This window comes from Amblyomma americanum, chromosome 5, assembly GCF_052857255.1.
Source record: "Amblyomma americanum isolate KBUSLIRL-KWMA chromosome 5, ASM5285725v1, whole genome shotgun sequence".
Classification (NCBI taxonomy): Eukaryota; Metazoa; Arthropoda; class Arachnida; order Ixodida; family Ixodidae; genus Amblyomma; species Amblyomma americanum.
Window position 1 is genome coordinate 118,369,434 of NC_135501.1, and position 72,089 is coordinate 118,441,522.

A 72,089-nucleotide genomic window follows, 5' to 3' on the forward strand; every position below is an offset into this window, starting at 1 on the left:
CTTCTAGGCAACGGAGAGTAAGCCGCTCAGTCTGTACTGTTTCAAGTCCTTGGAGGCTCTTTGCTTACGAGTTAAGATAATGATTGCGTTATTCCAGGCTTCTAGTGCACAGTCCCCTCACTGTGACTGTGCACTGCGCGTCCCCGGAAGGTCGCTATCTCTGTCGACATTTTCTTTTAGATGAATCCCGGACGCGCTTGAACAGCAGACTGTATGGCCCAGTAATCTCCAAGTGTCGAGGGCCAAGGCTCATTACAGGTCTGAAGGTTGACAACCTGGCAAGCATCTCTCGGCAAGAGTGACAGTGGCTCCGACCAGAGAAGAAATGGCCTAAGGGGGTGGAGAACTGTGGGAAAAGACGTGTAATGCCGCAATCTCCGGTGCTGAGAGGAGGGCGAGAGAGACGCCCCAGCCTGGAATGAGGGATTGCCTCAATGAACGGGAAGAACGAGAAAAATGCAGTGTTTGATGGAGAAAGGCCGAGACGACACCCTGGCAGTCGGTCCTCCGGCGACCCAAGCGACCAAGCCTTCGGGGCAGAAGGCAAGCCTGAAACAACGAACAAGGTTTACCCCGCAGCCCCTCCGTCCCTTCTGAGGAAGACTCCGGCGCCAAAGCAGCAGTAAATAAGCTTGGGCACCCCAGCCTCTGCATCATGCACTCGTTAACAGGCAATTCTTGAATATATTGTTTTGTTCTCAAACGGTGTCTCTTGGACTCTCCGTCCCGTGTGGACCCGTGCAGTATGTAGGGTCGTCAAAACACACACACACACACACACACACACACACACACACACACACACACACACACACACACACACACACACACACACACACACACACACACACACACACACACACACACACACACACACACACACACACACACACACACACACACACACGCACACGCACACGCACACGCACACGCACACGCACACGCACGCACACGCACACGCGCGCACACACACACACACACACACACACACACACACACACACACACACACACACACACACACACACACACACACACACACACACACACACACACACACACACACACACACACACACACACACACACACACACACACACACACACACACACACACACACACACACACACACACACACACACACACACGCACGCACACACACACACACACACACACACACACACACACACACACACACACACACACACACACACACACACACACACACACACACACACACACACACACACACACACACACACACACACACACACACACACACACACACACACACACACACACACACACACACACACACACACACACACACACACACACACACAGTGATTCGCGAGAATGGTAGAATAACGGAAAGCAAATAAATAATGGCTGGTTGATTGGATTGATGCGGACGAAGGCATTTTTATTCCACTCCCTAACCAATTTCACTCATTGTTTTATTCTATTTTACTCACTAAACTATTGCAATTCTGATTGCCCAGTCGAAAAAGACAACAGAAAATTTCTGATGGTCTGTCGTCTTGTAAATTTTACACGTAGTTTGGGGGGCGCTGCGAGCAGCCGAGGAGAGCAGACGCATTTCACATACGCTCCGCAGTTTTTGGGCTCCTTGGCCCATCCAAGTCGATGGGACCACCAAAATTTTGGTTGGAATCGACGCCGACAGCGAAGCGGATCACGCGGAAGCCATTTCAAGCCGGTGGGTACAGTATTTTTGGATTTTTTCTGACTTGAAGTTTTCCTACGTGGCCGACCAGAGCTTGGGCTTTTAGGCCTAACACGACATCGGGGCTCTGCGGCCCTCCCGGCCTTGGCCAACGGCAGATGAGCCTGGAGCAACGGCCCGAGTACTCAACCCCAGCTTAGGACACACACCGCTACGAGATCCGACGAATCTCATGGCCGAAAACCACGAAATTATGGACGAAGAATACCAAGACGCGGCCGGGGAGACCCGTGACCACGGGCCAGCGGCAGCCACTCAAGGCCTGAAAAGCAGCACCCCAGCGACCACAATGTCACAAATAAGTCAAAATCTCGACGCGGACGCGGAATGGAAGATAGCCATTTCCAAGTGGCAGAAGAAACGCCAACGCGGCAGCCTTGCAGAATTTTCGGCGGAGACAGGGCTACGGAACGGAAATTGCCTAGGCTCGGCGAAGAGCACAGGTGGCACGCCAGCTGCACCGAAACAAGGAGAGGGGGAAGGAGCGCCGAGGAGGAGACTGCCTCCGCTACCCAAGGACGACATAAAAATAGTCCTGAGGCCAAAGGGACAAGCAGTGAAGAACCTGCAGATGCACCAAGTGGTGCGGGCGGTGGTTGCATCCACCGGGCATGGATGCAAGGCAGAAGACCTTATTATTCGACTGCGCACAGGTTCCAACATCATTATTATCAGCACCGACAAGGAAAGCTCTGCTCAACAAATTAAACGCATTACGCAGCAGAAGTTTGGAGAGCACAGCTACGGCATCAACACATACGTGGCGGCGCCGGAGGGAACGTTGCGCGGGGTAATCCACGGGGTGGACCCGGGAACCCCTGCCAAAGAACTCGAGGCAAACCTACGAATCCGAACGCAGGGTGTGAAGATTTTGGCGGCAAGAATGCTAGGCTGGTCGAGCACTGCCGTCATCACCTTCGATGGCCCCATCCTCCCCAAGCAAGTTCTGTACTATGGCGGAGAAATGTGGTGCTATCCCTACAGACCAACGAGACAGATCTGCTACATGTGCTGTCAGCAGGGACACCGGTCCGACGTCTGCCCGACTCCCGGGATCAAGACCTGCAGGCAGTGTGGCCAAAAGGATCCAGAGGAACACCATCAATGTACACCCAAGTGCCTGCTGTGTGGGGAGCCCCACACAGCCGACTGCAAAGGACACAGCAAAGGACTGCAAGCAACGTTTAAAGACAACGAGCGAACTACAATGGGGACCCCAGGATCAGCAACGACGCGTCCGCGGCCGCAGCCGAAGCAGAGGCGGAGCGCAGCGCCCACGCTGGTTCCGGAACGAAGACCAGGAGAAGCGAGGCGACTACCGGAGCGAGTCGAGGAGCCACAGCCGGGGCCGCAGTGGCAGCCGAGGCCAGGGCCGGAGCCGGGAGCGGGACGAGTCCTACCCACCCCTGGGCGGTCAGCAGGCTTGGGCGAAGCCGAAGCAACTACAGCAGAAGAGCGGCGGAGTTAAGGTGAGCTGGGGAGCCGGCCCTCCCAAGACGCTTTTTGCTCCGCACAACAGTAACAACACAAACACACAAACAGAAAACGAAAAAAGGCTTACTGCCGAAATTAATAATCTTAAGAGGGAACAGGAGCAGACACGTGAAGAAAACAGGCAGCTCAAAAAACAAATAAGTGAACTAATAGCAGAAATACAAGAGACGCGAAAGGCAGATTTTTTGCCTGTCAGGGCACCCTCACCCCCGCTGCAGAGCGTAGGAAGCTTACAGACTAACGAAGGAGGAACCTCCCCAATAGACGATTTGAAAGCAATGATACAGCAAATGCAACGGCAAATGCAGCAGCTAAATCAAAAGATAGCCATGCACGATCAGAGCTTTCGAAATTATGTAAATAATCAAAACACACAGAGAACTGTAAATGACGCCAGAGACCGGCTCTACAATGAGCGCAGGTTTGGATTAGAATCCCAGAGAACGAACGCAAACTCTAATACATCAACATGGCAGGACAAAACCAACTAGAGATATGGCAATGGAACTGTAGGAGCTACAAGCGCAAACAAGGGCTCCTACAGCAGTTCATTAGCACTAGAGGAACCCCACCAGATCTAATACCTTTACAAGAGACAAACTGAATTCCAGCCCTGAGAGGATATACTTGCCAGGAGAACGGACGAACAGCTGCTCTAATTAGCAACAAAATCACCACCATTGCACACAAAGAATTCGAAGATACACAGCTCGAACACATAGTAACCGAGATAATCCCCAAGAGGAAGCGGAAAGCTAAATGTACCTTCATAGTTAATCTATACAGCCCACCTAAAAATAGGGGAGACTTCATTAAACTCTCTACAGAAGCAAAAAAGCTAGCGGGACAAAACACCCTGATAATAGCCGGGGATTTTAACGCAAAAAGCCGGCAATGGGGCAGCAGAATTGAAGACAAAAAGGGACGCAGCATCTGTAAAGCAGCAGAAAACATAGGCTGCGAACTACTCACAGATGAGGGCCAACCTACTAGACAGGGGAATAGCGTCAGTGTGGACACATGTCCCGACCTAACTTTTGTCAGGGGCGCCAAGCAAGTGGAATGAGAAAACTTGCAAGAAAATCTGGGAAGCGATCACTACATCATTAGGATCAGCCCGGAAGCAGAAAGCGTCAAGAGGAAAATTGGTAAGGCAACCCTAACAGACTGGGACGCCTTCCGAATCCACTGCAAAAAGCTAAAAGGGGATATAGCTTTAGTAGAAGAATGGAGCCAACCACTCAAGCAAATCAGGGACCTCTACACCAAAGAGGTAGATCGAACAGAACAAGCCCCGGAAGTGGACAAGCGACTCCTCAGGCTATGGGAGGTATGACGGGGCCTAAACAAGCGCTGGAAGCGCCAAAAACTAAATCGGTAAATAAAGAAGAAAATTGCTGAAATAACACAGCAAGCTGAGGAATATGCAACGCAGCTAGCGAGACAGGGGTGGCAACAGTTTAGTACCTCAATGAATGGCACCCTCAGCAAAGCTAGAATGTGGCAGATCCTCAGAACACTAATGGACCCAAGCAAAAGCAAAACAGAAAGCAGCAAATCTATTCAGAGACTAATTCACCAATATGAAGGGACCGAAGACCAGCTACTCCAAGCAGTACGAGAAAAATGCTACGGGAAAGACTCGGTGGAAGGCTATTAAGGCGACTACCAAGGAGAGCAGAACCCCACAAGAGACCGGCCCATCACGAGGGAAGAAGTTGTCGAAGCCATACGAGCAACCACGAAGAACACGGCGGCAGGGGCGGAGAAGATTCGCAACTCGCTAATGCGAAACCTAAGTGAAGAAGCAGTAGACGAACTCACCCTCTACCTCAACAAATTATGGGAAGAAGGAACAGTCCCAGCGGAGTGGAAGCACGCCGTGGTGGTCATGATTCCCAAGCCCGGCAAGAAACTCCAAATTGAAAACCTCAGACCAATTTCGCTCACATCGTGCCTCGGCAAGCTGTTTGAGAGAATCGGGACCCGACGAATCCAAACGCACCTAGAAGACGGAGAATGGTACCCCAACACCATGTTCGGCTTCCGGGCAAACCTCTCCACCCAAGACATCCTGATACAACTAAAATAAGAGGTACTCGAAACAATGCCGAAAAACGGGGAGAACGTCGTCATGGCCATTGATATCAAAGGGGCATTTGATAACGTATCCCACGCCGCCATTATGGAAGAACTCAACACTACCAACTGCTGGAAGAAAGTACACGACTACGTCAGAAGCTTCCTCACAGATAGAACAGCGACAGTAGGCCTCGGAGACCTGCGGAGTGACACCTTTCAAACGCCATGCAAGGGCACTCCGCAGGGCTCGGTAATTTCGCCGATACTTTTCAACATCGCCATGGTCAACCTTGTGAAGAAGCTCAACGAAGTCCAGGGAATCAGTCATGCCATGTATGCAGATGACATAACCATCTTGGACACCGAAGGATCACTAGAGGACATGCAAGAAGCGCTACAGAAAACCGCCGCTTGCATCGAGGAATATACGCAGAAAAGAGACCTAAGATGCTTCACGGAGAAGTCTGAGCTCCTCAGAGTGGCAAGGCACCCATCAGATGCCCCACTCGAAGTACAACTCGAAGGCCAAAACATTCCGTAACAGAAAATGATCCGGATCCTCGGCATGTGGCTGCAGGGCAGCTGGAGGTGCAGCCACACCCTCTGCCTGCTGAGTAGAGCAGCAGGACGAGTGGGCCGCATGATGAGCAGAGTCGCGCACAAGCGATACGGCATGAAAGAGGAAGATACCCTCAGTCTGGTCAAAAGCCTGGTGGTCAGCCGGGTCATATACTCCCTGCCGTACCATGTAACCATCAAAGCCGAAAGAGAACAAGCCGAAGCAATCCTTCGGAAGGCATACAAAACAGCCCTTCATCTCCCAAGAAACACATCCAATGACAAGCTGATGCAACTGGGAATCAGCAACACGTTGGAAGAACTAAAAGAATGCCAGCTCAAGGCACAAGCGCGAAGGCTCAGTAACGCAACAACAAGAAGGGCGCTCCTGACAAAGCTGGGTTGGGAAATAGAAATGCCGCAAAGTAGTAGGGCAATAATAACGGACCTGCTAAGGAAGAAACTACGCATACAACCTGTCCCCAGCAATATGGACCCCAATCTCCATACCAGCAGGAAAAAGGCTCGGGCAGAATTCTACGAAAAAAGGGCGGGGCAGAGAGACAACACAGTCTACACAGATGCTTCCCTCTATCCAAAAGAACACAGTAAACACGCAGTAGCGGTAGTTGCTAATAATCAAAGCAAACTAATGACGAGTCTCACGGCAACGGTATCAGACATAACCGAAGCAGAGGAAATAGCTGTCGCACTGGCAGCAGAGGAAGGCTATAGGATAGGAAAATCCCTCAACATCCTAACAGACTCACAAGAGGCGTGCCGAAACTATATCAGGGGTAGAATAAGCAGCACGGTACTCAAGATCTTTAGTAGAGCACCGCTCTATGAAGGACAACCTACACACAACATAATCTGGATACCAAGCCACGCAGGGATTCAGGGCAATGAAGGCGCGGAAAGCTTAGCTCGAGGCTTAACCATCCGAGCGGGCACCTCAGCCCCCCCCCCCCCTCCCTCCCCCCTGAGAGAGCCTCAGATTACTTGCGGGGACAGTTATTCAGAGCTCCTAAACCTATATAAAGGGCTAAGATTCCAATATCGCCCACCACACAAAGCGTTGACGAAGGAGGAAGCCGCAGGATGGCGTAGACTGCAGACGGGTTCCTTTCCAAATCTTTACATACTAAGCAGGATGTTCCCCACACAATATTGCGCCGTATGCCGGTGGTGCAGAGCAAGGCCAACACCATATCACATCACATGGGAATGCGAGAGAAACAAGACATTCCACAAGCATACATCACCAAGTGTGGAGCAATGGGAGAGCCGGCTCACCAGCTGCGAGCCATGGGTCCAAAGGGCCCTCATAGCACACGCAAGCGAGGTGGCCCGACTCAGTGGTGGCCTGAACTAGGGGCCCACCCAAGGCTGAAGAGGACCCAAAGTTATCAAAAATGAAGACTTCGTCCTCAACTCGCTAATATCTTAAGAACAATGTTTTCCATTCCATTCCATTCCATTACACGAGTTTGACGTTCTCTAGTGTGACTTTCTGTAGTCTCACGTGCTGTATTCTCACGTTCTGTAGTCTGACGTTCTGTATTGTGATATTTCTACTCTTAATCGCTTCTTCTGAGGTGTGGAGATGTGTCCTGAAAACAAAAAATAAGTCTTCGGCACTATGCCGGGTAACGCATATGCAAGGGTTGTAATTGATTTCACCGTATAAATAAGGCTATGTGGAGCACATTTAGGAGGCTTTCACAAAGCATTCGTTGCGTAGCGAACGATGTTATTGATAATGATCTGGAGCTTCTGCACATAAATAAGAAATTGCTGCCAGAGACTGGTGCTGCGATGTGTTGCGGTTAGGCACACTTTGGTTTGCAGTTGGCTGTGACGTTGGTGTGACAATCTCCCGAATTACACACGGCGCCGACTACGATCCACTCCCCTTCTACTGCAGCGTTGTCTTGGTACCTAATGGCAATTGTCCTGTAAGCCCTTATCTGGCAGGCGCATGACCTTTGACCCGGGACACGCCAAGGCAACCTCTTTAGAAAAAGCACTTGACGGCTGTTTTACAGCGTCCCGGCGTTGCATTTCGATCGCTTACGGAAGCAGACTTGAGAAAGTATATGCCACTGTTGCGAGGAGTGAAGACTCCACGTTGATAAATCAGAGCGGATATTTATGTCTACAAATGTCATGTTCCAGGATCATCATCATCATCATCATCATCATTTATTTTTCCTTAAAGGCCCCAATGGGGCATTACATAAGGGGGGAGGGAACAAATGGTAATGACGGGTCACAAGGATAGAACACAAATATAAATGCCAAGCACAAATAAACACAGTAAACGCATTGAAATTACCAAGGCAATAATTAGGTAAATAAAAGGCATTCTGCAGGAATTGAGGAGAGAAATAAGCAGTCAATAAGTGTTTAAATTACACTGAGTTGGTTTCATTGACAATATCGTCATTCCACTCGGATATAAAGGTTGGCAGAAATGAATTATTGAAAACTTTAGTGGTACAATGAATCGCTGAACACTGTTGCAATTAAACAAACGTCGGGAGGATCTCAAGGGGGGGGGGGGGGGAGGCAGAATAAGGCTCTTACTTAATTGCGGGAAATTATAATAAAGTTTGTAAAATAGGCAAAGTCTTGCTATCTTACGTCGTGATGTCAGCGGGGTTAGACTAATGGAAAATTTGATATTAGTAACGCTCAGCCGAGAATCATATTTGGATGTTATGAAACGAGCAGCTCGGTTTTGGACTGCTTCTAACGCCTAGATTAGGTATTCTCTATGGGGGTTCCAAATAGTCGATGCATATTCAAGTTTGGTATGGATAAATGTTTCATATGCGATTAGTCTAAGCGTGGGCGGAGAAAATGTGAGAGATCGTCTAATGAAGCCTAGTGATTTGGAAACACGTGCAGCAAGTGACTTGATGTGCTTTGACCAGTTCATATTACTTGTTATTTCGATGCCAAGATACCTGTAAGATTCAACTTGCGATAGCACGGTCGAGTTTAGTGAATATGAGTGGAGAAAGTTAGATCGTTTCCTGGACACGTTTACAAACTTACATTTAGTCACATTCAACTTCATGAGGCAGGTAGAGCACCAGTTTTGGATTAAGTTTGTCATCCTGCAGCAGAGACTGATCACTATTAGAACAAATACGACGGTAGAGAACACAATCATCTGCGAACAGACGAATGGATGACGAAATTCCAGCGGGAAGCTCAATAATAAAGATAAAAACAGAAGCGGGCCAAGAACTGATCCCTGAGGGACTCCAGTGGTAACATTTGTAGCGGCGGAAGGATGACCATCAATGACGGTGTATTGCGAACGATTAGTTAAAAAGCAGTGAATACATGACAATAATAGTGGGTCCAGATATAGGCAGGAAAGGTTAGTCATGAGGCGCTGGTGGGGAACGCGGTGAAAAGCCTTAGAAAAATCGAGGTAAATTATGTCTGTTTGAAGGGATGAGTCTAGGCTTGAGTGGAGGTCAGTCGCGAATTCGAAAAGCTGAGTTTCACATGAATAACCAGAACGAAATCCGTGTTGATTAGAGAAGAAAAAGGAATTATCTAGGTGCGTTGCAATGTGAGAGTAAATTATATGTTCGATGAGCTCGCATGCAATGCACGTTAGCGAGATAGGCAGATAATTGGACGGATCGGAGCGGTTTCCTGCCTTAAAGGTGGGTACAACTCTGCTTAACTTCCTCTCGGACGGGATTTGGCCACTGGAAATAGACTGCGTGAAAATTATTTGTAGAATACGGCTGGATATTAGTTTGGTACCTTTAAGAATTTTGGCAGATATGTTGTCGGGCCCAGAGGCACTTGATACCTTTAAGTGTTCTATTAATTTACTTATTCCATCAACAGAGGTATCAATTGACGCCATTTGATTAAAATTTAAGCTGGGCGCTAAAGGAATATTTGTAACCGGTTCCTGAGTGAAAACAGGCGAGAAGTACTCGTTCATTACGTCTGAACGGAGCTCCTTTAGAACATGAGAGCCGTCGGGATCTAATAAAGTGATATTATGTGACCCGCTATGCTTGGGAGTTAACAAAGACCAGAACTTTTTGGGTTATTTCGGAGGATGTCAAGTAGGTCCTTGTCGTAAAATTTATGTTTGGTGCTCCTGAGCAACCTGGCATAATTATGCAGACAGCTTAAGTACTTTTACCATTTAAGAGCTGAGTTCGAGCTCTTAGCTGCCCTGAATAACCATTTTTTCTTGTTACATAATTTTCTTAAGGAATTTGTAAACCATGGTTTGCCGGCAACACCACGAATACAGACAAGGGGTACATATGAGTATAATAGAGAGATAATTGTTTCTTTATACGAACGCCAGTTATCATCAACAGACCTATTAGGAACGGACTCTGCAAAGTGGGGAAGAAATTCAGCGAGTTCATCATTGATTTTGGAAAAATCGGCTTTGCTGTAATCACGAATGTATTTTACTAAACGTTGTCGGGGAGGGATTGAAATCGATAGGTTGAACAGCACTATGTTATGATCGCTAAGACCATCGCAGGATGACAATGAGTGGATGAAATCTGGATTTGAGACAAGAGCGAGATCTAGGGTGTTACTACCACGAGTTGAAAAACTGACTGTTTGAGAGAGGTTAAACGAGAGAATAAGATCCAAAAAATCTCTGGAATGGCGTGAGTCTGCACTTAGTTTCTCGCAATAGATGTCTGGAAACTTAAAATCACCGCAAACTATAAGGTTCCCGGAGAGAAACTGGTTTTTCATGTGAAAAAGAATGCTACCTAAGTCTTCAATGAAGGATTGATCATGATCAGGAGCTCGGTAGCAGGCAATGATAATATTAGTGCGATGACCAAGGGAAAAGTTCACACAAAGAATTTCGCTATTGCTAGTGATTTCAACAGCAGAAGAAACCAAGGTACGCTTAACGAGGACCATCACGCCGCCTCCCCTGCGCCCAGGTCTATCACGCTGGAAAAAGTCGAAAGATTGCTTATCTTGCAATAGCTCTTCATTCTGTATATAGGATAATTACTTTCAAAGTTTTGAAAAAAGTTTCCGAATGCTGCACAAAGTGTCTTGCTCATTTCGGATTAATGTGGGTTAATTTTTTTTTTTGCAGCGGGCAGAGCTGTGTCCAGTTTCTGCAGCCCGCTGAGCGCGAGGACAGAAAGACACCGAGAAACGTAACGACCATCAGGCCGGAGGTCCGAGCTTACGGAGTTGATTTAGAAAGGTCGCGAGTATAAGAGTTCTATTCCTACATTTCGTGGTTGGCAGGCTAGCAAGCCGTAGATCGAGGATTGAATGAGTAGTCACGGTGCGGTTCATTTGATGTTATCAATTTCAGAAACGCCAAGTCACAGTTGATTTTTATGAATCAACAAGTAACCAGCAGGTTCGGGCGAACATAAAAGGAAGTCTCCTGTTTGATTGGCGCTTCGACTATGTGTGATTTGGTGCAGTTCTTGTCAGGGTGCCACTGAGCTCAAATCTTGAGAACACCGTTTGTAGTGGCACCTCAGATTTTGTCACTGGCTCATGCAAGCCCACGGGCAGATTGCACCGGAGTCGAATATGTTCGACCCGGCGAGGCATCGTTACTTCGCGAGCGGAAGAGTCGAGGTGCTGACGCAACGGGCGCGGCTGCCGACCCGTGTGTGGGCGAAGTACGGGTGCGAGATTTTCCCCGGGCTGCAGGGCGCTGCCAGAGGGGTATCGTAGTGCGACCATTGCTCTCGTCTCGCTCTCGGTGCAGGCACGCCACGTTGCAATTTAGCCGGAAACGAAACGATCGGCTTTGCTCGGAAGGGCAGCTTTCCCACGGCTATACTTCTTCCGGGACCAGGCCGACCCGAAAATAAGCATCACGGCTCCGCAAAGTCAAACCTGCACATGTCAATTCTGACCAGAAAAAAAAGAGGTTTTTAATAAAATTTTCATTAGGGTGCAAGATGAGAACATGAAAAAAGGGCGATAGCGGGGTTTCCGAAAAAATAAACAACATAGCAGACAATGCGATGCCTCTTCGCAAATTAGTCATGCGCCTTTATCTCATCATAACTTTTATGTTGACTTCAAATTATTGAATAAACGCCGGGAGCAGCCGGTGCTCGAGTGAAGTAATACTGAATAACACGCGTACTCGCTGCGTGCTGTTAATTCCTTTTAAATACGACTTAAAGTTCAAGGTGAAATAAGTTGTAAACTGAATTTTAACTGTTACAATCCCACGTAAAAATATTTGTTATACTTTCTGACATGAAAGAAAGCAGTAAGTTTTTATTCTTATATATATGCTCTAACAACTCCCTCAAGTTCTTAAGCTTTCAATGCCGATGGAAGACATTAAACAAAGATGATGTTTCCTGACTAGTTTGGTCGTGATGGCCTCGAGGACGTGCCACTGAGTTAGCTCGTCTTAGCAATTTTTGGGATGTTATTCGTCAGCTTGAATACAAAGGAGTACCGGAATAGCGTTCAGCCTCACAGTGCAAGCGTCATCGCTATATACAAGCCCACCTGGTGCGCGGGCTGAAGAAGGTGCTCTTGTGGCAGCGGTCGTCTGTTTTGTCGCCCATCCCGTACACGCAGCTCGACAGACAGCTGCTTATACTCATTAACAGATTGTCTCCACGTTTGCACAGGTGCATGCTGTCGGCAGCCGTCCTCGCACATGATTGGAACGAGGAGCTAAAGAAGTCCTTGCTTCTCCTCTGCACGGTGCGGTAGGCATAGGAGTGAATGCTGCAGTCGCGCAGCCGGCGCTGAAAACATAACGGCGATACGGCCATGATAGTCAAGATTGCTGGAGGTGCCATTTGAGGATCTATGACACTTAAGTGTAGTTAAGTGAAGAATGGCGGTGCAAAAAAAGACCAGGACGAAATATATTACACACACGGATGCCAACTGTCAATTTCTGTGAAAATGTGGCCTGGTATTATATAATGTTTTGTGGTTTTATCTCTAGCCATGTTATTGGATTCATTTTAGGCTGCATTCTCACGCTTTCATATGTTTAGTACATTTAAACTTGTTAAAAGTTTTTCCGGCTTTGTAGCCGAAAGAAGCATTGATATTTGTTGTTTTACCACGGGGTTAATTTTGTACTGTTAGATTCGCCTTCAAATTTTGATTTTAAGCAAACCTTGCATATTCAATTAATTATGTGCATGGCTGCGAAGATTCATACTCGCTCCTTGCCATATAAACTCTCGCTTTCGACTTTCACCAACGCATAGTGCAGCTGCCGTTTTTTTCTACCTTCCGCAGACGCCTGGATAATCTTGGGATCTGGGGCCACCGAGTCTGCCGTCAACATCGGTTCCAGCATTTCCTTTTTTTTGCGACTCAGGAAGGTGCAGTGACCACGCCATGTAACTCAGTTCCAAAGGCCACCTGCTCAGCTTCATGCATTCTACTCACGATAGCAACTTCCTCATTTTACTGGCGGCGAAGTACTGCAGACGATTCGAAAATGACGCCCGATTTGGAGGGAATCGAATGGAGTTCTGTGCAACCGCATATTCGGCGCGGAGGTGTAGCTGTGTTGTGACGAAATCAGAGTGCATCAGTTCAAGGTTGTAACAGTTCCAGATAGGTAAATGAAAAATGAACAAGGGCAATGAAGATCTCTCCACTGCATGTGGTACCTATTATTGTTCCTAATCATGAGTCGCACTCTACTGCTCTTCACGGTGCGCCGTGAAAGGTTCTCATTAATGAATATCAACCCACCACTTGAGGGGGTCCTGTACGTGGCGGCTCGGCATCGGCAAAGGTGATTCCTCTCTAGCCATGGTTCTGTCATTCAAGAGAAGCCTGCTCTTGGCACTCTAATACGTCAGATTTCATGGTTTATGGTCTTGTAGGGTTTAACGTCCCAAAGCGACTCAGGTTGCGTGGGAGGCCGTAGTGGAGGGCTCCGGTTCATTTTGATCGCGTAGAGTTCTTTCACGGCGCACTGCCATCGCTCAAAAAGCTGGTTTCTGGCATTTCGCTTAGACTGAAAAGCGGCCGCTGCAGTCAGGATCGAACCCGGGTCTTAGTCGAGCCCTATAATCACTGCTTGTTGCATTTACCCATTTAGATGGCTGTTGAATTATAGAATAGCTAAAGACGTAATAAGGGCAGCGGTTCTGGAAGAGAAAGATGTGCATTAAGAGCCGGGCGTGCCCAGAGTTGACTAACAATTGATAACTCCTTGTTATTCAAAGCTACCATGAGCACAAATCAGTATGAAACCAGCCCGCGCAGTGAATGGAGTTCTGTATATTGCGCAGCTGCATGACGTTAGCCAGCAATCAACTAAAAGCGTTCAGTGCTCTCCGCCTGCCTGTTGTCCAGTCATCAGAGAATGTGCACTTGAGGTGCTCAGATGAACAGGGCTCTTTAGGTTATTGTCATGAGATCGTAAAGCAATTTTGGTCCCTCTCTGCCAATTGGAGATTCTAAATCAGAACATGTACACACATAAAGTTATAGTTGAATTGCTGAAAATGAAGCATTTACCTTTAGGTTCTCAATGGGGTATCGCGTGTGGACTTTGGGCTCGCACACTCGGCCACGATACGTCGTCGGCACTACGTGCGGTGTGCGCTTCATTGCAGTGTAGGCTTCCCCATTGCGGACCACTGTCTCGGTTGGTTCCTCGCTTTCTGGTGCTTTCCGCGGTCGCAGAGGGACCGCAACCTTGTTGTCACGCGCGCCAATCTGCATAGCGCGCCATAGCCGTGCTTGACGGCTCGAGTCCGTGAGTCGGGAGGTCTAAGGTGAGCGGCGGGGCGAGCACGACGGTCATAAACACCGCTGCTGGCAGTCCGACTGGGATGGTGGGGAACCAGGGCAGTGCCCACGTGCCACAGTTATCTGCTAGAACCTCCCGGAAGATCTCCGCTTCAGAGGAAGGGTCGAAGGCTTTGGGCCACCTGTCGAATGAAGGTGGCGTCAACCAGGAAGTGAGAGAGAACGCGGGTTCCTGCAGGAACTGGTACCAAAGTGGTGGCAACGGTCGTCCGAAGAAGGTCGTCGTGGATGATATCGCTGGCTCAGTGTCGGCTCCGTATTGCAGGCTCCCGCGGCTGGCGATGATTCTGCTGCTGGAGCTGCCGAGAAGCTGAGGAAAGGTTTTTGCTTGCTGTCCACAAAACTAGGTTCTGCGAAGGCCGTCCGTCGCTCTCTAGGCGGTGAAGAACAGGTCGCTGTTTGAAAGCTTCGGCTTGATTGTGCCATCATGGCGACCCTTTTGGTCTCGAGAAAGCAGGCTCAAGCATATGTCTCGAGATCACAAGCTCGCAGATGCGCTTTTTCGCTTTCGGTTTCAAAATGGCACGCGACAGCGAATAGAAGGTATCGCCTGCGATGTCTTTTGTCAACGGAAACTGTACATACGAAGTGAATAATTTTTTAAGGAGTTCTTTCGAAATGGATCAAATGTGCCTAAGGAGCTGAAAAAAGTTGAAATTAAGCTCCGCCTCAAGAGTGCGACGCAATACCATTACGGGTCAAAACCCATATATGCAGAAGGTCATTTTATAATTTACATTCCTAGGTACCTAGCAGTCCTTATACCACTCCTATCACAGTGATGCAGCGGTTAAGCGACGCGTCACTGCCGTGTAAGAGCAGGTGCTCCCAGCGGTGGGCCTTGTGCGGCCAAGGTTACTCTTCCCGAGCGGCCAATCATTAACGCCTACCTGCCATATTGGACAATTTGATGACTATCCGGTGGGCAGGTTGTGATGATGTCAAAATGTCACGCGCCCTAGATGGCCTACCTGACTCCTAGGTTGCTCTGTGAGGGCTACCTGCTATAGCAACGTCCGTGTGTTTTCGCTCATAACGCCGACAGCGACACCAGATTCTCTGGAGAACGCGGCCTTTAACGCTATCGCGTTAAAAATGCGAACTTTTCATCCTCATAAGCCGGAGTTCTATCCAATCGGTTGTATGATATGCTTTACAGGTAAGTTGGATCAAGTCTACACCGCCGCGACAACATTGTGCGTCCAGGAAGATTTCGAGGCCGAGTGTTCTGGAGTCCGCGCTCACAGAGCGGGCATCAAACTCTTCAAGAAGAGCATGAAGGCAAAACAACCCGTGTGTGGCAAGAGGATAGGTATTGACGCAACCCTCCGGGTAGGAGTTGCCAAATACCGATACGCCTAGCCTGCTAGGCCTACTCGGCTCCACTAAGCCTTCCTGGAGATGAGGTGTCGAGCATGGGGACGCCACTGCACTGTCGTCGCTGCTACCTCAGCATGTACAGCGGCAAATACCGGACATGACGTTTACATGATCTTTGCCGGTTACTGTAATGAGCCAACCCCTGGAGCGAGCACCTGGTCGCAGAGAAACTAAGACGTGTGTTCAACTGCAGGGACATCGCGTAGGCAGCCATCCGAGCCGAGAGAGTCACTGCAAGCTGTGAAGGTGCAACAGGCAGTCACCCATGGCACTTCGCCACGTACATCCAGGCTGGTCAAACCATCACCGGGAAAAAACTTCCCTGTCACCTTTCTTCAGGGCTGCCGCACTGCACACAGGGCCGGGTACTAGTGCACAGGGCAGGGAGCAAAACGCCAGAGCAGCACACGTTAGACGCTATCGAAAAAGCAGGCTCTTCGTCAGGCTCTCGCGCTGCGCTTACAGCACATATTTTCTCTCGTTCTTGACGGATGAGGTGGGTATAAAACTTGGCATTGCAGACTTCTGCTGAAAGCTATGCTAATATAGGAAAATGTGAGCCAGAACAGTGGGCGGTGGAGGGGGGTAAAAATTTAGAGTGGTAATAGTGAAGAAAAAAAATCTGCACAGTTTAACAAGATTCGAATCAGTGCGAAAGCGCGGATTTGTGCCAAGTTGAAGACGTCGTTGAGCGGTCAGTGCCGAGGGACGGCCCACTCGAGCTAGGCCAGTCCTGTGCACTAACATACACTAGATGATTTTGCTGGGCTATGAACCTGCGAGTCATTGCTCTCAGACTGAAAAATTAGTAACAGTCGCGTATTTTGTCGGCAATTACTGCAAACACTGTCATTTTTTAATCTTTGCCCCTTTCGAGTTTTGTCGAATTATTCTTTGACGGTTTGGTTCTCACGGCCTGCCCACTGCATGATTGTAACGGCGGGTTCCCTCTCCAACTCATGACCCATACACAGAAGCGCACAGTACCTAAGCTTTGTATATTGAGAGAGAGCGAGAGTTAAGATATTATTAAACACAAAAAATATCGAGTAAAATAGATGGCAACCTCCTTTCAAGACGCCAGTAGCTTGCAATGCTTTTTGGACCCGTCGGATGAGGTTGCGCTGATCGCCCCAGTCGTGGCTGGACAGAGCTGCCTCGCACTACGCGTATGTGTGTGGAGGTTTTCCCATGTGACTCCCTAGAAGACGGAATAGCGTTTGACGATTGCAGCACCAGGCGCAGGGGCAGATGGTGAGATAGTGTGTGGGGTGGATAATGCTGCATATGTACGTAGGTATTCGGAAATGTGGAATGACAGCACTCGGCCCTCCAGCTATGCTTTGAATCCAGGATGAATGATCAGCAGTCTGGCAAGAGAGACGGCTGCATCTGAATTTCCGCCATAAAGAGCACGTACGTTTCATACGTTGTCAATTACCGGTAACAAGATGTGTGCACACTGACGGATGTTTCGGAGCAACGATCGAGCCCATGAGCCCCTTGTTCACCCGCCGCATGTTGCGGGTAAGCGGGAGGTTCTCGTGAAGTTTGTCATGACCGGAGGTTCGCGTTGAAAAGGGGTCAACCTGCATTGCTCGAAAAGGTGACCCAGAATGCTTCTTTATCGTATCGCACAACTGGCTAACACTGACATTCACCGTGTCAGGTGAGTAGCGCTGAGTGTTTTTTTGGAACCCATAGAAACGGAAGACCTCAACTCAAGAAATGGTTCTTTCGTAATTCGAGAACGGCAATGGAATTCAACCGCATTTAAGAATCTGCCGTCACAAGCTAACCTATGGGCAACCGTTGTACAAAATGTTGTGGGAAGAGGTGGTCCAAATCGCGCAGTGCATTTCTGGAGTACATAAGAGCGGTTAGTTACAAAGACCGGTTCTTGACTGCATGAAATTGTGATTTAATAGTGGTACGTGAACACTTATTCATTCTTGCGCTTTCCGGAATGGCGAAATATAAATGTCCGTTTTCATACTCCCCTTTTTGCGCACATTCGCACGTTGCTCTTTGGTTGCGAAGTAACTTCCTGTTGATAAGCAGCTCTCACTTACGGTATTGAAGTCAAACGCCATTTGCGCAAATGTGCCTCGTGAGGGACTCAGCTGTAGAGAGATGTCCTGCGACGCAGAAGTTTTCGGCACAGTGCCGGGCAGCCCATATGTACGGGTAGTAACTGATTTCACTGCATAAAGAAAGATCTGTGCAGCACTTTAGTAGTCTACTTCCACAGACCATTCTCTGCGTAAGGAACGACTTTCCGACTGGTTATGGTAGCAGTCGCGGAGCTTGTGTACGTAAATCAGTAATGACTACCGGAGAGAGGCACTGCTGTGTTGCTGTTAGCCACGCTTTGCTTCACAGTCGGTTGAGAGTTTTGAAGAGATAACGTAATGACTGCTTAGGGGCTGCATGGTGTGACAACTTCTCAATTTAGACGGCGCATACTACGAGCCGCGCCCCTAGTATTACAGCGTTCTTCTTTGCACAAAATGGGCAATTTTCCCGTAAGCAGTCATCCGAGAGCCGCGTGGCTTTTGGCTCGGAAAACGCCATCGCATCCTCGTCAGAAAAAGCGCTCGCAATTTGGCGCTGAGGCGCGGATGGCACTTTTCCGGAACCCCAGCGTGGCGTTTCGATCGCTTCCTGAAGCACATTTGAGAAAATGTGTGCAGGGCTATCACTGTAACCTAGAGTTACGACAGGACATTGATAAATCAGAGCGCCTATGTATTAGGACGAATGTCATGTTCCAACATAACTACTTTCGCAGTTCAGAAAAAAAAGAGTTTCCAAATACTGCGCGAACTGTCTTGCTCATTTCGCACAAATGTGGGCAATTTCCTGCGGCGAGCAGAACTATGCCCACTTTCTGTAGACGGCCGAGCGTCAGCACGTTAAGACGATGACAAACGCAACGGTCATCACACCAGTGGCCTGACCTTAATCAGTTGAATTCGAAAGCTCGCGGGAGCGAGATGGCCATTCTTATATTTTGTGATCGGTAGCCTAGTAAGCCACTGACCGAGGATTGAATTTGTTTTCACGGTGCGGTTCATTCGGTGTTACCAATTTGAATTACGTAATGTCTTCCAGAACCATGTCACAGGCATGCACAGACCACATTGTTGCAGTAATGTCAAGAGCTAAAAAGTTGATTTTAATGGCTCGATAAGAAACAACCAGGAGGTTCGGAGGAACATAATATGAAGCATCCTGCTTGATCCGCGTTTCGAATATGTTTGATTTGGTGCAGTTCTTGTCGGGGTGCCACTGAGTTCAAATCTTGAGAACACCGTATATAGTGGCATCTCGGATCGTATGAGTGGCCTAAGGAAGCTTGCGGGCAGGTCGCCACGGTGTCGAATATGTTCGACCCGACGAGGCATCGTTGCTCCCCGAGCGTGAGGCTCGAGGCCCTGACGCAAAGGGCGCGGCCGTTGACCCGCATGTCGGCGAAGAACAGGTGCCGGATTTTCCTCGGGGTGCAAAGCGCTGCCACAGGGGTATCGTAGCGCGAAAGTCGGCCTCGTCTCGTTTTCCGTGGAGGCACGGCGCGTTGCACATTCTCCGGGAGCGAAACACTCGGCTTTGCTCGGAAGGGCGGCTTTCCAGCGGCCACTTCCTCTGGATGCAGGCCGTCCCGCCGAAGAACCGCCACGTCTCCGCCGACACATACCTGCGCATGCCCGCCGTGTCATGCGAAGCACTGAGGTTTTTAATGAAATTTTAATTAGGGTGGAAGTTGGAAACAGAAGATAAAATCTCGATTGCGTGATTTCCGAAACACCAAAAATAACATACCAGACAATCCGATGCCTCTTCGCCACTCAGTCATGCGCCTTTATCTCCGTGATAACTTTGCTACTACCCAAAAAGCGAATAAACGACCACAGCAGCCGGTGCTCGAGCATTACCCTTCTTAATAACATGCACGCGGCGTGTGCTCAACATCTTTTGAATAAGACTTAAACTTCAAGGTGAAATAAATTTCAGCGTCTATTATAAAAGCCGCAGTTTCTCGTAAAAATGTTGGTTATGCTTTTAGACGAGAGAGAAGGGAGTCACTGAAATCCAGCTTGCAATGTCTATTTTTTTGCTTATACATATTCTAACTATAGCCCCTCAAGTTCCAAAGCTTCCTATGCCGGTGGAAGACTGTAAACAAAGATGATGTTTTCTGACTAGTCTGGCCGTGATGGTTTTGAGGAGGTGCCTTTGAGTTAATTCTTCTTCGAAATTCTTGCGATGTTATTTGAGAGCTTCGACGAGCAAGAGTACTGGGATTGCGTGCCGTTTTACAGTGCAGCCGTCATTGCTCTACAACTTCTCACCTGGTGCATGAGCTGAAGAAGGTGCTCTTGTAGCAGCGATCGTCTGGTCTGTAGCCCATCCAGTGCACGCAGCTCGACAGGCAGCTGCTTATACTCATGAACCGATTGGCTCCATGCTTGCACAGGTGCACGCTGTTGGCAGCCGCCCTCAAAAAGGACTTGGACGAGGAGCAGCAGAAGGCCTTGCTTCCCCTCTGCATGGCGTAGTAGGTGTAGGATTGGCTGCTGCAGCCATGCAGCAGGCGCTGAACACTGAATGGCGATGTGGTCATGATAGTGAACATTGCTAGAGGTGTCATTGGAAGATCTGTGAAACTGAAGTGCAGTTAAGCGAAGAATGGCGCATCAAAAAAAAAAAAACGAGGACGACAGATACTACAAACACATACAAACGCCAACTGTCAACTTTCTGGGATTTGCGCCTTGTTATTAGGTCGTTTTTTATGCTTTTATCTGCAGCCATATCTTTGGTGACATCTTGGGTGTTTTCTCGCGGCATCGTAAATTATTTAAGCATGTTTTCGCAGATTTGTTATTTTTTTCTCGATCCGCTCTCCACGCTGTTGTTCATCTATTTTCACTTGTGCGTTCCTATTCCAAGGATGCTTCCTCGTGAGTTTTGATGTCTTATTTCGTTCATTTCAGTTCGTTTTATTTTTTAATTTACATTCTCCTCGCTCTTTCGGTTCGCTTTCTGCACTTTTTCCTGTTCCTTTGCTTGATGTTTAAATATCCTTCACTCGTCGTTTGCCACGCAGTCTTATCAACCGTCCATGTGATTTTCGTTCTTTGTCAACCTTTATCGTGGGCGCGTTGTTTTGTACATTTTCAGAGGTTTTACAGCCATACAACAACGTGGACAGTGGACGATGATGTGTGTGCTATACATCACGTCCTCGTCTTTTTCTGCCGCGGAATTCTTCCGTTATCAAGTGCCACCAACTCGCCCGTACTGTTACGATTCTAAAGTGAAGCTTCCTGCAAAACCGAACCTGCAATGTCTACAAAGGCTTGGGAAACCCTCGAATGCTCATGAACTACAGAGAAGGAGCGCAGGATTTGATTCCCACTATTCCTCTTTTATGTTTTGGGATGAATCACATCATCTCTAAGGAACCTGAAGAAATGGGTGCAAGCAGATGAGTACGTACTTGACTTTACGTTATGGCTGGGCATAGGGGCTTATACTATAAAATGATTGTGTGCGCTAGTTGGTGTTCCATGACGAAGTGCAGGGCAACAAAGCGCTACAGCTCCACATCCCTATGTCCTTCAGTGTGAATGACAGTGCTTGCTTCTTTGTTGCATTTTATTAAGAGTTCGTATAATCCCTTCAATTGCAGGACAATACAGCAAAAAGATAGAAACGAGAACTGCGTGTCGACTTGTCTCTGTTCTCGTTTTTTTTTTTCTGTGTTGCGCTGCAATTCCTCAAGTTATTATACGAACTCTAAGAAGCTGCGACAAAGATGCAAGCAGCTTTGCTCGCACTAGAGCGCGCACTGAAGGACACAAGGATATGGAGCTCTAACCGTAAGGCTAAATGTGTTGATAATTCCCAGGCAGCAAAGGTAATCAGCCCAACATTGGAAATGCATTGGCAAACACCGGTGCTATATAGGTCCAAAATGGAACCATCTCGTTGGAATATTGGGCCAATTACCTGTGCCGGTTTGGTGGTGTAAGCCAAAAAGCAAAAGCGATGACGCACCTCTCTATTGGAAGACCATGAGACACAAGAACACACCGATGACAATCTGCGCATCTTCGGGGCGCTCTTCAGTGCAAGATGGAACGCATACGCGTGGATTAGATAGTGCAAGAAACTAGTGTTCGCAGATTCTTCGACAGCAGCGAAGAGTTGCTCTGGGAGCGTGCACCTCAAATTTTGTATGTTAAGGTATTTTTCCAAAGTTCCTCAATACCTCATTCAGTGACCAAGTGAATATTATGTCTTTGTCTGCCATCCGAAAAAGCTTTATTAAGCAATCTGTGCTACAGTGATGCCAAGCGTCTGAGTGTACTGTGCCACTCTGTGTTATAGCCGCACTGTCTTTTGCTAATTATTATTGCTGCCAATTAGTAGATACACTTTGGTCAACCTTGTTGTTCATAAGCGCACTTGTATTCACTTTTTAGCGGTGGCTGTTTTTAATTCGTGCCTACTGCTGACTTTTAAGTGTGGTGAGGCCCGTCAAGCGGTGTATCATTCACTGCTTTTTTCTCACTATCCCCAGTTTGCATGTACAAACTGAAATAAAGATTGAAGGTATTTTAGATCTGACGCAGTAAACTACAGATTAAAGGAGGACAGCATTACTGCGGAGTGCCGGTCCTTCGCATGGTCCAGGCCAAAATCAGGCCTGCTATACAGGACGGAACCTGGTCAGAACTCAAGAACAAGAATGGGTAGGGATTTTCACAGATTCAATAGGGGCGCTCTGGTAACTGAGCAACCCGTAGAAGACGCATTCTGCGAGGAAGACGGTTCTGACGCTTCTTCAGGACTTTTTCAATGCACGGAACCTGGACATGTATGTCGAATGGTGTCCTCTGCCTTATGCGGTCGAAGGGAGTGAGCGTGCACACAGTCTAGCTGCCGGATCCTTGTTCACAGCCCCGAACAAGAATTGTACAATCATCCGGCCCTAATATGGGATAGTTCTAACGGATTAAAGATCCTTGCGAAGAAGGCTTAGTGCACCCATGTGAGAGACGATACCGAAGATAGAGGCCGCGAACCCTCTCAACTTGCACCACGTTCGGATGAGTCGAAGTGCTTTTAACCGTTTCAGAGATATCCTTTGTTTCCATCGAAACCATGTTTTCCCGTAGAAATGGCAAGAAGGCCTCAAGAAAGGCACAACGTGAATTTTTCAGAAGAAAATACCAGCGGGTAATCTGGTACACAGAGGTTTTAAACTTTTTCTGAAGCAAATAGGAATGTGGTGATCCCAAGACATCTCAGTTAAACGCCTGAAGAATCGAGCAGTTTATTTCTGTTTCTATGATGCACAGATTGCTAAAAAATTTGGGAAGAAAATGATATTACTGGTAAAGAATTAGTGTATAAAACTGGCGAACAACTTTCGGTCATGCTCACTGTGCCAAGATGTTATCTTCGTTGGTTATATGTCATAAAAAGCAATATTATTTGGAAGAATAATATGTTAAGCTCACATGAAGCAAAAAAAAATTTCCTAGGTACAGGATACTGCGATAAAAAGGTGAAAGGTATCTACAGAAATATATACAGAAGTCCCTTTTATGAGTCAAGGATGGCTTCAGTGACTTCTGTCACCTAGGATCTTCTACAACGATAGGAACGGCCCTACAAAAACCGGCAGAAGGCTCCCGATGATGCGTAACCACAAGATACGCTAGTTTTCCAGTGCTTATATACCGCATACGAGCTGTTTCGAACATCCTCAATGTGATGTGACTTTGTCCACATTTAGCCGCACAGAAATGAACACTAATCACAACACGCCCCTGCGTACAATGAGTGTTGTTCCAATAAAGGTCCATAGAATACAATCAGGAGCCCATGAAGTTTCGTGTTACGGTGCAAGTTGCATTTGGCAACATAACAGACGAAATGCACTGATCTCACAAGGTGCTGAAGAACAACTGAATTTCCTTCCCCCTTCACCATACAGGGGCAACGGTTTTTTTTTTCCCAAATTAACCCATTATTTCATGCTCGGAGCTAGCGACCAAGCGTCATTTTTAGGAATCGTTAACGGTACACAGTGTTCCCGAAGGTCCTGAATTGAACTAAGAACGTTGTGAACACGATGTGCATGCCCTGACCCATTAGTAATCGTGGCCTAATGGAAGAGCCACAAATATGTCAGAAAATAGTAATCATTAGCTTTTTGTTTGTTTTTACTGCCTAGCAGCCTAATGCTTAGCAGTTAATGTTGTACTAGTAGGCTCCCTTTATTATTTTTTATCTGGTAAAATCTTGTTTATTCCATCAACTATGTGCATGACGACAATGCATATATTCATACTGGCCCCTTGTCATATAAACTTTCTCTTTCGCATTTCGTCAACGTATAGTGCAGCTGCCATTTTATTCTACTTTCCGCCGACGTCTACGCCCAGCTAATCTTGGGACTGGCGGCCGCCGACGTTGCCGTCACTTTGGGTGCAAGCATTTCTTTTTTTTTTTCGCGACTACTCTCACGTGAGTGAGTAGAGACCATGCGATGTAACTCAAATCCAAAGGCTGCCCGCATAGCTTCATGGAATATACTACCGGTACCAAAGGCCACAATTTTCTGGAAGTAAACCACTGCAAACCACGTGTGAAATGACATCTGTGTGAAAAATTAAAACGCCTGATTTGGAGCGAACTGATTGGAGTTCTGTGCAACCACATATTCGGAGCAAAGGCGCCGCTGTGTCGTGCCGAAACAAATGTGCACCTGTGCTTGGTTGTAACTGTGCCAGGCACGTAAATGAAAAATGAATTAAAAAAAATCTCTCAACTGCATGTGGGATCTGTTCTTGACCCTAATCACGAGTCACCATTTGCTTTTCACGGCGCCCCGTCAAAGGTTCCAATTGTTGAAAATCAACCCACAAATTTAGCGGAGCCTGTTCTTCGCCGTCTAAGACGTCGAATTTTACGATTTATGGATTATAGAGTTATATGTCGCGAAACGACCCAGACTACGAGGGACGCCGTAGTGGAAGGCTCCGGCTCATTTTGATCAGGAAGCGTTCTTTAACATGCATTGACATCGCACGAGATGCGGGTCTCTAGAATTTCGGCTAAATGGAAATGTGACCGCCGCGGCCGCTTTAAAACCCGCGTCTTAGTCGAGCACCATAACCACTGAGATACCTCGGCGGCTTGTCACATTTAACCATTCAGATGGCTGTTGGATTATACGAAATCTAAAAGCATATTAAGGGCAGCAATTGTGGATGAAAAATTGTGGTATAAGAGCCGGATGTGCCTACAGCGGACTAACAATTGATAACTCCTTGTTACTCAAAGCTACCAGGAGCAAAAACAAGTTTGGAATCAGCCCGTGCTGTGGAGTTTGTTTTGCACCGCTGCATGATGCTATGCTGGCATCAAAGTAAATGTTCTGTGCTCTCCGCCTGTCTGTTGTCCGGTCATCATAGAATGTGCACCTGTCGTGTTCGAATGAGCAATGTTCTTTAGCCCATTGTCAAGACATGGTAAGAACCATTTCTGTCCCTCTCTGCCAGGAAAATGTTTCCGAATAAGCATGTGCACTTGCAGAAAGTTGTAGGTAAAGTGTTCTAAAAGAAGCACATACCTTTCGGTTCTCAATGGGGTACCGCATGATGACTATGCGTTCGCGCACTCGCCCACGATACGTCGTTCTTAATACTTGCCGTGAGCGCTTCGATGCAGTGTAGGCTGCCCCATTCCAGACCACGGTCTCGGTCGGTTTCTCCCTTTGTGGTGCCTTCAGCGGTCGCACCGGGACCGCAACCTTGTCAACCGCGCCAATCTTCATAGCGCGCACCATAGCCGTGCTTGCCGGCTCGAGTCCGATAGTCGGGCGGTCTACGGTGAGCGCCAGGCCGAGCACGACAGTCATAAGCACCGCTGCCGGCCATCCGACTGAGATGGTGCAGAACCAAAACAGCGCCGAGGTGGCACAGTCGTCTGCGACAACCTGCCGGAAGACCTCCGCTTCAGAGGAAGGGTCGAAGGCTTCGGGCAACTTGTGGAACAAAGGCGCCGCCCACCAGGGGGTAGGGGAGAACACGGGTTCCTTCACGAACTGGTTCCCAGATGACAGCAACGGCCGTCCGATGAAGGCGGCCGTGGATGATATCATTGGCGCAGTGTCGGCTCCATATTGCAGGCTCCTGCGGCCGCTGATGCTTCCGCTTTTGGTGCAGTGGTGGGACGGTATGAGTTGTGCGAACCTTTCCGAGGAGCTGAGGGTGGGTTCTTGCGTACTGTCCACAAAACTAGGTTCTGCGAAGGCCATCCGTCGCTCTCTAGACAGTGAGGAACGGGTCGCTGTTTGAAAGCTTCGGCTTTATTGTGCCATTATGGCGACCCTTCTGGTTTCAAAAGCACGCTCCAGCATGGGTCTCGAGATCACGAGCTCGGAGATGCACTTTTTCGCTTTCGATCTTTGAATCGCACGCGACAACGAATAGCAGGTCATGATCTGCGATCTCTTTCATTATTGGGAACTGTACATACGAAGGAAATAAATATTTGAGGACATTTATTGAAATGAGTCAAGTGCGCCTAAACAAGAACTGAATACAATAAGGGGGGGGGGGGGGTGGGCTCTTAAGCTGCGCCGTAAGGCATGACGCAATATCATTGTAGGTTAAATACCATATATGCTGAAGGTCATTCCCTAATTTGTATTTATAGATCCCTAGCAGCCCTTACACCACTCTTGGCGCAGTGATGCAGTGGTTAAGCGACGCGTCACTGCCGTGTAAGGGCGGTTGCTCCCAGCGATGGGTATTGTGCGGCCCAAGTTGCTCTTCCCGACCGACCAATAATTAACTGCGACCTGCCACGGTGGACAGGTTGTGATGATGTCACAATGTCATGTCACCTAGGTGGCTCACCTGCCACCTAGGTTGCTCTGTGGGGACCACCTGCGATAGCCACGTCCGTGTTTTTTCACTCATAACGCCGACACCGACACCAGATTTTCTGGAGAAGAGGACGTTTAACGCTCTCGCGTTAAATATGCAAACTTTCCATCCTCATAAACCGGAGTTCTATCCAATCTGTTGTATGGTAATGCTTACAGATAAGTTAGGTCAATTCTACACAGCGGTTGCAACATTGTGCACGCAGAAAGATTTCGACTGTGTCTTGTAGCCCGCGCCCACAGAGCGGCCATAAGGCTCCTGAAGAAGAGCATAAAGGTCGAACAATCCGTGTGTGGCAAGAAGATAGAGAAGGGCCCAACTCTCCAGGTAGGAGTTGCGAAATCCCGATGCGGCTTGGCTGCTAGGCCTATTGGGGCTCGACTGAGGCTCTCCGCAGATGAGGTGTCGAGCATGGGGACGTCACTGGACGCTCATCGCTGCGACTTCTGCATGCACAACGGCAAGTACCGGACAGGACGTTCACATAATCGTTGCCGGTTACTGTAACGAACCAACACCTGGAGCGAGCACCTCGTTGTAGAGCAATGGGATGTCAGTTCAGATAGTTGTAGAGCAGTGGGATGTCAGTTCAGATACAGGGACATCGCTCAGGCAGCTACCCGAGCCGAGAGATGCACTGCAGGCTATATAGGTACAACAAGTATCCACCAATGGACCTTCGCAAAGGACATCCAGGTCGGTCAAAACACCACCGCCAAAAGAGATAAGGGCCGTCCCTGATAATCCAGTTTCTGCTGATTGAACACAGCCCTTGTGGCATTCTTTCAAAACAAGCATTCAGTTTACATTACAAAGATACACACCAAAACTGTAGAAAGAGTGATGGATGCAGCACATGGTACCACTGGTTGCCAGAGAGATTTGTAAGCCACAGGACGTCTAAAAATTTTACAGTGCAGTTAGCCGCACTTGAGGATGCACTCGAAATGTGCACAATAACACTGTTTGCAGTCACGTCCTAGGAATCACCGCTACACACTTCGCGTCTGGGTCAAACACTCGGAAACGTGTCATTTATGACCTAGGATTCCCCGATATCCATAGACGGTGGGAAGCTACCCAATATGGGGAGCACCTATTTTATTGGCCGCACGTCTTTGGGGAACAGGGGCACTTTCTGGTCACATCATTGGGACAGGATACCTTTCCGGTTAAATTCTGCTATAACGGCTGGATTGTGTACCCCAAAACGTACAAACGTAGACTGGTGCATTTCAACAGGTTCTAGAAGAAGATCATTTGCAAAAATTTTGTCCATGCACAGTTAACCCAGACTGCGTGACAGAATCGGATGAGTCGAAATTCAGATGAGGCTCATGCAGTTCTAATGATCACTTCCTAGTGTCCGAGGAAATAGTGAAAATTGGAGTTTGCAAGGGCCGGGCGACGGAAATAATGTGCACAGTTAGTGGTTAAGAATCGCTTTGCTGCTCTGTCACAAGAGCTGCTTGATGATGCGACCGAAGAAGAGCCTTTCATAGAGGATCCACGAAAGAGAACATTTTTTTTTCAGTTCTGAAGATTGCGCGACGCACAAAATGCAGGACGACAGCATTTACTGGCGATGATTTTCCGGAACTTGAGGATTGTGCTCGCCAGCAGGATGCAATAGACAAGAAAACTGCAATGCTGACAACCCAAACTGCAGAGCTGCGCCAGGGAACAATTTCTGTTAACGAAATATGTGCACACTGACTTGTGGAGGTGTTGGAGCAACGGCAGAACCCATGAGCCCTTTGTTCACCTGCCGCATGTTTGCGGGTGAGTGGGAGGTTCCCCCGATGTTCGTCATGACCGGAGGTTGGTGGCGTAAAAGTGCGAAATGCGTGCTCGGCAAGGTCACACAGAAAGCTCCTTTTTCGTATCGCACAACCGGGTAACACTGACATTGGCCTCATCAGGGGAGGAGCGTTGAGTGGTTATTTTTGGAACCTATAGAAAGGAAGGGCCTCAATTCATCAGATTGTGTTTTTGTAATTCGAGAATGGCAATGGCATTCAACCGAACTTAAGAATCTCTCGTCACAGGCTAACCTATGTGCAACCTTTGCAAGGTAAGTTGTAGGAAGGGGTGGTACAAATTGCGCAACGTATATCTGGGGATAGAAGAGCGCTTGGTTACATTGATTCTGGTCTGCATGAAACGTTGGTTTAGTAGTGGTGTACATTTATTCATTGTTGCGCTTGGTGCAATTACGAACTATAATTGACCGTCTTCATACTCGCCTATCTGTGAACCGTTGCGCGTTGCTCTTTTCATTGCGAAGTTACTTTAGAGACTGAGGTGTGGAGATGTGTACAGCAAGACAGAAAGTTTGGGGCACTGTGTCGGGTAGCACATATGTACGGTTAGTAGGTCGTTTCATTGTATAAATAAGGCTTTGTGAAGCACTTAAGAAGACTTCCACAAAGCATTCGTTACTTAGCAAACGACGTTCCGATTAGTAATGGTCGTGGTCGCGGAGCTTGTGCACGTAAATCAGTAATGGCTACCAAAGGAAGGTACTGCTTTGTACAGCGGTTAGCCATGCTTTTTGGTTTATAGTTGGTTGTATCGTTGCCGAGATAACGTAAGAGTTGCGTAGGGGCTGCATGAATTATACACTGCGGATAGTACGGTCCGCGCACCTAGTATTGCAGCGTTGCTCTTTGCACCTAATGGGCAATTGTCCTGTAAGCCGTTATCTGACAGGCGCGTGAAATTTGGCCCTGATAACGCCATAGCATCCGCGCCAAAAAAGCATTCGATAATTGGCGCTGAGGCGCGGATGGCAGTTTTCCGGACTGCCAGTATAGAGTTTCGATCGCTTCCGGAAGCAGATACAAGAAAATGTTTGCAGGGATACCACTGCAGCGTAGAGTCACGACTCGACGTCGATAAATAAGAGCGCATAGGTATGACGACGAATGTCATGTTCTTTTACAATTCTGGAAAAAAGTTTCCAAATACTGCGCGAAGTGTCTAGCTTATTTTGCATTAAGGTGGGCTGATTTCTTTAAGCAGGCAGAGATATGTCTACTTTCTGCGACAACCGAGCGCTAGCACGAAAAGACTGTTACAAACGCAACTGCCATCAAGCCGGAGGTGTGAGCTTACTGAGTTGGTTTAGAAAACTCGCCAGACTAAGCCATTCGTATAGTCTCTGGTTGGCAGTCTAGTGAGCTGTAGATCGAAGATTGAATTGGTGGTCACCATGGGGTTCATTCGATGTTATCAGCTTCAATTAGGCAGTGACTTCTCGAAAGACAAATTGACAAGCATGCACAGACCACATTGGTGCAGCAATGCTAAGGCCGAAAATGTTGATTTTTATGCTTAGATATGTAGCAACCAGGAGGCTCAGACGAAGGAAAACACAGTGAAGACTCCTGTATGATACGCGCTTCGAATTTGTGTGATTTTGTGTAGTTCTTCTCAGGGTGCCACCGAGTTCAAATCTTGAGAACACGATATATAGTGGCATATCGGATCTCGTTACTGGCCGCGCTCTGGCAGATAGCCGCGTAGTCGAATCTGTTCGAGCCGACTAGACATCGTTGCTTCAAGGGACTTAAGACTAGACACAGCAGGCGCGGCCGTCAACCCGTACGTCGGCCTCGCCTCGCTCTCGGTGCAGGCACGAAGTGTTGCACTTCCGCTGGGAGCGAAACACTTGGCACTCGGCTTTCCTCGGAAGGGCAGCTTTCCTCCGGCTATACTTCCTCTGGATGCAGGCCGCCCTCTCGAAGAACCACTACGTCGCCGCGTCCAGCGAAACACTGAGGTTTTTAATGACATTTTCTTAAGGGCGGAAGTTGAGATCAAAAGCAAAAATCCGCTAGCAAGGTTTCTGAGAAACCGAAAGCAACATCGCAAACATTGTCTCAAGGTCTCGCATTGTAGATGTCAAGCCAAATGCCATTTGTGGGAATGAGCCTTGGGAAAGTGAGGTAAATGAATGTGTTCTGAAACAAAGAAGCTTTGGTCACTGTGCAGGGTAGCCCATATGCACGGGTTGTAACTGATTTCATCGAATAAATGAAGTTCTATGCAGCACTTTAGTAGAACTTCGCAAAGCATTCGCTGCGTAACGAAGGACGTTCTGAGTATAGGAATGGTCGCGGTCCTGGAGGTTCAGCGCGGAAATCAATAATGGCTACCCGAGAGGGGTACTGCAGTGTGTGCGGTTAGCCACGCTTTTTGCTTTTCAGTGGGTTGCGACTTTTCAGAGATAAGGTAATAGTGGCTTGGGGGCTGCATGCTGTGACTTAACTTCCCGAATTAGAGGCTGCCCATAATACGAACCGCGCCCCTAGTATTGCAGCGTTGCTCTCTGCACCTAACGGGCAATTGTCCTTTAAGCCGTAATCTGGCAGCCGCGTGACACTAGTCCCGGGAAACGCCACCACATCCTTTTCAAAAAAAGCCCTTGAAAATCGGCTCTGAGGCGCGGATGGCACTTTTCCGGTCACCAAGCGTCGAGTTTCGATCGCTTCTGGAAGCACATTCGAGAAAACGTATGCAGGTGTACCACTCTAGCGTAGTCATGACTCTACTGATAAGTCAGCCGCACACGTAGGACGACGAATGTCGTGTTCGAGGATAACTACTTTCACAGTTAATTTCTTGCAGCAGGCAGAGCTATGTCTTGTTTCTGCAGACCACAGAGCCGAGCACGGAAAGACGACAAATTACGCTACGGCCGTCAGGCCACAGGCTGATTTAAAAGGCCATTTAGCCTCACATCATTTGGAATGCTCGCGAGGCCACGTGCGAGAGATCAAGAGGGCCGTTCCTATATTTTGTGGTGGGCAGGCTAGCAAGCCGCAGATCGAGGATTGAATTCTTGGTCACGGTGCGGTTCATTGGATGTTATCAGTTTCAGTTAGGTAGTGCCTTGCAGAAACAAAAAGTCGCAAGCATGCACAGACCAGGTTGGTGCAGTAATGCTAAGAGTTAAAGTTGAAGCAACCAGGAGGCTCGGACGAATTGATAGTAAGACTCCTGTGTGATCCGCGCTTGGAATGTACGTGATTTGGTGTAGTTCTTGTCGGGGTGCCACTTAGTTTGAATCTTGAGAAAACCGTATGTAGTGGCATCTCGAATTGTGTCACTGGCCAATGCAAGTCCGTGGGATGCTCGCCACGGAAAAGAATATGTTCGACCCAGCAGGGCATCGTTCCTTCCCGAGAGTGAGAGTCGTGGCCGTGACGCAACGGGCGCGGCCGTCGACCCGCATGTCGGCGAAGTACGGGTACCGGATTTCCCCCGGGCTGCAGGGCGCTGCCAGAGGGGTATCGTAGTGCGACCATTGCGCTCGTGTCGCTCTCGGTGCAGGCACGCCGCGTTGCACTTTCGCCGGCAGCGAAACACTAGGCTTTTCTCGGAAAGGCAGCTTTCCTGCGAGCACTCCGTCTGGAGGGAGGCCGACCGACCCGTCGAAGAACCACCACGTCTCCGCCGAGTGAAACCTGCACATGCCCGACGTGTCCAGCAAAACAGCGAGGTTTTTATGAAATTTCGATAAGGGTGCTCAGTGAGAACAAATGATGAAAGGGGGATAGCGGGTTTTCCGAAAAAACTAAAAACCAACGTTGCAGAAAATTCGATGGCCTCTCGCAGCTTAGTCATGCACAACTTAGCAATTAATATGCGAATAAAGCCAAAAGCAGTCGATGCTCTTTGCTCGAGTGAAGTAAATATTACTTTCTTAACACGCGTGCACGCGGCGTGCGCTCAGTACCTGTTAAATACGAATTAAATTTAAAGATGAAATAAATTTTAACACGAACTTTAAATCCGCAGTTCTCCGTAAAAAAAATATTTGTTACCCGTTTAGGCATAAAAGAAAGGAGTCGCTGAAGTCTTTCTTGCAATGTCTATTTTTTTCCCTTATATATAGTCTAACTAGCCCCTCAAGTTCTTAAGCTTCTATGCAGGTGGAAGATCGTGATCAAAATTGGTGTTGTAGGACAAGCTCGCTTGTGATGGCTCTGATGAAGTGCCAGTGAGTTAATTCGTCTTCCCGATTCTTGTTATTTGTGAGCTTCAACAAATTGGAGTACCGGGGTGGCATGGTCATCGCTGTACGACTGCCCACCTGGTGCACGGGGGGCTGAAGAAGGTGCTCTTGTAGCAGCGATCGTCTGGTTTGTCGCCCATCCAGTGCACGCAGCTCGACAGGCAGCTGCTTATACTCATGAACCGATTGGCTTCGTGCTTGCACAGGTGCACGCTGTCGGCAGCCGCCCTCACGCATGGCTGGAACGAAGAGCTGTGGATGGCCTTACTTCCCTTCTGCACGCCGCAGTCGGTGCAGCAGTGGCTGTCGCAGTCGTGCAACTGGAGCTGAATACAGAACGGCGATGCGGCAATGATAGTCGAGATTGCTGGAGTCACTATTGGAAGATCTAAAAAATTTAAGCTTTGTTAAGCCAAGAATGGCGCGGCAAAAAAGACGAGGACGAGAGGTACCACAAACACACACACACAAGCGCAAACTGTCAACTTTTCGTGAATCTGTGCCCTGGTATTACATCATTTTTTGTGTTTTATCTATAGGATCAAACCCGCGTTTTAGTCGAGCACCATAACCACTGTGCCACCGCGGCCAGGCTCGAACCCGTGTCTTAGTCGAGTCGCCATGATCAATGAACCGCCGCGGCGGCTTGTCACATTTACCCAATAAGGTGGCTGTTGAATTGTACGAAAACTAAAGGCGTAACAAGGGCTGCCGTTCCGGAAGAAAATTATGTGGGATGAGAGCCGGGCGAGCCCAGAGTGGATTAACGATTGATAACTCCTTGTCACTCAAAGCTACCAGGAGCACAAATAAGCCTGGAAGCAGCCCGTGCTGTGAAGGGAGCTCTGTGTATTGCGCCACTGCATGAAACTATGCCGGCATCTAAATAAAATTTCTCTGTGCTCCCCGCCTCCTTGTCCGGTCATCATAGAATGTGTACCTGTCGTGCTGGAATGAAGATGGTTCTTCAGCTCATTGCCATGACATGACAAGGACCATTTCTGTCCCTCTACCTCTCTGCCAGTAGGAGCTTCCAAATGAGTACATGCAATTATGTAAAGTAAAAGGTAAATTGCCGAAAAAGAAGCCCTTACCATTCGGTTTTGAAGCAGTTTCCACGTGCGGGCTTTTGGTTTGCGCACTTGCCCACGATGCTTTGTTCTCTCTGCGTGCTGTGAGCGCTTTGTTGCAGTGTAGGCTGCCCCATCGCGGACCACGGCCTCGGTCGGTTGCTCCCTGTTTGGTGCCTTCAGCGGTCGCAGCGGGACCGCAACCTTGTTGTCATCCGCGCCAATCTCCATAACCCGCGTCACAGCCGTGCGTGCCGGCTCGAGTCTGGGAGCCGGGAGGTCTACGGTGAGTGCCGGGGCGAGCACGAGGATCATAAACGTCGCTGCCGGCAGACTGACCGGGGTTGTGCGGAACCAGGAGTGCGCCGACGTGCCAACGTCATCTGCTGGAACCTGCTGGAAGACCTCCGCTTCAGAGGAAGGGTCGAAGGCTTCGGGCCACCCGTCGAACGAAGGAGCCTTCCACCAGGGAGTGGGGGAGAAGCCAGGTTCCTGCCTGAACTGATTCCCAAGTGACAGCAACGGCCGTTTGAAGAAGGCGGCCGTGGATGATATCGTCGGCGCGGTGTAGGCTCCACATTTCAGGCTCCTGCGGCCGCAGATGCTTCCGCTTGTGGTGCAGTGGTGGGCCAGCATGAGCTGGGCGAACCTTCTCGAGGAGCTGGGGGTGGGTTCTTGCGTGCTGCCCACAAAACTAGGTTCTGCGAAGGCCATACGTCGCTCTCTAGACAGTGGGGAACAGGTTGCTGTTTGAAAGCTTCGGCTTGATTGTGCCATTATGGCGACCCTTCTGGTTCCGAGAAAGCACGCTTCAGCATGGTTCTCGAGATCACGAGCTCGAAGATACACTTTTTCGCTTTCGATCTTTGATTCGCATGTGACAACGAATAAAAGCTAAACGCTCGCGAACTCTTTTTGAGCAGGAACTTTACATACAAATTAAGTAAATATTTGAAGATTTTTCGAAATGGGCCAAATGCACCTAAACAAGAACTGAAAAAAAAACGGAGGGGACGCTGAAGCTTCGCCTTAATGGTACGATGCGAAAGCACTATGGGTAAATTGCTTATATGCAGAACGTCATTCCCTAATTTGGATTCATATATACCTTGTAGTCCTCACACCACTCCTGGCGCAGTGGTGCAGCGGTTAAACTACGCGGAACTGCCCGGTAAGGGTCTGTGTTCCCAGCAGTGGGCCTTTTGCGGCCCATTTTGCTATTCCCAAGCGACAAGTCATTAACTGCCACCTGCCTTGGTGGTCGGTTTGCTCACTATCCGGTGGCATTGGCCGTATTCCGAGTTTGTGCCATAATAAAAAGCGTCATAATCTGCCGCAACGGGCACACCTAATTGGTCAATAAACCGGAAGCGGATGACGGTTCGGTTGCGACTGTGAGCGGCGGCAGGATGTCACTGCGTTGCGGTAGCTGCAGCGAAACGTCCAGCGGCGCGTTTGCTCTTTGCCGAGAAAAAGAACACGACCAATGCGACAGAAGAAATACTCCGCCACAAGTTTCGTTGCGCATCGGATTCCTTTGTAAACGAATAATGTCAAAGCTGATATATTTACCCTACCCAATTGACCTCAAAAAATACAAACAATATAGTTCAGGCACTCTTTTCTGCACCGTAAAGGCCGGAGGCGTGCTTAGAGAAGAAAATATTGTACGCAACTACGGATGGCTTTTCAGTGACAGAAGGCAGCCGCTGCAGCCGTTGGTCGCCGATGGTAAATAAAATGCAGCTAGCTTCTTCGCACAGCACGGCGTTTTATATTTATCTTAAGGAAAATGAAACGGGGAAGAAAACTCTTAGCATGCACTCACTCGCTGTACAATGCGCGTTTTGTGCCGGGCGGAACCAAGACGCCGTGACGACATGCCGTCTGCTGCTTTGCTGAATGTAAATTGGTGCTGTGATCGGACGGTTGTGCAGATGGTAATTTACGATTTTTCATTCATTTTATGTAGGCACTGCAAATAAATAAAAGGGACGAGCTAAAAAAATCTTCTTACTGCGTTTCTCTTGATATATGCGTAAGGAGACTTCGCAGACGAAGTTTTCATGGTTCGCCATGGTACGAAGCGCACACATGCCCATTGACGCCTTAACACTATCTTCCTAGCTAAATCCCGAGCTCAATGATGCAGAGCCGCCCCTCCGCTGCTCGGGAACCGTAAGGGATACCCAAAAAGCACCTCTGGCTTGTCAAGCGCTTCGGTGTAGCAGCGTGTCGCTGGCGAGTAACCATTCGTGCACGTGTGTGGTTTCACGCTGGAACACATTACATACGATCATGATGTAGGATGCTTCAACAGCTAACAGGGAGCTCTAGAATAGGAAATGCATGTTTGCACGTAGTACACGGAAGTATTTTGCGGGCAATTCTGCTTTATGTTACATCATTCGACATACCTAGGCGAGATAACTCGGTGATAGTGGCGCTATCCAGTTTGAAAGAAGAGAACAATTTGTGCAACAAACCGGTGCTCGCGATAGGCCTAGGAGCTACTAAATCTTAAAGAAATATAAAACAGGACGAATTTATCGTCCATACAATTTGTTATAGGCAAGAAAAGACGAAGAGACAGTACCGTACCCAGTTTATAGCCTGTTAACGGGCCGAAAAGCGCCGTTACATCGACGAGTTCACTTCGAAGCAAGAGGCTTCACTTCAGAGCGCGCCGCCATGTTGGCTGTCGAGCATTTGCTGCGTACGCTATGTGTGACGTCACCATTCGCTTTCTTCAACCTTTTTCGCTGCATCAGAACCACCACATTTGCTTCTGGCGTTTTAACCAATCAGGTGTGCCTGTTGCGGCAAATTATGACACTTTTTATTATGGCACATACTCGGAATACGGACCCAGGGTGTGATGATGTCGCAATGTCACGTGACCTAGGCCTAGGCCTCCTTGGATTCTCTGAGTGGACCACCTGCCTGAGCCATGGCCGTGATGTTTCGTTCACAACGCCGACGCCGACACAAGATTTTGCGAAAATGCGAAAGTTCCAGCCGCATTAACTAGAGTTCTGTCCATTATGTTTTATGATATGCTTTACAGATAAGATAGAGCAACTCTACATCGCCGTGGCCACATTGTGTACAGCAATATTTCGAGTTTGTTCTGTATTGGGCGCTCACAGAGCGGCCACAAAAGTCGTGAAGAAGAGAAATAAAGGCCAAACAACCCGAGCGTGGAAAGAAGACAGGTAAGGACGCAGCCCTCCGGGCAGGAGTTGCCAAATATTGATGCGCCTACGATGCTAGATCTGCTGGGGCTTCACTGAGCCTCCCCGTCGATGAGGTGTTAAGTATGGGAACGCCACTGGACTTTCGTCACTGCGACGTTCTACATGCACAACGGCAAGTACCGGACAAGGCGTTTATATGATCGTTGCCGGTTACTGTAACAAGCTAGCACATGGAGCGATAATCTGATCGCAGAGCAACTAGGACGTCAGTTCAAATACAGGAAAATTGCTCAGGCAGGTACCCGAGCCGAAAGATGTACTTCAGGCTATGGATGTGCATTAAGTAATCACCAATGGCTCTTCGCAACGGACATCCAGGCCAGTCAAACCACCGCCGGGAAAAAAGGTAAGGGCCGTCGCTCATAATCCAGTTTCTGCTCATCCAACACCAGCCTTGGAGCATTCCTTCAGAGTGCACACTAAACCAACTCTACAATTTCACATTACGAAGATACCCTGCAAAACTGTAGAGAGCGATAGACGCAACATTTGGTGCCATAAGTTGCCAAGGGTTTGAAGCCACAGGGTGTCTAGCAGTGTCACAGTGCATTTACCCACACTGGAGGATGGGCACAAAATGTGCACAATAACACAGTCTGCAGTTCTCTCCTAGGATTCTTCCGCTACATACTTCGCGTCTGCTGCAAGCACTCAGCGATGTGTCGTCTATGACTTAGACCTCCATGATTCCCTGGAGACGATGGCAAGAGACCTAATATCGGGAGCACCTACTGTGTTATCCGCACTTCGTATGGGGAACAGGGGCAATTTCCGATCACATTAGAGGGGAAAGGTACACTTCCAGATAAATTCTGCTATAACAGCTGCATAGTGCGCCCCAAAACGTACAAACCTAGACCGGTGAATAACTACGTGTGCTTGAGGGAATCGAATATTGTACTCGTCAACAGGACGCAATAGACATGGAAACTGCAATGCTGGCAGCAGCAATTGCACAGCGGCGCCAGAAAAACCGCGTATTGCAGAACGGCATAAGGATAGTCCAGAAAAACATAGACTCCGGCAGGCAGTAAGGTAACAAGGTCAGTGGATGTTCCGAAATGTAAACCTGCCGCTAGCACACAAATATCGACACACACTCCTGCACAACTGACACAACTCATCCAGAGTATTATACGTCAAGGAGAGAAATAGCCGAAAAAATCAGCAATAAACTACACTGTAGAACTTCCGAGGGTTGTCTAATGACTTTGGGGAAATTAAGACAAAATATTATACGGCAAGCTGAATTCATAGGCGTTCTTGATACAGGAACTTAATCGGTTCCGTCGAATCACAGGATATATAGGATGCCAGTGCCCTATCGTCCCTGGTAAAATAGCGAGAGCAAAGACGGAAACGCCAGGAAAAGCTGCCGTTCATATTAATGCCAACAATCTCCGTATACCACTTGATTTGAGCAGGCGGTGCCGCACTAGCAGGAAGTATTTGCAGTACTCGCACGCCCAAAACACAACGCCCCTGAAGCTAGTGTCCGTGTACGCTCGTCCCAGAAACGCAGTAGATAACCTTGGATGGGTAAAACATATTCTTGATTCATACCTCGGAACTCCGATACTAATGTGTGGAGATTTTGGCGCTCTGCACATTTTTGGCGATTTTAATTATGATCAAAAAGTGGTGATCCAGCACACTCTGGGTCGCATAAGTCTACACTGCCAAATCACCCTGCAACGCGAACACACTCACTAGATTTGTGTAGTGGAAGGGCCCCGGTGCAGTACATTGGCAAAAGGAATTAGATGCGTGGAGTAGTGACCATGACCATATTAACAGATTTGGATGGCGTACGGCAGCTTATAGAACTCATGCAGTTAGCCCGAATACGTATCAAACCACTTTGACCCGCTTGTGATGAAACTATATATCCGTGATGCTATGGGGCCATAAATAAAATACTGAATAACAGAAGCCTGTATCTAAACAGACTCCTCAGACACTACGTGTAACTCAAGAGACTCATGCACTCAGTAAAAAAACAAAGATACTCACCCAGATATATTGGACACAAGACGATGCTGAGAACGCTGAGCAGAGGAAAGTAGACAACCTTACACACCAAGTTCGAAACACTAATGCTTCCCCCACCAGGCTTCTTTTTGATTGCGCCTTTTCAGTGGACATTAAGGATTTGTTCTATACTCGTTGCCCCATAAAGGCTTGCTGCCCTGCGTTGATGCTGCTATCGACCAAAGCGGTGTCGTCGACTTTCAAAACGCTTGTGGCATGAGTTCGGAAGTTTTTTAGAGCTCTTATCGGTTCACTTGACATCTAAATTTGTAAGATTTGACATTAACATTTTCTTGCAACAGCAGGGTGTTTGTACTGGGTATCGCGCCCATTCTAAGTGATTTGTTTTTAGCTCGATGTGACAAGGCTCTTCACGAGCGACCAAATGATCTCACGATTTCAAATGGTTCTCGTTATGTGGACGAATTTTTATTTCTTTTAGATATGTCTGTTTTTACCGTGCCCATTTCCGGAACGGTTAGTTGTCTTGATTTTAATGACCCCATTGGCACATAAATTTTAGGTTTCTAATGCTGGCTTTTTGCCCCATGAAGGCTCACATTTGAAATTCCTGAGAAAGGCAGCATTAAACGTCAAAGATTTGGGCCTGCGGTTGAAGAGTAATCATGTGTGTTTGGTGTACGAACCTAGAGCCAAAAACCTCCTTTCTTGAGCTTCGCACACTCGAAGCTTGTCAAGAGAAATGTTGAGCTTTCTTTCCTGTTGAATGCTCTGGAAAAGTCGTCCCGGCACGTTACTGAAGAAAGTATTGGCATGCAGGCGGTACGTTTGGACAGGACAGGAAAGGAAAGAATGAAATAAGGGAGGACGAAAAGTTGGCAGTGATACCGTATTTACATAAACTGCCACTTAACCCCAAGAAACCGGGTCAGCGGTCCCGTATGAAAGTTTTATCCACGGCACCCGAAAGACAGCTGACCTTGTGCAGGATCAGTTGTCCGGAAAATAGGCGGAAGCCCCGGCGGCACTATCAGATACAGGAAGACCTATGCCCCTTTCTGGCGGGGAGCGGTGTACAAGATTCCAGTGTCATAGGGAAAGTTCTACATCGGCCAAACGGGCAGGTGTGTAAATGACGCCTAAAAGAGCACAAGACCAAGGTCCGCGGTGGCGGTGACGGATATTTGGGGATGAATTGCAAAACGTGTGACTGTGATCCACCCTGCCGACCACTTTTTGAGCGTACAGGTACACTGCGTTATTACTGTGACCAACTAAGAAGAGACATTGCTGAAGCTTCCGATATTGTGCGAACTTGAACTGAGTGTGTGAGCGGGCCGTCGATAAGCTTATCCAAAAAGTAACTTGAATTTTTGGCGTGAACGGCTGGTGCTGGCACGGACGTTGAGTTCTAATCTCGTTGCCATCGTTCTCTTTCGTTTTGCATTTTTTGCCCACCTAATATCTATGCTGCTGGTCATGCACTATATCCTCAGTTGAAAGTTAGCGCTTGACCGTGTCATCTCGTTGGTCCTGTCTTCTTTTGTGCGCTGTTATTTCTTTTTAAGTTTAGCCTGTCTACCCAAGTTTTACCCTGTGTCATCGCACTCACTGAGCTTTTAACTTTGAACGAATGCACTGCTTCTGCTCTCACAGCTGAGCCTCCAGCTCAGCTCCATGTACTTCCCCGCTCGGCCGTTTCACATCCAGACCCTAGTTCTGCAATTACCTCGGCGGATCTGCCTCCCGACAATGCCAGTGCCTTCTTCACACTTTGTTTCCTACAGCGTGATAAATGTTCTATTCACAAATCACTTCGTGTCTTTTCTGGAATGCCACCGTTGACAGAGGCTGTAGCGCAGCTGCGTTGATGTCTGGTCACGAGCACAAGGAATGTAATTTATTTTAACTTTCCTACACCAAAAACAAATATAAAAAATTGGCGGTGGTTTAGCTCTGGTTAAACCTGGGGTGACGCGATAGCTACAGCTGACCGAGTAGAACTTGTTCACGTGACCAACCACGTGATCAGCCACGGCGCCGCACATCCGGCAGCTGATCCGCACCACGTGACCAACACGTCACAGCGTGGCGGCGCGGCCACAGGTGGGCGGCGCCGCCTCGCTGAAGGCTCGATCGAAATGCTACCGTAGTGAAGCTATCGCTGCAAAAATATAGGAGACTACCGAATAAATATTACGCCCTAAGGGCGCGGCAGGGCGCAGCGCATGCTAGCATTCAAACTACGCGCGCCTGAAAGCGAAAGAGGATGTTGTCCACCAGCTGCTTGGTGCACTACATTCAATATGGCTGTTGAGCCCTTTGGGAGTCTGCGCTCTTTAGGAAAATTTTCTCAATGCTCATACGTTGCTCGCTTCGGACGAACATTTGCTCCCTAAAGGATGATTCCTAGCAGGCTGACGGTTAACCATTCTCAATTATTCTTGAGAAGGACTAATGATAATGACAACGCACTCAGTCTAGAGAGAGCAACCCTTTCGATTCAGGAAAAAAAAGAAGATAAAACACTGCATTCGTGCAAATGAAGCGGTTTCAGTTGCTTTAACCGCATCGTGGAGCCTTCCCTCTTCGGTATTTTCTACTAGAATTTATTAGTCTGTCCAAAGACTCTGTGAAGATCGCACAGTTATCATTTCAGAAGTCTCTCAGAGTCACCAAAACGTAAAATTAGAAAGTTGATGAATCGGAATGGTTGGAATAGCAGGAAGTTTATTCCAGTATCCAATACCATCGACGGGATGTGAACTGCAGGGGGACATAGTGCGGGTCCGATTACAAATGAACGCAGGTCCGTTCGCAACTTGCGATCGAGCCAAACTGGTTGGACCCGATTAAACAGCGCCGTGCTCGGAGCGCCCTTTGCGAAGTCATGATGCAACGTGCTTTGCCTTTGAGCAGCATGTCCGCGAAGTACGGGTACTTGATCTGCTCCGGGCTGCACGTGCCGGTGACAGGCGCGTCGCACTGGTGGGAATAGGCAGTGTCGTTTCGCTTCGGGCGCTGGCACTCCGCGTCGCATTCTCGCCGGGAACGGAACACCTGTCTGCCCTGAGATGGGCAGCTGCCCAGCGGAAAGTTCCACTTCGTGCACACCGAACCATCGAAAAACCACCACGTCTCGATCACGTCCACCCTGCGGATACAAGAAGTGGCTACATAATAGGCAGAATTGTCCTCACCTCAGAACTTTTTTCAGTTAGTAAGATGCTGCTGGCTGGTACTGTCGATGATGGAAGTATTCTGTGGCACATGTAAGCGCTTTTCAAACAAGTTGCTGACTTTTTCTGCAGTAACACGCTCAGGGTTTGGCGACAGTATTTTTCAATCTTTTCTCGGGAACGTCGCCAAATTGACCTATAAACCTTTCTACTCAATGCACTGTCAGCGTCATATGAAACACGAACATGGCCTTATGAAACGCTGAGCCACTAAGGTGGCTCATTTGATATGGTGCTTGGATGCTGACCAGAAATGCAAGCATTCGATACGGTCGCTGTTATCGCTTTTCGATGGAGAAGAAACGCCCGAGGACCGTGTACCGTGCGATGTCAGAGCACGTCAAAAAACCCCAGGTTGTCTAAATATGTGTTGCCTTCCGCTACGGCATCACTCATATCCCGAGTCTCTCTGTGACGGTAAACTACATTGAAACCTTAGATAACTTCTTATCTGTAACACAAAAACCATTTAAAGATATTAACTGATGAAAAAGAAATACAGGGATCGTACATTAACACATCTAAGAAGAGGTATTCGCGCCCTTGACGTGAATACTGAGGGCATTAATATTCAGTCTCCTTCGCCCAAAATTTTATCATTGTTCTGTTCAAAATTTAAGTTGTCTCCATCACTTTTCACTAAGGTTGATAGTACGGAAAGGCGGCTATACCTGTTGGATAACAGGGTTTATTGACCATCAGTGCTAGAAGCCTTTGTCAGGCAGTGGACGCAGTGGGAGAGATTATGATGACGCAAAGCGAGCGTATAAGGTTCATTTCATCTATAAACATGGAAGACAAGCTTGCGTGCCTATTTTGCCCAGACATTTCTATGTAAAAAAGACCCTGTCGCGGAAGCAAACATGCATTTGAAACTACGAAAGGCGTGACAGATTATTTTCTACGTTAAAGGACGCAATGTAGCTAATTGGGTTTTCACATAAATGTTCTTCTTTCGTACTGGTGGCGCTGGTGCCTCACCTGGAACACTCTGCGAACAGGGTGTTCTCGTGGCAGCGGTCGTGCTCTTGTCCCTTGGCCACGCGCACGCAGCTCGATAGGCAGCTGCCAAGGCTCGAGAACCGATTCGCGCCACGGTTGCACACGCGGACGCTGTCCACCGCCGTGGACAAGCAGGCGTGCGATGAAGAGCTGTAGAAGGTCTCGTTCTTACGGCGATTACAGTAGGTGTAGAAGTGGCTGCCACACTGCTGGGGTAACTGCCGCTGAAACACGAGGCCAGTGATGAGTTGTCAGGAGACGCGATTAGGCGCCTAGAGGCGTCGACGACGCTCAGACGTTTAAACTGCTCAAGGAAAGCACAGTGCAATGATATATCGAATTTCGATTAACTTTTCTGTGCGGTTGAAGTTGCTGGCGTACAAGGAAATTTGTATACAAATTTTTCGCTACCTCCAACGCTATGCCTCAGTCTAGGTAAGGAGTGGTGCGAGTCTTCAGTGCACGTTTGATTTCATTGAACGAATGCCTGCCTTACTCATTAAAACTATTATTTTGCAAACCTGGCTCGTGTTCAGGCCAGCCTTTTGCGTGCAGCAAGGAAGAATGCTTTTTCTGTTCGTAAGTTTCAATTCAAATTCTCGCCAGGACACATGCTAGAACGCGAATATTTCAAGCGGCTAGTACTCGCAGATGGATCTATGGAGGCTTGTAAGACGGAATTTTAAGTATCTGCGAATTACTTGTATCTGCCACGCATAACTGCCAAGGGCCGCACTAGCTGCCAATACTTGAGTCTTCAGTGGATATGCGCCACTGACGATGCTATGCTCCTAAGTGAACTGCCGCCTGAGAGCATGCAAATGTGATCCATGCGCTGAGCAAACTCGACCGTGCATCTCACTGTATATGAAGCGAGTCACTCTCTTGTTGGCAAGAGTCACAAGCGTCGTTCTATAAATATTGGTTAAACCGAGAAATAAGGGAACAGTGCAATGCCCGAACGAGTATGTATAAAGAGGACGTTCTTCTGCTCACCGTTTTATTCCCGATGTTTTGCTGTAGGCGGCGTTTAAGACTTGCCGGTCTGTCGCGGTGCCGCGCGGTTGGCACAGGCCGGTCCTGATGCACCCTACTGCGCGCGCTGGCAGTAGAGAGTGGGAGAGCAGCACGTCTACCTTCAGCCGGTTTATTCAGCGTCTTCAGGGGCGAGGCGACCTTACCGTCACCCGAATGGACGTGTTCCACCAGAAGCGGCATCACCGAAGTTGCGGGCAGAGCGTACGACGCTTGCAAATCAATGGTCAGTGCTACACTGATCAACACGGTGAGCACCACTACAAGCAGTGCCGCGATGCCCACAGTGCGCAGCAGCACTGACTTCGCGCGGTCATCCAATGGCGCTTCTGGGGAGACATCTGTGTCCAGTAAGGGCTCGATGGTCTCAGACCACATGGGTGGCCTCATCCAGTGGGGGCGTGGGGTTATCATGCACCGTTGCGTGAACAAAGCCGTTGGCGGCGGCAGTGGTGTTCCCATGAGTGCGGCCGTAGGGGCAACCATGGGGGCGATGATCGGCGCGTAGTGAGGGCGATTGGGTCCCCAGAAAGCACTCCTGGCGCCATAGATTGCCGGCGCGAGCTGTGGGACATATCTGGCCAGGTTTGGAACCACCGGAGAGGAAGGCTGGGTGATTTCGTCAGTGGTGTCTTCTGTGGCCGGATCAGCGAAGGAGACCCGGCGGTCCCTCGGTTGGGGGGAAGGCGTCGCGGAGGCAGTTTTTCGGTCCTTCGAAGAGGCAATCATGGTCCAACGGGGCGATGTTACTTCTTCCTTTCCGCCGAGATAATGACAGTGTTGATGACGCTTACTGCTTGCACGCACGAGCACGGCTGTCAAGAAGGCAAAAGGGCAAAAAATATCCAAAGGCACTGATCTTTACTAGGCTTCCTATCCCTCCAAGACCCCTGTGCATTACACGAAAAACTTTAAAGCATTCCATCCGTGAAGAGAATCTTGTCATTTAGGCATGTTAACTTGCTTAAAGAAGACGGAAGCTAGGCATAGGAGCTCATATATATGCTATACAGGAATATGGCATTTTTATTGCGCGAGCACTAAAACTCACAATCGCAGGTTTCGGCGGCGTTCGTCTATGCGAAACCACTGGCAGGCTGCAACCTGCCAGCAAGTTTTGCACCTGACCATGCAAACCAATTTATATCAGAATAATCTACGGCCGCGAGCAGGTTTCGTACCTGTGCCAGCGCGAACGTGGAGACGCAGAGGCACGGACAGTGGAGATGCTCATCTTGAGCTAAACATCCAATGACGTGTCAGACCGGCTGGAAACCACTCGGGTCGTTGCAGTCGCCAGGCTTTGTTTGAGATATCTGGAATCTCACTGCCCTTGAAGGGATTTTGTCTTTTGCTTTATTGCACTAAGATTAGAGTCCAGATCAGCAGGTAAACCGAACGCCATCTGTCACCGAACTCCTTGATTGGTCGGGATGGTGATGACGTAACAGGCTCACGTGATATGGATGGCTACTGACTGGTCCCCGGCAAGCGTAACTTCATGACACCAAGTGACACGGCTGAGTTTGCGGGTGGGCTGGCCACATCAGATGGCCGAACGACGCAGAATACTGAACAAAGTAAAGCCCTTTATGGCTGCGAGAGGGATTCAATCCCACGGCGGCGTGAAGAGATCAGCTGCACTGCCCACTTAAACCACTACATCATCACAGCCGCACAACATCCACGGTGTTGAACTCGGCTTATCACCCGCGGTTCAGACGTGAACCGGAAGTCCTCTTCTACCGGAATCACCATATATATATATCATATATATATAGATTTAAGAGAAGTGGGCACTTCTACAAAGACACTTTTATTTATCAACGTTTCGACCGCGGTGCGGTCTTCTTCAGGACTGTATATATATATATATATATATATATATATATATATATATATATATATATATATATATATATATATATATATATATACAAGTCTTTCGAGTTGTTTTGTTGTTGTCCTCCGTTGGAGTAGCACGTACCCACTGTGGGAAATTTGCCAGGGTGGCTTGCACATTCTAACACTTGCGAAACATTGACTGATTTAAGGTAGACGAGGTTGAAGTTTGTGTTAAAGAAAAATTTTCGAAAAGTGAAACTAACACATGCGTGTCCTTGACGGAATGATGAAATTATGCAGGTATTGTACACCCTTTTTTGTCAAAATAAAATGAACAAACAAACAAAATAACAAACAAAATCACACAATGGTTTTAGGAAACATCCCCTGGATGTCGCAGCCATCAGCTTCCATCCGTTAGCCACCGCGGTGGATCAGTGGTTACTGCGGTCGGCTGCTGGCCCGAAAGACGTGGGCTCGATCCCGGCCGCAGTGGTCGAATTTAGATGGAGGCAAAATTCTAGAGGGCTGTGTGCTGTGCGATGTCAGTGCACGTAAAAGAACCCCAGGTGGTCGAAATTTCTGCAGCCCTCCACTACGGCGTCCCTCATAGCCGGAGTCGCTTTGGACGTTAAACCCCCCAAAACCATAAACCAAGCTTCCATCCGTGCCCAATCGGTGCTGAACCAAGAGCGCACGCGCAACTGCGCGCCGAGGAAAACATTCACGGACAAGGAGTTTGTCGACGCAACACCGTCCTTTCACATGCATGAAGTCAAAGAAGAATCGTATGAAGGTGGAATCAACGTTGACGCTCCCAGAGTATGAAGACTTCGTGCATGCAAATAGAGATCCGATGGAAATAAGCAAAAAATGTGGTGTGCACATTGGTTGCGAACATAACTGGTGCATTCTGATTGTATGGTTCAGCTGTGTTAAATAAGAGGGTCGGTTGAAATGCTGAAGACTGTAGAGCAGTAGCAACACAATCCCCGAATGAACTTAGAGACATAGTGGCAACAGAAGTGGCGATTCTCATGCTATCGAATTGCGCTTTTAAGCTGACAAAAGTGTCTTCATAGTTTAATTGTACGTACAAGGCTGCGCAATGAGCTCCGAGTTGTTCTTTTCCAAATATTTCACGTCAGCATTTGAGAAACCATCAATTCATTGCAAGCCAAAGCGCAATTAGGATCGGAAGATCAACATAAAAGCCCATTGCGCCGTAAGCGATTTTTGCGATGGGGCGAAGAGCGCTCGTCCACACATTTACGAGCATTATAGAACTTTAATAAAAGACGCTTGCGTAAACAGTGACACCCGCGCAGTTATCATGCTACTTAAGACTTGGTCTCCCTCGCTTCCAGCTTCCTTTTTCCTTACGCTGATGGTAACGATGTGTCAGAAAGTTACCGCGAGCAACTTTTGCGGGAGCACCGTTTAATATGAAGATTCTTTAATGTAATCGTCATGCTGATAGCAGGAGCACGCTTTTGGTAGTGCCGTCACGAATGAATGCAGACCCGTTCGCAACTTGCGATCTAGTCGAACTGGTTGGAACCGATAAGATAGCGCCGTTCAAGGAGTGTCTGGTGCAAAGCCATGACGCAGCGGGCCTTGCCTTCGAGCGACATGTCGGCAAAGTACGGGTACTTGATCTGCTCGGGACTGCATATGGCGATGTCAGGGTAGTCGCACTGGTGGTCGTAGGCAGTTTTGTTGTGATCTCGGTGCATACACGCCATGGCGCACTCTAGCCGGGAGCGGAACACCCGACTCTTCTGAGAAGGGCAGTTGCCTTGCGGGAAGCTCCACTCTTCGCAAGCCGATCCGTCGAAGAACCACTCCTCCTGAACCTTGTCCTACCTGCAAATGCCAGGAAAGGCCGAAAAGTGGCGGCAATTGGCCACAGCTCCGAAGTATTGTGCATACATCGGTTTTCGATTTGTAAAACATATTGTGGTGCATTTTTAGACTTATGGCGAACATCGGCCCTCTCTGACATTGAAGGCCCGATTTCAGTGGTTAAAGAATATTGTAGTGCACTTAAGAGAAATTTTCTCAAAGCTCTGGATTTTATGGCGAGGTCTCTCAAAGCGATTGTTAATGGTCTATGCCATGGATTAAGGGCAGGGGCACGATTTTTTCGAAAGCAGATACGAAGAAAATTTTATAAAACGGGCGACAGACATTTTAGCGATACAGGCTGGTATTCTTTTTTCTAATTAGGTCCTACTCCGTGCAGAAAATGGCAGTTTAGCGCTTAGGAATGTCAGACATAATGTTCTCGATAGATATCAACATCAGGCAACGTCTACTGATAGCTATTTTTTTTCATTTTACTCGTGGACTAGTTTTGCTCACCTCGAACAATCGGTGAAGAGTGTATTCTCGTAGCAGCGGTTATCCTCTCGCCCCCGGACCGTGTGCAGGCAGCTGGACAAGCAGCTGCCAAGGTTCGAAAACCGGTTGGCGCCGCGATTGCACACACGGACGCTGTCGGCAGCTGAAGACACGCAGGCGTGCGCCGAGGCATTGTAGAAGGCCTGGCTCTTCTTGTGACGGCAGTAGGTGTAGAAGTGGCCGTCGCACTGCTGCGGCAACTGGCGGTGAAAGAGAGCACCGGCGGCAGCAGTCTTCAATATACCTTCAGAAATATCTACACGACGCCTTAGCACATACGCTTAAGTGCACACACATACGAATACTCAAAACGAGACTCGTATCGCAGCCACCACGAGATCGTCATAATTCTCGTAGCATTTCACCTCGATAGGAGTCTGCATACCATGCGTAAGTTCCGCAAATAATGCTGGTTCACCTTGAAGTCCCTGAGATGCGCACTTGCTTTAGACATTGCATGAAGAAGTAATGCCGTTCGTAAGCAAGGGAGCGACATAGCCAGGCTAATGCTGGCACTGTCAGCTGTGTAAGATGTTTGAAGATGGCTAGATAGGCAGTATCCGTAACGCTCTTTTGAGATTCTTGTTTCTCGAATCCTTTGGGCCAATTACAAACAAGAAAATTACGAAATACTGTTCCCTTTTTTGTCTGTTTTTCCTCAGTGTTTAATGTACGTGAAATGGTAAGCCTGTTTTTGTCTTTGTGTTTCCGCTCAGTGTATAATGTACGCAAAATGATAAGTCTCAATGTTACATATGCGAACGTCTTACAGTGGGTAGTACCGGCGCGCGACAACCTATCCAAGAAAGGCCGTCTGGATCCTGCTAATGATCAGTGCGGAACCTTCTCCTCAAATGAAGGGAATACTCACATGGCTGAGAGAGAGTAATTTAAAGGAAGTAAAGGAAAGGTAGAGAGGTCGATTGAGGTGAGGTGACCCTGGCCTCCTACTCATGGCTGCGTATTTTAGAAATTGAGGAGTCCTCTTCAGGCGGCATACCCGGCTGACGAAGTGCCTCTCTCACCCACTGTGAACAATCACTCAATGATACATTGAAGACTATGGCTCTGCTCGTGCGCACTAATGAACCAAGACCATGTAATTAAAGCCGTGTAAGCGGTACATTTATGATGATGAATTGCATTGATGAAAATGAGATATGTGTCAATGGTCGCAATGAGCCCCCTTATGTACTATTGCGGAGAGATGTAGCCAGGACGCGGATTCGACGGCCGGAGGAGGCGAAACTAGTCACTGGAACGGGAAAAGTACCGCATTCGTTTTCTCTCGCCGCCGCGCCGGCGGGCCAGCGCGCGCGCGCTCCCGATGCGTTCTCCGCGGTGACGTGGTCATTCTCCGCCATAAATGGTCCGCTCGCTTCTTTCTCGCGGCCCCCGATACACAGATCGTACGGAGCATTACGTAGCACTTGCTCTTATGGGCCGAGATAAGCGTGCAAAGCATTACCAGTCGCGTAGTGACGCTTGTGCAGTTCATGCCTCCGTAGAGACTGCGCGTGGCCGTCGCTTCAGCGGCGCTGGACCAAATATGGCGGCTCCATAGATGGTTGCGGTACTTTTCCCGTTCCAGTGACCTTACGTGAAACTGCATCGCTGCTCCATCTAGCGATGACTCGTCTGGTTCCAGCTAGAACGCGCGTGCGCTCCTGCTTGACCTTGAACTAGACGAGTCATCGCTAGATGGCGCAGATTTGCAGTTTCGCCTGCTCCGGCCGTCGAAGCCGCGTCCTGGCTACTTCTGTCCCCAATAGTACAGTTGGACAAAATCTAACAACAAGAGAAATAAGTGGAGTTTTTGGTTCATACGGAGAAAAAGCACAGAAGCGAGACGAGTAGCTCACCGTACTGTTCTCAGAGGCCTGCTGAGATCGATGATCCTGTGCAGTAGGTTGACTGTGATGCACTCAGGTGCGTACAGGTCGTCTCTGGTCCGTTGTGCGAGAGTCTGTGACGACGGGACGCAAAGTGGCTCCCAGTATGCCTCTGGCGGGAGCTCTCCGTGGCTGCAGCGGCACGACAATCTTCACTTCGCCTGAGTCGACAGGTTCCACCAGCAGAGGCGTCGCGACGTTTCATATGGATCTTCCAATTCTAAGATGAGCACTGTGGCTATCACCGCGGCAACGAGGGCGGCAAGCAGCAACGAGACTCCAGCGACACGCAACATCGGTGCCTTGCGGCGGTCATCAGGTGGAGCTTCACAGGAGGAATGAGCGTCTAGGAATGGCTGGAAGACATTGGACCACGGTGGTGGCCTCGTCCAGTAGGTGTGCGGGGTCATCCTTGGTCGCTCCGCGAGCAAGTCTGTTGGCTGTGACAGAGGTGGGCGAATCAGCGCACGCGAAGACGTAGTCATGAGTGAGATAGCTTGCCCGTAACGTGGGCGGTTGATGCCTCGTAAAGCAGACCTGACGCCATACGACACCTGCGCCAGCTGCGAGACAGCGCTAGAGGAAGAAGGAGCTGCTTCTGAGGAACTCAGGCTGGTTTGATTCGTGCTGTCTTCGGTTATGGACTCTGCGAATGAAACTCTCCGCTCCCTAGCCGAAAGAAAATGCGGCGTTGGAGAACGGTTTTGGCTCTCCGAAGCAAGGATCATGGTTTGGATAGACAACTTTTCTTCCTTCTCTTAGCCAAGGTAATGACAGTGACAATGTCGCTTGCAGCTGGCAGACGAGACTAAAGTTAATATTAATAGGTGAGTGATAAGATAATCGTTATAAAGGCAATGAGGCGTAATTTGTTTCGCTAACAAATTCCGAATCGTCCCAGTTCAGGTGGAAGTGGTTCGGTATCCCTTCGCTCTACCAAATATAATAAATAACGAAAGTGTTTTATAATGGTTACTCATCATTATCAGTGTGCCCACTGCAGGACAAAGGCCTCCCAATATCCCTCCAATTAACACTGTCCTGTGCCAACTGTGGCCACTCTTTCCCTTCAGCCGCCGCGGTGGCTCAGTGGTTATGACACTCGGCTGCTGACCCGAAAGGCGCGGGTTCGATCCCGGCCGCGGTGGTCGAATTTCGATGGAGGTGAAATTCTAGAGGCCCGTGTACTGTGCGATGTCAGCGCACGGTAAAGAACCCCAGGTGGTCGCAATTTCCGGAGCCCTTCACTGCGGCGTCCCTCATAGCCTGAGTCGCTTTGGGACGTTAAATCCCCATAAACTAAACCAAACCAAACCTTTCCAGTAGCGGTAGTTCTTGGGCTAGTCTGTATTCTTGATTGAAGCTCCTATTTTTTCTGCGCAACGGCACACATCCAAAGAAAGGGAGAAGGAAGAGAAGAAGGACGAACACCGCGCTGACTGACAACGGGGAAGACGTGGGCCGTTCCTGTTCGCTGGTCGCTGTTCTGTTGACGTGGCTCAGCTACCCAGGCTGCGGGGCAGTGGCTTAGTACCTGGCGGTGTTGCTCTAGCTTGCTAAATTTCTCCTTTTTGTCTGTGCCTGTTTGCTCCTGCTCTGGGGTGATTGGGTGCGGGACGAGAGCTTAATGTCTACTTCTTCTCCTGGCCAGGGGTTTTCCCCTTGGTCGGCATCTCTTCCTAAAGACCAGCTCCCAATTGATCTCTTTTTCCGCAGTGGTATTTCAAGCATTCCGGTCGCTTTAGTGCCTTCCGATGGCGGCGCTATCCGACTGAACAACCCGGAGGCCGTGCAGTCGGCTCTTAGGTCCACATCGCAGCATTTCATGCACATTACCGACGTCCGGCAGTTCGGCAGGGGTGGCATTTTGTGCAGGTCGCCGGATAAAGCTTGTATTGAAGACCTGCTGAAGTGTACGTCATTCGCCAACCACCCGGTGAGCGCATTCATTCCGCCTCATCTAGCATGTTCCAATGGCTTGGTCCGAGGGGTCGACTCTCGATTGAGCCCTGCGGAAACGCTTGAGAACCTCTCGCCTGCGGGAGTGATTGCTGTCCATCGATGCAGCAGGATGGTTGACGGAGAAAAAATTCCTACGGAGTCCGTCATTGCCACATTTGCAGGAATATTCTGCCCGTTAGAGATTAAGGTGTGGCCATTGGTTTTTCGAGTAGATGCCTTTAACTCTCGGCCCCTTCAGTGTCAAAACTGCTGGCGATTTGGCTACAGCGGCAAAGCCTGCAAATCGGCCTTACGCTGCTGTGCCTGTGGGGAACGTCATTGCAGAGAGGAATGTCCTGAACAGCAAGAGAAATGTTGTTTGTGTAGCGGTGCTCACCTTGCTGATTCGGCTGACGGTCCTGCACGAGCACAACAAGTTCAGGTGCTCGAGCTTATAGACAAGCGCAGATGCAAGCGGAGAGAGGCTTTTGCCGCAGTCAAGGAGAGAGCCTCAGCCTACTCTAGTGTGGCCGCCAAATGTCCACCCATAATGGATTCTAGTTGGTCCCAGGCTATTACAGCGGCAGTTGAGAAAACTGTGGCAAATGCAATGAATCGCATTATGGAAACCGTGTCCACGTGCATTTCGCAGGTCATAGCTGCTCAGATGACCAATCTTCTGCAGGCGTCCACCGCTCCGCTCTTGTCTTCTTTGGCTTCGGAAGCTACCCCTCCTTCTGTAGTAATCGATTCCGCTCCACCGGGCCAAAAACAATGTGAGCAACAAAAGACCTCTCTGGCCTCTCCTTCGCATAGCGTTATGGACGCATCCTCAATGGATTGTATGGATATGGAGTCTGATCTCCGCGCCCAGAAACGAAGTGGGTCTCCTCTGAATATTGCAGGTCCATCTTGCCCCCAGTCAAAGACAAAGAAAAGTAACGCAAGTCAAAACGCTAAGACCAGGATTCTAGAAAAGGCAGTCGCGGCTGCGGCACTTCCGCCAAGATAGGGTTCTTAAGTGTACTCCCGTGGAATTGCCGATCTATATTCTCAGCTTCAACAGATTTAAATTGCCTATGCAATCAGCTTCTACCAGATTTAGTTGCTTTACAGGAAACATGGCTAACTTCAAATTTCAATTATCACCCCAAGGATTACCATCCGTTCCGGCTTGACCGGTCATCACGATGGAGAGGGTTGTTAGTGCTCATATCTACAAAGTTTTGCCACAGGGCATGCATTTCTTTTCAATATGCGGACAATGAATGTGAAATCCTTGCGGTTGACCTCAGTGCCCCAGGTCAACAGCCCTTTACGGTAGCTAATGCATGTTTCCCGTCTGGTGTGCGTGACACTCGGCCCCTTGACTCACTCATGTCAAGTAGCCGATCTAAGGTTCTATTACTTGGCGACTTCAATTCGCACCATGTGACTTGGGGGTTTAAAACAGACAGCTTTGGTTCTAGACTATTTGATTGGGCTTCTGGCAACAACTTTATCTGCAACAATTCCGGATTTCCTACGTTTGTTCGCAGTCAATGCCGCTCTTCCTCGGATTTAACGTTTTCGTCCCCAGGAGTCTCTGTTATGTCTTGGGCACCTGTTGACTGTGCAACAAACAGTGATCATCTACCGATTAGTTTCAAGTTTGCGTGTAAATTAACTCTTCCTGAGCGACATCAGCGCACGTTAATAAATTACAATTGCTTTAAAGACACGCTAAAATCAGCCCTCCAAATCACTTCAGAAACTCGCGCTCAGAGAAGTGCCGAAAGCAAGGCTGCACATCTATGCTCAGTACTGGACCATGCAAGGCAAAAGTCTGAATTTTTGCTTAAGAGAACAAAGGTTGCAATCGCGAACAATTGGTGGAATGCTGAGTGCACGCGTGCATATAGGCGACGGAAAGCAGCTTGGAAGAAACTTCTCATCAATCAATGCCCCAAAAATTGGCTGGATTATAAGTATGTTGCAGCAACATTTAAGCGCACTGTCGGCCGTGCAAAGGAGGAGAATAATACAAATCATTATGATTTCCTTTCCCAATCAGGAAATAAACGAGCTTTGTTTAATTTCATGAGGCGCAACAAGGTGATTCCTCCGGCTGCCAACATTGAATCCCTTGTTCAGTCCCCTACTGACATCGCAAAGGCCTTAGAGGATATTGGGTGTGGCCTAGAGCTTCGCTTTTCATCTGCTTTACCTTCTCCTACTATATTCACATGCACCTCAAGTGATTTCACTGAGGTCTCTATGCCTGATCTGTCGCAAATTGTTCTGCGCTTATACCCAGCGGCTCCTGGCCCCGATAAGGTCACTTCATCTATGATCAAAATTTTGGTTCAATGAATCTCCTGCAGACCTTTTGGCTCTAATTAACCATTCTATTAAAGGTCCTTGGATACCGCATGGGTGGCGTCTTGCTGAAATAGTTCTATTGCTTAAAAAAGCAATGGGAGGGCTTAACTTTAGACAATATACGCCCTATTTCGTTAACATCGAACCTTGTGAAATTGGTGGAAAGAGTCCTTCTCAGCCGTGTCATGTCATTCATTTCAGATAATGCTGTCTTGAATCCATGCCAAATTGGTTTCAGGCCGGGTTGTTCGATTTGGTGTGCTCATACTGACCTTGAGAGCCGTATTAAATTAGCTCGCAATAGAAAAAAGTTTGCTGCGCTTGTCACTTTGGATGTCAGTAAAGCATACGACCGCTTGGAGCACCTGACTCTATTACTAAGATTACAGGAACTCAACTTCCCAAGCTATTTTGTAGCCTGGATTTCTGTTTTTTTGGAAAATAGAGAATTTTACTGCTGCCAAAATGGTGTTTCCTCAAAGAGATTTACACAGACAAGAGGTGTTCCGCAAGGATCAGTTCTCTCACCTGTTCTTTTTAACATTTTTCTAAGCTCAATTCCATGCATTCAAAATGTGAAAACTTATGTGTACGCCGACGATATTGCATTTTTTGCATCAGCAGGTGACATTCACACTCTTTATCAAACCCTGCAAAATTACCCCAATGTTCTTGACAACTGGCTAGGAAGAATTCATCTGTCCCTTAATGTGAAGAAATGCGCATTGTTAGTATTTCCAGTTTCTGTTCCAGTAAATATCTGCCTGGTCTATAGAAATAACATAATACATCAAGTTCAGACGGCGAAGTATCTCGGTGTAATATACGACTCTACTCTCTCCTGGCGGCCACACAGTGAGCAAGTTTCTGCAAAAGGAGTTCGGGCCATTGGCATCCTGCGCAGGCTTTGTAGTGCTAGGTCAGGCATGAGAAGGCATACGCTTCTGATGATTTATAAAATGTACGTCCGCCCAATTTTGGAGTTCGGGTGTGTTTTATTTTCAGGAGCTCCTGGCTATAAACTTCGCCCTCTTGTGCTTTTGGAGCGTGAGGCGTTGCGCCTTTGTCTGGGGCTTCCAAAATATGTCGCCAATGCTGTTCTGCCCCTTGAGGCGCGAATGCCTTCGTTATCAGCTAGGTTTCGCCTTTTAACAGTTCAAACACTTTTAAAATTGTGCGACTCACCTCTTCACGCTTCCAGTATAATATTTCTTAGTCAACCTTCCGCCTTTTTTAGTGCTGCCTGGTCTCGATTTCATACCCCGCAGATATGTTACGTGCAGTCCCTCCTTGATCGCATAAATATTCATTTCACAGATGTCCGCCAAATATATAACAACTCCTCATCTGTCCAGATTGAATTCGATGACATTTTCCCATCGAATGCAAAGCTGCAGCCCTTCCCGCTTCTTCAGGGTCTATTGCAGGACCACCTAAGGTCCTTTCCCTCTCTGTTCTTATTGCTACCGATGCCTCGCAGGATCGCGAAAAGGCAGGTGTGGGAATTTCTTCGCCTTCACTGTATTGATATTTTTCTCTCCGTCTTCCTGACTTCACTCCAATTTTTCTGGCTGAATTATTATCAGTAATCTTAGCTTTACGAGAATTAGAATCTACCGTTTCCCAGGTCGTGGTTATGACAGACTCTCTGTCCATTTGCTCTTCCTTATCCTCACCCACTGACTCTCGGCCATTACGCCTCTTTAAGTTCCTGATTCCGCTGCATCTAAATTCGGTAAGGTTGCTTTGGGTACCCGGTCACATGGGCTTTCACTTAAATGAGGTTGCAGATTCCTTAGCAAGAGCCTCTCTCAGCGGCCCAATTGTTGCTGTCCTGCCATCGTGTGCATATACAGCTGCGGTGAGGTTTCGCAGCTACACAATATTTCAGGAATTTGCTGCCTCGGCTCTTACATCATCTCCCGAATATCAGCATCTTCTGCATCCTTGGAGTAGCAAAGACTGGCGCTCACGCAGACTAGAGGTCTCTTTCACGCGCTTGCGTTGCCGGGTTCCCCTTCTAAATTTCTACCTTCACAGATCTGGCCTGGCAGCTTCCCCACTGTGCCCTTTTTGTGCCGAACCTGAGACAATAGATCACTTCCTGCTGTTCTGCCGCCGCTTTTATCATTTGAGGAAGCGTATTTTGCAAATTCCATTTCATCAACTGGGCTTGCCTGTGTCTTCCGCGGTTGTTCTTTCCATTGGCGCTCCTTTGCTTGGACGAAGCGACAGGAGTGTGCGCTCTGCTGTGCAAAATTTTCTTCAAGAAACGCAGCGACTCCCATTCTAATTTCTTTTTCCCGCCCTCAGTCAGTACGACATTGCTACATTACAGGCATTGTGTACTATTATGCACATTAAGCAATTGTGCCGTCTTTGATCTCCAAGTTAACTGGACCCCTTTCCTTCCCTATTCCAATCCATCAGACTACATACTATTGCCACTCCTTTTCCCGTCAAAACTTTCCTGTATCCAGTAATTAACCGCCTGTGTCTTGGCCACTCCCCCGTAGTGGGTACGTGCCAGCAACGTCCGAGGCCTTCCTTCCTTCCTTCCTTCCTTCCTTCCTTCCTTCCTTCCTTCCTTCCTTCCTTCCTTCCTTCCTTCCTTCCTTCCTTCCTTCCTTCCTTCCTTCCTTCCTTCCTTCCTTCCTTCCTTCCTTCCTTCCTTCCTTCCTTCCTTCCTTTCTTCGTTCGTTCCTTCCTTCTTTCCTTCGTTCCTTCCTTCCTTCCTTCCTTCCTTCCTTCCTTCGTTTCTTCCTTCCTTCCTTCCTTCCTTCCTTCCTTCCTTCCTTCCTTCCTTCCTTCCTTCCTTCCTTCCTTCCTTCCTTCCTTCCTTCCTTCCTTCCTTCCTTCCTTCCTTCATTCCTTCCTTCCTTCCTTCCTTCATTCAGAGACGCACACACAGCCTAAATACTCTCAGACGAGCGCAGGCCCACACCATGAAAGGGAAAAAAAGAAAAAGAGAAAAAATTCTCATCACATCTATATCGAAAAAACTTTGAAAGGAGCGCCTTTTCTGCATTATACACAATGACCGAAGTATCGCTGACACATTCTGATCCAGCTCTTTGAATATAGTATGCTTCTACCGTTTCACGGATCGTTTTTTACTTGCTTCTCCTGAGAATCTTCACTCCCGAAAACAACGGCGCGCAATCCTTGCAAGTTGCGCAGTGTTCGACAAGCTTAGCACTTTCCCTATTCCTTAGGTCTCTTGTGTCCTCCCTGAGCTGGTCGTTGACGCAGCGCCCCATTTGCCCGATGTAGAACCGGCCACACGTCAAGTGGATTTGGTACACAGCGCCTGTGGCGCATTCCGCAAAGCGGTTCTTGTGCCTCTTTTTACAGCCAGGTTTTTTGGTTTCACCTGTTATGCGTCGGAACAACTGAGCAAGTTTCCGAGGGGCTCAAAATACTAATGACACACTCTGCCCATTTGACACTTTTTGAGGCCATGTGATAATTTGTGCACGTAGGGCATCACTTAGGCCTCACTTTGGCCTGCGGAGGGGTTATTGCCTCCTTACGAATTCGGGGCTTCAACTTCTTCAATAGCGCTTCTGCAACAGCGAGAACAACCGACCCAGCCGAACCGGCGGCCTCAAGCGTAGACAATTGATTCTCAAAACTATCTTGCATATTATGCACACAAGGTTTTTGTAGTGCAGACTCTAAGCGGAGTTTAGCAATCCCTCTCTTCACAATTCTGGAATGGTATGAATTATAAGGCAATAGGTCTTTTTGTGCTCTGGGAGAGTAAGACCAGCAAACGTGCTTATTCATGAACCTAATTCTTACATCCAATAACTGCGAGCTCTCTTCAACCGGGAGCTCGTACGTGAAAGTGAGCCCCCTGCCATGCTTTTCGAATTTACGTATTACACTCATAAGTGTACCCTCATTGGGAATGACACAATGGTTGTTTAAAACAATTAAAAAAGTCATCCACGTAAAGAAACACTTTTCAAACTCAGTCAATCTTATTTTGCATAATGATCCCTCAAATAGCGATCTATGGACGCTAAAAAGATATCACATAAAACCGTGGCAACACATGACCCAATGCATATCTCCTTCTTTTGCAGATAAAACTCCTTGTCAAAGGCGATAAATGTACTGCGCTAATAAATTTCCAAAAGCGGTAAAAAGATTTCTGCATTCATCCCCGAAACATTTTGATACGGAATGGGTCCGTTATCGTCAATACCTTCCTTGAAAGTAGCAAACAGTTTTTGATGCGGAACGGAATAAAAAAAAGGTCGTCAACATCAACCGAAAAGGCATATCTTATATCCTGGTTGTCATTTAGTAACTGAACTACATCCATAGAAGTCCTCGCCAAAAAAGGATAATTTATCTTGAGGTCATTAAACACTCTTTGAATAAACCCGCCGACATTATTTTGCCATGTTCCAATTTTACTTACAATTGTACGAAGCGGGGCATCAGGTTTATGAGTCTTTACGCTAAAAAACACCTGTAATCCACCACTATCACTATTTGTGCCGGCTTTTACAAGCGGCGGTAGCTCTAAACGCTTAAAAAATCCGCGAATTTGCCTTTAATCTGGATGTCACATTTTTTCACTGCTACGAAATTTTTTTCACTGCTTGTAAAGCTTTTTATTGAACATGGCTCTGGGCATGGCAATAAAACCAATGACTTTATCCGCCTGCAAGAGGCAAAGCTCATTATTCGTAAAAAAATTCACGATACGAGCCAAACATTTTTTAGCCTCGGCTTGTCTCTTAAGTCTAAAGTTCTTCCCAGACAATCTAGGCCATCCAGTCTAGGCCATCTAGGCCGCAGTAGTAAGTGCCTTGTTTGGTGCTGTTCCGCCGTCGTGGTGGCATGTGAAACGCGTTTGCAAACTTTTAAGGTCTGAACTGTGGAGACAAGTAAGGTTATCCAACGACTGGCTACGCGCGGCATGTTTTGCGCGCTACCCGAAATGGATAGCTTCAAGACAGTTTCACGGCCTCAGAAGTGAAGCTGCAAGACTGACGGAAGGTTGGTGGAATAGGAACTTGAAATGAATTGTTGCTAGCTCTAGGAAGCCTAAGAAACAAGAGCGGAGCAAGGGTGGACTTGGAGTGAGGGGTGGGGATTCTGTTCCTGCCAACATCTCGAACTTGCTTGACACGGGTCCAAAATTCGGTCTGGAACCTTGTAGGTCCCCTCGTGAGCTTATGGGCCTGAACCGTCGCATAGCCGAGAAGGCAGCTCACGAAAATCAGGGACGTTGCCTTTTAGATGGCCTAGATTGTCTTACGAAGAACGTTAAACTTAAGAGACAAGAGAAGGCTAAAAAATGTTTGGCTTGTGTCGTGATTTTTTTTCGGATAATGAGCTTTGCCTTTTGCAGGCGGATAATGTCACTGGTTTTGTTGCCATTCCCAGAGCCTTGTTTAATGAAAAAACTTTGCAAGCAGTAAAAATAAATTTTGTGGCAGTAAAAAAACGTGACACCCAGATTAAAGGCAAATTCGCGGATTTTTGTAAGCGTTTAGAGCTCCCGCCGCTTGTAAAAGCCAGCACAAATAGTGATAGTTGCGGATTACAGGTGTTTTTTAGCGTGAAGACGCATAAACCTGATCTCCCGCTTGGTACAGTTGTAAGTGGAAGGGGAACACGGCAAAATAATGCCAGCAGATTTTTTCAAATAGTGTGAATGATCTCAAGATAATTGATCCTTTTTTGGCGAGGAGGTCTATGGATGTAGATCAGTCTCTAAATGACAACCAGGATATAAGATATGCTTTTTCGGCAGATGTTGACGACCTTTTTTATTCCGTTCCGCATCAAGAACTGATTGCTGCTGTCAAGGGATGTATTGATGATAACGGACCCGTTCAGTTTCAAAATGCGTCGGGAATGAATGTAGAAAACTTTTTAGCGCTTTTAGATTTTTATTTATATAGTACGTTTACGCCTTTGACAAGAAGTTTTATCTGCAAAAAAAGGAGATATGCATTGCGTCATGTGTTGCCCCGGTTTTATGTGATATCTTTTTAGAGACCATTTATCGCCATTTGAGCGATCATTTTAAGCGATCTAAGATTGACTGTGTTTGAAAGGTGTTCCGTTAAGTGGATGACTTTTTAATTGTTTTAAACAAACATTGTGCCATTCCCAATGAGAATACACTGATGAATGTAATGCATAACTTCGAAAAGAATGGCAGACGGCTCACTTTCACGTACAAGCTCCCGGTTGAAGACAGCTTGCAGTTATTGGATGCAAGAATTAGGTTCATTAATAAGCATGTTTGCTCGTCTTACTCGCCAAGAGCACAAAAAAATGTATTGCCTTATAGTTCATCCCATTCAAAAATTGTGAACAGAGGGATCGCTAAACTCTGCTTAGAGTCTGCACTCCGAAAATCTTATGTGAATTATATGCAAGATAGTTTTGATAATCAATTGGCTAGGCTTGCGGCCGCCGGTTTCCCTGGGTCGGTTGTTCTCGCTGTTGCAGAAGCGCTCTTGAAGATGTTGTAGCCCCGAACTCGTAAGGAGACAATAACCATCCGCAGGCCAAAGTGAGGCCTGAAGTGATGCCCTACGCGCACAAATTATCCCATGGCCTCAAACAGATGGAAAACCGGCACAGTTTGCCGGTGTACTTTTCAGCCCCTCGGAAGATTGCCCAGTTGTCCCGACGCATTACAGGTGAAACCAAAAAACCTGGCTGTAAAAAGAGGCACAAGAACTGTTTTGCGGAAATGCGCCACAGGCGTTGTGTACGAAATCCCCTTGACGTGTGGCAGGTCCTACATCGGACAAACGGGGCGCTGCGTCAACGACCGGCTCAGGGAGCGCGCAAGATACCTAAGGAATAGGGAAGGTGCTAACCTTGTCGAACACTGCGCAACTTGCAAGGATTACACACCGATGTCTTCGGGAGTGAGGATTCTGAGTAGAAGCAAGTAAAAAAGAATCCGTGGAACAATAGAGGCATACTATATTCTAAGAGCTGGGTCAGAATGTGTCAGCGATACTTCGGTCTTGTTGTATAATGCAGAAAAGGCGTCCGTTTGAAAGTCTTTGCGATAAAGATATGATGAGATGATTTTTCGCATTTTTCTTTTTTCGCCTTTAACGGTGGGCGCCTGCGCTCGTCTGAGTGTATTTAGGCTGTGTGTGCGTCTCTGAATAAACCGTTGTCAGTCAGCGTTGTGCTCGTCCTTCTTCTCTTCCTTCTCCCTTTCTTTGGCTGTGTGCCGTTACGTAGAAAAAATATGAGCTTCAATCAAACCTTTCCCTTGAGACTTCTTAATCTCGTCCACCCACGTTTCTGCCGCCCCCTGCTATGCTCCGCTTCCTCTGGAATATAGCATGTTACTCTTAAGGACCAGCGGTTATTTTGCGTTCGCTTCACATGCCCTGCCCAAACCCATTTCTTCCTGTTGATTTCGACTAGGATGTCATTAACCCGCGTTTTTTCGCTCACCCAGTCTGCCCGCTTCCGCTCTCTTAGAGTTACAGGTATCATTTTTCTTTCCATAGCTCGCTGTGTTGTCCTTAACTTGAGCTGAACCATTTCGTTTGGCTTCACATTTCTGCCCCGTAAGTGAGTAGCGGTAAGGTACAGCTGTTGTACACTTCTATCTGGAGGAATATTGATAAACTGCCGTCAAGATCTTCCTATTCTTAACCTTCTAGTTTTTTCCCTATCATGATCCGGATCAGGTGTCACTACCTGCCCTAAGTAGACGTATTGCTTTACCACTTCCAGCACGTCGCTGCCAGATGTGAACTGCTGTTACCTTGCTAGAATGCTGAACATTACTTTGGGTTTCTGCGTGTTAACTTTTACAGCCATCGTTCTTCTCTGGCTGTCTAACTCATTGGGCATTATTTGCAGGTCACGTCTTGAGTGAACCAGAAAGGCACTGCCATCAGCGAATCGCAGATTATTTTGGATTGTTCCACTAACTCTTATCCCCAACTGTTCCCAATTCAGGCCTCGGAATACCTCCTGTAAACAGGCGGTGAAAAGCATTGGCGAGATCGTGTCTCAATGTCTTATGGCTTTCCTTATTAGAATTTTATTGCTATCTTTATGGACAATTACGGTAGCTGTGCTGTTGCTATATATATATATATATATATATATATATATCTTCCAGTATTTTGACATAAGGCTCTTCTACATCTTGATTCCGGAATACCTGTACGACAGCTGTGGTTTCAACGGAGTGAAATTCTTTCCCGTATTCAATGAAGACTATAAACAGGGGTTGGTTAAATTCTGCACCTTTATCTGTCATCTATCGATGGTGTGAATATGATCTTTAGTGGAATATCCTATGCGAAAGCTTGCCTCATCTTTGCTTGATTAAATTTTAAGGTTGCCCTGACTCTATTAGCGAATAACATAGTAAATACCTTCTAGGCAATGGACAGTAAGCCGCTCGGTCAGTACTGTTTCAAGTCCTTGGAGTCTCTTTGCTTACGAATTTAGATAATGTTTGCGTTATTCCAGGCTTCTGGTGCATAGTCCACTCACTGTGACTGTGCGCTGCGTGTTTCCGGAAGGTCGCTATCTCTGTCCACATTTTCTTTTAGAGGAATCCCGGACGCGCTTGAACAGCAGACTGCATGGCGCCAGGAATCTCCAAATATCAAGGGCCAAGGCTCATTACAGGTCTGAAGGTTCACAACCTGGCCGGCGTCTTTAAGCATTCAACTTGGCAACCACCTCTCGGCAAGAGTGACAGTGTCGCCGGCCAGAGAAGATATGGCCTAAGCGGGTGGGGAACGGCGGGAGGAGACTTGTCATGCCGCAATCTCCGCTGAGTGGACGGCGAGCGAGACGCTGCAGCCTGGAATGAGGGATCGCCCGAATGGACGGGAAGAACGAGAAAAGGCCAGTGTTTGGTGGAGAAAGGCCGATAAGACACCCCTGGCAGTCGGTTCTCCGGCGACAGAAACGACCAAGCTTTCGGGGCAGACGACAAGCCTGGGACAACGAACAAGGTTTACCCCGCAGCCCCTCCGTCCCTTCCGAGGAAGACTCCGGCGCCAAAGCAGCAGTAAATAAGCTTGGTCATCCCAGCCTCTGCGTCATGTACTCGTTAACAGGCAATTGTTGAATATATTGTTTTGTTCTCAGTCACACGGTGTGTCTTTGACACACACACACACACACACACACACACACACACACACACACACACACACACACACACACACACACACACACACACACACACACACACACACACACACACACACACACACACACACACACACACACACACACACACACACACACACACACACACACACACACACACACACACACACACACACACACACACACACACACACACACACACACACACACACACACACACACACACACACACACACACACACACACACACACACACACACACACACACACACACACACACACACACACACACACACACACACACACACACACACACACACACACACACACACACACACACACACACACACACACACACGCACACACGCACGCACGCACGCACACGCACGCACACGCACACACACAGTGATTCGCGAGAATTGTCGAATAACGAAAAGCAAGTAAATAATGGCTGGTTGATTGGATTGATGCGGACGAGTTGTGAAGGCATTTTTATTCCACTCCCTAACCAATTCGACTCATTGTTTTATTGTATTTTACTCACTAAACTATTGCAATTTTGATTGCCCAGTCGAAAAAGACAACAGAAAATTTCTGATGGTCTGTCGTCTTGTCGTAAATTTTACACGTAGTTTGGGGGGCGCTGCGAGCAGCCGAGGAGAGCAGACGCATTTCACATGCGCTCCGCAGTTTTTGGGCTCCTTGACCCATCCATGTCGACGGGACCACCAAAATTTTGGTTGGAATCGACGCCGACAGCGAAGCGGACCATGCGGAAACAACTTTCAAGCCGATGGGTCCAGTATTTTTGGATTTTTTCGGACTTGAAGTTTTCCTACGTGGCCGACCAGAGCTTGGCCTTTTAGGCCTAACACGACAGCGGGGCTCTGCGGCCCTCCCGGCCTTGGCCAACGGCAGAGGAGCCTGGAGCGACGGCCCGAGTACTCAACCCCAGCTTAGGACACACACCGCTACGAGATCCGACGAATCTCATGGCCGAAAACCACGAAATAATGGACGAATAATACCAAGACGCGGCCGGGGAGACCCGTGACCGCGGGCCAGCGGCAGCCACTCAAGGCCTGAAAAGCAGCACCCCAGCGACCACAACGTCACAGATAAGTCAAAATCTCGACGCGGACGCGGAATGGAAGATAGCCATTTCCAAGCGGCAGAAGAAACGCCAACGCGGCAGCCATGCAGAATTTTTGGCGGAGACAGGGCTACGGAACGGAAATTCCCTAGGCTCGGCGAAGAGCACAGGTGGAACGCCACCTGCACCGAAACAAGGAGAGGGGGAAGGAGCACCGAGGAGGAGACTGCCTCCGCTACCCAAGGACGACTTAAAAATGGTCCTGAGGCCAAAGGGACTAGCAGTGAAGAACCTGCAGATGCACCAAGTGGCGCTGGCGGTGGTTGCAGCCACCGGACATGGATGCAAGGCAGAAGACCTTATTATCCGACTGCGCACAGGTTCCAACATCATTATTATCAGCACCGACAACGAAAGCGCTGCTCAACAAATTAGACGCATTACGCAGCTGAAGATTGGAGAGCACAGCTGCGTCATCAACGCCCACGTGGCGGCGTCGGAGGGAACGTTGCGCGGGGTAATCCACGGGGTGGACCCGGGAACCCCTGCCAAAGAACTCGAGGCAAACCTACAAATCCGAACGCAGGGTGTGAAGAATTTGGCGGCAAGAATGCTAGGCCGGTCGAGCACTGCCTTCATCACCTTCGATGGCCCAAGAAAGTTCTGTACTATGGGGGAGAAATGTGGTGCTATCCCTACAGACGAACGAGACAGATCTGCTACATCTGCTGTCAGCAGGCACACCGGTCCGACGTCTGCCCGACTCCCGGGATCAAGAACTGCAGGCAGTGTGGCCAAAAGGATCCAGAGGAACACCATCAATGTACACCCAAGTGCCTGCTGTGTGGGGAGCCTCACACAGCCGGCACAAAGGACTGCAAGCAACGTTTAAAGACAACGAGCGAACTACGATGGGGACGCCAGGATCAGCAATGACGCGGCCGCAGCCGAAGCAGAGGCGGAGCGCGGCGCCCACGCTGGTTCCGGAACGAAGACCAGGAGAAGCGAGGCGACTACCGGAGCGAGTCGAGGAGCCGCAGCAGGGGCCTCAGTGGCAGCCGAGGCCAGGGCCGGAGCCGGGAGCAGGACGAGTCCTACCCACCCCTGGATGGTCAGCAGGCCTGGGCGAAGCCGAAGCAACTGCAGAAGAAGAGCGGCGGAGTTAAGGTGAGCTGGGGAGCCGGCCCTCCCAAGACGCTTTTTGCTCCGCACGACAGTAACAACACAAACACACAAACAGAAAACGAAAAAAGGCTTACTGCCGAAATCAATAATTTTAAGAGGGAACAGGAGCAGACCCGTGAAGAAAACAGGCAGCTCAAAAAACAATTAAGTGAACTAATAGCAGAAATACAAGAGACGCGAAAGGCAGGTTTTTCGCCTGTCAGGGCACCCTCACCCCCGCTGCAAGCGTAGGAAGCTTACAGACTAACGAAGGAGGAACCTCCCCAATAGACGATTTGAAAACAATGATACAGCAAATGCAACAGCAAATGCAGCTGCTAAATCAAAAGATAGCCATACACGATCAGAGCTTTCGAAATTATGTCAATAATCAAAACACACAGAGAACTGTAAATGACGCCAGAGACCGGCTCTACAATGAGCGCAGGTTTGGATCAGAATCCCAGGGAACGAACGCAAACTCTAATACATCAACATGGCAGGACAAAACCAACAAGAGATATGGCGATGGAACTGCAGGAGCTACAAGCGCAAACAGGTGCTCCTAGAGCAGTTCATTACCACTAGAGGAACCCCACCAGATCTAATACTTTTACAAGAGACAAACTGCATTCCAGCCCTGAGAGGATATACTGGCCAGGAGAACGGACGAACAGCTACTCTAATTAGCAACAAAATCACCACCATTGCACACAAAGAATTCGAGGATACACAGCTCGAACATATAGTAACCGAGATAATCCCCAAGAGGAAGCGAAAACCTAAATGTACCTTCATAGTTAATCTATACAGCCCACCTAAAAATACGGGAGACTTCATTAAACTCTTTACAGAAGCAAAAAAGCTAGCGGGACAAAACACCGTGATAATAGCCGGGGATTTTAAAGCAAAAAGCCCGCAATGAGGCAGCAGAATTGAAGACAAAAAGGGACGCAGCATCTGTACAGCAGCAGAAAACATAGGTTGCTAACTAGTCACAGATGAGGGCCAACCTACTAGATAGGGGAATAGCGTCAGTGTGGACACATGTCCCGACCTAACTTTTGTCAGGGGCGCCAAGCAAGTGGAATGGGAAAACTTGCAAGAAAATCTGGGAAGCGATCACTACATCATTAGGATCAGCACGGAAGCACAAAGCATCAAGAGGAAAATTGGTAAGGCAACCCTAACAGACTGGGACGCCTTCCGAATCCACTGCAAACAGCTAAGAGGGAATATAGCTTCAGTAGAAGAATGGAGCCAACAACTCAAGCAAATCAGGGACCTCTACACCAAAGAGGTAGATCGAACAGAACAAGCGCCGGAAGTGGACAAGCGACTCCTCAGACTATAGTAGGCACGACGGGGCCTAAACAAGCGCTGGAAGCGCCAAAAACTAAATCGGAAACTAAAGAAGAAAATTGCTGAAATAACACAGCAAGCTGAGGAGTATGCAACGCAGCTAACGAGACAGGGGTGGCAACAGTTTAGTACCTCACTGAATGACACCCTCAACACAGCTAGAACGTGGCAGATCCTCGGAACACTAATGGACCCAAGAAAAAGGAAAACAGAAAGCAACAAATCTATTCAGAGACTAATTCACCAATATGAAGGGATAGAGGACCAGCTACTCCAAGCAGTACGAGAAAAATGCTATGGGAAAGACTCGGTGGGAGGCTATAAAGGCGACTACCAAGGAGAGGAGATCCCCACAACAGACCGGCCCATCACAAGGGAAGAAGTTGTCGAAGCCATACGAGCAACCACGAAGAACACGGCGGCCGGGGCGGAGAAGATTCGCAACTCGCTAATACGAAACCTAAGTGAAGAAGCAGTAGACAACCTCACCCTCTACCTCAACAAATTATAGGAAGAAGGAACAGTCCCAGCGTAGTGGAAACACGCCGTGGTGGTCATGATTCCCAAGCAGCCCGGCAAAAAACTCCAAATTGAAAACCTCAGACCAATTTCGCTCACATCGTGCCTCGGCAAGCTGTTTGAGAGAATCGTGACCCGACAAAACCAAACGCAGCTAGAATACGGAGGATGGTACCCCAACACCATGTTCGGCTTCCGGGCAAACCTCTCCACCCAAGACATCCTGCTACAACTAAAAGAAGAGGTACTCGAAACAATGCCGAAAAACGGGGAGAGTGTCGTCATGGCCATTGATATCAAAGGGGCCTTTGATAACGTATCCCACGCCGCCATTATGGAAGGACTCAACACTACCAACTGCGAGAAGTACACGACTACGTCAGAAGCTTCCTCACAGATAGAACAGCGACAGTAGGCCTCGGAGACCTGCGGAGTGACACCTTTCAAACGCCATGCAAGGGCACTCCGCAGGGCTCGGTAATTTCGCCGATACTTTTCAACATCGCCATGGCCAACCTTGTGAAGAAGCTCAACGACGTCCAGGGAATCAGTCATGCCATGTATGCAGATTACATAACCATCTGGAACACCGAAGGATCACTAGAGGACATGCAAGAAGCGCTACAGAAAGCCGCGCTTGCATCGAGGAATATACGCAGAAAAGAGGCCTAAGATGCTCCACGGAGAAGTCTGAGCTCCTCAGAGTGGCAAGGCAACCAACAGATGCCCCACTCGAAGTACAACTCTAAGGCCAAAACATTCCGTAACAGAAAATGATCCGGATCCTCGGCATGTGGCTGCAGGGCAGGTGGAGGTCAGCCACACCCTCTGCCTGCTGAGTAGAGCAGCGGGACGAGTGGGCCGCATGATGAGCAGAGTCGCGCACAAGCGATACGGCATGAAAGAGGCAGATACCCTCAGGCTGGTTAACAGCCTGGTGGTCAGCCGGGTCACATACTCCATGCCGTACCAGGTAACCATCAAAGCCGAAAGAGAACAAGCCGAAGCAATCCTTCGGAAGGCATACAAAACAGCCCTTCATCTCCCAAGAAACACATCCAATGAGAAGGTGATGCAACTGGGAATCAGCAACACGTTTGAAGAACTAAAAGAATTCCAGTTCAAGGCACAAGCGCGAAGGCTCAGTAACGCAACAACAAGAAGGGCACTCCTGACAAAGCTGGGTTGGGAAATAGAAATACCGCAAAGTAGTAGGGCAATATTAACGAACCTGCTAAGGAAGGAACTACGCATACAACCTGTCCCCCGCAATATGGACCACAATCTCCATACCAGCAGGAGACAGGTTAGGGCAGAATACTACGAAAAAAGGGTGGGGCTTAGAGACAACACAGTCTACACAGATGCTTCCCTCTATCCAAAAGAACACATGAAACGCGCAGTAGCGGCAGTTGCTAATAATCAAAGCAAACTAATCACGAGTCTCACGGCAACGGTATCAGACATAACCGAAGCAGAGGAAATAGCTGTCGCACTGGCAGCAGAGGAAGGATACAGGATAGGAAAATCCCTCAACATTCTAACAGACTCACAAGAGGCGTGCCGAAACTATATCAAGGGTAAAATAAGCAGCACGGCACTCATGATCCTTAGTAGAGCACCGCTCTATGAAGGACAACCTACACACAACATAATCTGGATACCAAGCCACGCAGGGATTCAGGGCAATGAAGGGGCGGAAAGCTTAGCTCGAGGCTTAACCATCCGAGCGGGCACCTCAGCCGCCCCCCCCCCCCCCCCCCCCTGGGAGAGCCTCAGATTACTTGCGGGGACGGTTATTCGGAGCTGCTAAACCTATATAAAGGGCTAAGATTCCAATACCCCCCACCACACAAAGCGTTGACGAAGGAGGAAGCCGCAGGATGGCGTAGACTGCAGACGGGTTCCTTTCTAAATCTTTACATACTAAGCAGGATGTTCCCCACACAATACTGCGCAGTATGCCTGTGGTGCGGAGCAAGGCCAACACTATATCACATCACATGGGAATGCGAGAGAAACAAGACATTCCACAAACATACAACACCAAGTGCGGAGCAATGGGAGAGCCGGCTCACCAGCTGCGAGCCATGGGTCCAAAGGGCCCTCATAGCACACGCAAGCGAAGTGGCCCGACTCAGTGGTGCCCTAGACTAGGGGCCCACCCAAGGCTGAAGAGGACCCAAAGTTATCAAGAATGAAGACTTCGTCCTCAACTCGCTAATATCTTAAGAACCAATAAAGTTTTTCATTCCGTTCCATTCCATTACACGAGTTTGACGCTCTCTAGTGTGACGTTCTGTAGTCTCACGTGCTGTTTTCTCACGTTCTGTAGTCTGACTTTCTGTGTTCTGACATTTCTACTCTTAATCGCTTCTTCTGAGGTGTGGAGATGTGTCCTGAAAACAAAAAATAAGTCTTCGGCACTATGCCGGGTAACACATATGCAAGGGTTGTAATTGATTTCACCGTATAAATAAGGCTCTGTGGAGCACTTTTGGGAGGATTTCGCAAAGCATTCGTTGCGTAGCGAACGATGTTTTTATTGATAATAATCGCAGCGCAGAGCCTCTGCACGTAAATCAGAAATTGCTGCCGGAGACTGGTGCTGTGATGTGTTGCGGTTAGGCACGCTTTGTGCTTTACAGTTGGCTGTGACGTTAGTGTGACAACCTCCCGAGTTACAGACGGCGCCTACTACGATCCGCTCCCCTTCTACATCAGCGCTGTCTTGGCACCTAATGGCAATTGTCCTGTAAGCCCTTATCTGGCAGGCGCATGACCTTTGACCCGGGACACGCCAAGGCAACCTCTTTAGAAAATGCACTCGACGGCTGTTTTACAGCCTCCCGGCGTTGCGTTTCGATCGCTTACGGAAGCAGACTCAAGAAAATATATGCCACTGTTGCGAGGAGTCAAGACTCCACTTTGATAAATCAGAGCGCATATTTATGTCAACAAATGTCATGTTCCAGGATCATCATCATCATTTTCCCTTAAAGGCCCCAATGGGGCATTACATAAGGGGGAGGGAACAAATAGTAATGACGGGTCACAAAGATAGAACACAAATATAAATGGCAAGCACAAATAAACACAGTAAACGCATTGAAATTACCAAGACCATAAATAGGTAAATAAAAGGCATTCTACAGGAATTGAGGAGAGAAATAAGCAGTCAATAAGTGTTTAAATTATACTGAGTTGGTTTCATTGACAATATCGTCATTCCACTCGGATATAAAGGTTGGCAAAAATGAATTATTGAAAACTTTAGTGGTACAATGAATCGATGAACACTGTTGCAATTAAACAAACGTCGGGAGGATCTCAAGGGGGGCAGAATAAGGCTCTCACTTCATTGCGGGAAATTATAATAAAGTTTGTGCAATAGGCAAAGTCTTGTTATCTTCCGTCGTGATGACAGGGGGGTTAGACTAATGGAAGATTTGATATTAGTAACGCTCAGCCGAGAATCATATTTAGATGTTATGAAACGAGTAGCTCGGTTTTGGACTGCTTCTAACGCCTAGATTAGGTATTCTTGATGGGGGTTCCAAATAGTCGATGCATATTCAAGTTTGGTACGGATAAATGTTTCATTTGCGATTAGTCTAAACGTGGGCGGAGAAAATGTGAGAGATCGTCTAATGAAGCCTAGTGATTTGGAAACACGTGCATCAAGTGACTTGATGTGCTTT